This window comes from Polyodon spathula, chromosome 26, assembly GCF_017654505.1.
Source record: "Polyodon spathula isolate WHYD16114869_AA chromosome 26, ASM1765450v1, whole genome shotgun sequence".
NCBI classification, from domain to species: domain Eukaryota; kingdom Metazoa; phylum Chordata; class Actinopteri; order Acipenseriformes; family Polyodontidae; genus Polyodon; species Polyodon spathula.
In genome coordinates this window covers 19,542,188-19,603,135 of record NC_054559.1, presented here as the reverse complement: position 1 = coordinate 19,603,135, position 60,948 = coordinate 19,542,188, and the positions used below count along the sequence as shown (strand labels likewise).

At 39.8% G+C, this 60,948-nt stretch overlaps 2 protein-coding genes across 2 annotated transcripts; one reads left to right on the top strand and one right to left on the bottom strand.

The window, feature by feature from the left end:
- Nucleotides 1-434: 434 nt before the first annotated feature.
- On the top strand, nt 435-13,767 carry LOC121300960 (PDZ domain-containing protein GIPC3-like). Its single transcript, XM_041229997.1, is given in 7 exon segments — nt 435-694; nt 696-732; nt 3,680-3,865; nt 4,232-4,412; nt 9,681-9,793; nt 10,576-10,657; nt 13,394-13,767. Coding segments are annotated over 7 exon segments (1,002 nt in total). The 5' UTR covers nt 435-443; the 3' UTR covers nt 13,546-13,767.
- Nucleotides 13,768-15,705: 1,938 nt separating this feature from the next.
- On the bottom strand, nt 15,706-26,470 carry tbxa2r (thromboxane A2 receptor). Its single transcript, XM_041229996.1, has 3 exons — nt 26,326-26,470; nt 19,629-20,506; nt 15,706-18,189 (listed from the first exon to the last, which is right to left on the bottom strand). Exons 2-3 carry the CDS (start codon nt 20,427-20,429, stop codon nt 17,929-17,931), a joined length of 1,062 nt encoding a protein of 353 aa, XP_041085930.1. The 5' UTR covers nt 20,430-20,506; nt 26,326-26,470; the 3' UTR covers nt 15,706-17,928.
- Nucleotides 26,471-60,948: the final 34,478 nt, after the last annotated feature.

The following is a 60,948-nucleotide window of genomic DNA, read 5'->3' as shown; positions in this document are numbered from 1 at the left end:
CGCTGCCTGGTATGAGCACTGGTATATGGGGCACAATGCAGAATGGACAAGAATCCTTTATCAGTACTATTATAGGATGTATTTATAGAAATGAACTAGCTTATTGTCTAGTTCTGTTTTCCGTGTCTATGGAATCCTATGTAGGTTCACTTGTGCAATTTTCTTTTGAGGATTGACAGCTGGGATTGACAGTGTTGGGGGGGGGGGGTTATCATTATTACCATGCAGTATGGCAACGTTCTTGCAATGTGAATGCTTCTGCTAGCTGTGAAGAATTCCGCCCTGGATCTCAAATAACACAAACAAGATCACCTGCTCTTCAGGTGCTGGGTTTCATCTTGCAAGGGTCACGCTACACTGTATCCCCTTACCTGCTTGGGGTTCGTCATTAATTCAGCAGGCAGGCAGGAAGGCAGGCAGCTCTGTTTTCCCCCCAAGGCAGGATGCTTCAGGGGTCTAGAAGGAAGCAGGGAGCACCAGGGCAGTTGAAGCCGATGCAGAACGGATCATCCCAAGATCAGCCCCCTATGAGCCCCCAGGTCCAGGTCCAGGGGTCAGGGGAAAGGACCCCGGCCCCAGAGCCTCCACCTTATCCTCCACCTCCTCCTCCTCCATGCACCAGGCCACGGCTGGTCTTCCACATCCAGCTCGCCCATGGCAGCCCCACAGGACACATCGAGGGCTTCACTAACATCCATGATCGCCGAGGTTTTTGTCATCTCTTCCTCAGAGGTAACTAGCATCACAATGCTTTGTCTTCGTGTTTCTTGGCAGCAGATTCCAGAAGTGACGCTATGGAGCAATGCCAGCACTAGGGCTGGCACAGAGGTATTGGTAGAATTAGTAACACGTATTTAGCATTATGACATAACAATGGTGTGGACGAATTTACGGGCTATGTCGATACCAGTATGCAGCATGCATTCCAAGGTAAGGTACCAAGTCAAGTTTCATCGTTTCAGCTACTGAAGGAGGTACTAGCTGAAACATTACTCTAGAGTCCTGCCTTGGAATTTTGATGAAGTTCTGAATAATATATGTTACATGTGAACTGTGCTATGGTAGCTAGTTATGATGCATTCTGCTGACGGTTCTTTTAGGATAGCACAGTAATAATCCATCTTCTCAATGAATCTTTCATTCTCTGTTTCCCCTCTTTCTTTATTTCTAACGCAGTATGAGAAACAGCACCTCACTTTCAGGCTTGTCCTAGTTATAAAACCGACAGGCACATGCTAAAAATGGAAAACTCAGGAACAGCACTTTTAAACTGCAATTGCCTCATTATAATAGATAGAGAGCTCGCAATTACAGCTCCTGGTTACTCCCAGCCAATTTTTATAATGTTTTATTGACATCATTCTGATTGCAATTTCTAACAGCATGCTTCCGCCTGATCACTGTTACTAGGGCCTCTTGAAAAGTTAGATGCACAATAATGTAACCCAAAGAAACTATCCTAGTAAAAGCTGCTGAGTTCCACAATTAGGCTCAGTTGTACAATAATATATTCCTCAGCTCTGTTATCAGAATACCAAAATTCCTATTTGGTGTTTTTTTAATTGACAGGAATAGATTTTTTTTTTTTAAAACATTGGCTAACAAGATAGCAGCCTGTTTACATATAGCATATGTAAAAGCTCTTTTTGAAACCTTAATGGTAGAATTCAATGTTTAAATAATTACACACGTTAAATGTACAGTGAATGCAAGTCCTGGTTTTATTAAAATGAACTCTGTGGAGGTTATAGATTCATTCAAATACAATATTACACAATGCTACAGCTGCAGAAATCCTACAACTTTACAAGTTTAAGAAACTTTAGAAGCTCTATCTAGGGCAGCACGCTGTATAGAATATCACTTTGTGATTTTCACTTGGGTGGCAGCGAATGTGTTGGGAGGATGTTTCTCTCCACTTCCTGTCTGACTGTTAATGACAACTGACTGTTCCCAGAATAGCTGAGTCTTACTGTGTCAGGAAATTAACCATCTAGGCCAGTTAGTGACACTGGGTACCTGGATAGTCTCTGATTTCAACAGGCTCTCCAGCTGGAGGTTTTTAATGCTCAAAGCTTTATTTATGCAGCAATAACATTGCTTGTATTGTCATGCGTTATGAAATCGGTTCATTTTAGCTTTCCTTTACTGTAAAGGCTGTAAATCTGTTGATTTTAATTGCGGCTGTACCTTTTGGTGTAAACATTAATTAACTTTTAAACTGTACAGGAACCATAAAACATGTTTTATTGGAACCTGATGTATCAGTGGTGACCCTATATTTATTTTTCAGTCTAGTGATTTGCTTAGACCTGTCTGTCCCATACTGAAAACACTTTGTTTTATTGTTTTTAAAACATTACTAATGTAACTTATATTTCATGATAAAATCTGTACAACTTTTAGGAGATTTTGTCATTTTTAATAACCTCTTAGCTTGCTCTGAGCTAAACTATGCCATTTAAGGGTTTAATGAAAAAACACAATCTGTAATCTTAAGTGGAAGGAAGCCCAGTCCAATGCAATATATTTGTGTTGTATTCATTGGTTTATTTGACGTCATAATAACTCCCTACTCATTGGACAGCTCAGCTCTTAGTCATTTGTTTTAAGTTTAAGTTAAAATGATTACTGTGTATTATACATGTGCTGGTCTCTTTCTGGGGTTTGTAAGGGTCTACTCTATTCAGACCGAGCACTTCAAGCAGGTTAGCAACACAGAATATATAGCATGCAACATGGGTCGTTTCAGACACTCAGAGCTAAAGTATAACTTTGCGAATTATGATCCCATATATCATTGAGCTCTGCAGGACGATGTGGAACATGCCTGGTACTGACGACGTGCTCTTGGAACTGCCTGTGCAAACAGTGCGTGATTTAATGACGAATGTGGTGTCGGCTGCTGTTTTGAAAGGGAGAGGGGCTGGAAATGTTTTGTACAAGAATCTAGTTACATAAGTAAAGTAGCTTTTCTCATTTAAAAAAAAATGCTCGGCATTACAGGGTTAATAAGTGCGTATAAAAGAAGAACCGAACGAGCCCGTCATAGTGGTTCTACAGGCACGACTGTAGAATTGTGCAATATGGGAAACAGAAAAGGCATTGCCAGAAACCGACAGCTTCAATGCCAATATAAAGGGTGAAACCATAACACAGTGGCTTCCCAACTCTGGCCCTCGAAATCCATTCCAGTCTAGATATTTACTCCAACCAGCTCCTAAATTAGTGAATTGAAACAGCCCAATAGCACGATATGAAGGTCACAATATAGCGTGCTTGTGGTGGCCTTTATGGACTGCTTTGTACAAAAAAAGAAGATCAAATTATCATTAATTATGGATGGCTATTTTTTTTTTGATAAACCCAGTAATGCTCCTGTATTTTTGTATGGAGTAAAACCATACTTATGTAGCTTCATTCCCCGCGCAAATCATTAAACGCAACACAAATGAACGCGCTTGATTTTTCAGTGTCACGGTATGCTGCAGAGTTGCAGGCACAGGGCTTTACAGGGATAAAGGCAATTCCTAAATGAGATTAGTAGTCATGCCAGTTATAAATCCCATGTATTGATTGGTGAATCATGTGCTGGTGCAGTAGCTATGTCGTGCCTCTTAGCCTGCATTGCAATGCGTGTGGATCCCTGATTCCATCTTCCTGCTCCCCCCCACCCCAGATCCTGTTCTGCACCTTCAACTCCCACAAGGTGGACATGCAGAAGCTCCTGGGCGGCCAGATTGGGCTGGAGGACTTCATCTTCGCCCATGTGAGGGGAGAGACCAAGGAGGTGGAGATGACCAAGAGTGAGGACGCCCTGGGGCTGACCATCACTGACAACGGCACGGGGTACGCTTTCATCAAGGTACAGGCAGGGGGCGCTTCTCTCAACTGGTCACACCCTGGCTTTCAGCAATGTGCCACATTATTAGTAACGCTCTTACTACTTCTGCTATAGTTGTATATTATATGAGCAGTGGCTGAGTTCACAGACCCTGATTAGCAGTAATCGTGGACTGACTCATGTTAATTTAGGTAAGGTGTTTTAGGAAAAGACCTGTGGAGATGTTGCGATGTGGTCAGACACAAGAGGCTGGTGAATTAGCCTGCTGTGCTAGCTTCAGAAAAAGTTGCTGTTAAAACTCATGCTAATAATTATTATGGGCTGGAGTTACAGTGTAATTGTTTTAAGTTTCTGTGGTTCCCATCACCTCCCAACCCCTCTCATCATAGGATAAAGGAAGGCAGCATTATAGACCATCTGAAGACAGTGTGTGTTGGCGATCACATTGAGGCGATCAACGACCAGAGCATCGTGGGATGCCGACATTACGAAGTTGCCAAGATGTTAAAGGTGTTACCGAAAGCAACGCCTTTCACCCTGCGCTTAGTGGAGCCGAAGAAAGCCTTTGGTGAGTCTTTTGCTAATCATAATACAAAAAATCGGGCAAAAAAAAAAAAAAAAAAAAAGCAAATATTTCACCATGCGCTATCTGATTATACATCAAGTTAAGAGGGTCCAGTTTATTTTTTTTATAGTAAGTGACTATATTTATAAACACAGATTTAAAAACAAACACAAACGCTGTAAAGTTGCATGCTGGAGATAAGAATGCAGTCTACAGGTTGTCCAGCAGGTGGCACCAATGAGTTACTAAGCTGCTGAACAAAAGAGAATTCCTGTAAGTGAAAGCGTGATTTAGAAGGAAGGATGGGTTGGACAGCGCTTCCTTTTAAAAAGAGAGCTTACTGTAACACGCTTTGTCTTTTCCTAAATTAAACAGAAATATAGTTTATAGTTCCAGTAATTGCAGGCCATTGTTGTGCCAGCACACTGTTACAAAAACTGATTCAGCTCTTGAGTAATGAGATTGAACTGAAGTGGTTTTCATGGCATAGCTGTGAGCAAGAATCTGCAGACCCCTAATCAATCAGACAACTTCAGATACTTTGTTTCATTTCCAAACACTGGAGGCAAAAGCAGGGTTTCTGTCCAGGATTTTAGAGAGGCTGTCTTTAATCTTCATTGCAAATGTAAGCGGATGAATAGCATTACCTTATTACCATTTAGAGACTTATAAAAAAAAAAAATAATAATAATAAAAACAAATAAGCAATTAATTTAATTATGAAAATGGAACAATTCATGGAGTGGTGTACTTACACTGGCGAGGCTCTGTTCCAATCGAGGTTGATTACCCTAGCATGTAGAAGCTTTTCATACGAGATCAAAATTAGAGTCCCAGGATTTAAACGAACAAGGCAAATTCCATTTAATCTTTATTCTGTACGTCATATGCCAATCTAGCAGCGTCAAATGATTAGCCTGATGGCATCTGGCATGCTGTTGGTTTACATTACTAGTGCCTAACTATTCCCTGTTGTACCCCACTCGTGTGCGAAAAGGGTGTGAAACAAAAATATATTACCGAAAATTAGGGCTTAACAGAATTTAAGGAACCAAATGTCAATTCATACCTCATCTTGTCATACACGGTGCATGTCTCAATGTTCTTGACTACAGTCCATTTTCTCATTACGCTAACTTGGTTTCCAAAATACCTTCCTCTACACTCGGTCTAGATTGAAATAATAATAATATTGAACAAATATATAATTTAATTATGAAAAATGGAACAGGAGTGTGTATTACAGGAATGTAAATAAGACTCCCATTGCAGAGCGTTTTGATCCATTCATGGCTTTACTAGGAGTTTAGTAAGACACCTTGGCTAGTTATCTATACACTGGGGCTAATGAAGCTCCTAGTAAAACCTGGATACTGCTATGCAATAGGAATCTTAGTTCGTTACCTATATTCAATCTATAATCTCTATTTACAGCAAAACCCTGCTATCTCCTTCTCTCTCTGCTCTCGTTGAATCTGACATTAACATAGTATTTAGAAGATTGCTAATACAATTAGAGTCACATATTTAACAAAACGCATTCCACGTTACCAAATGTTTACTCTGACCAAATAAGCACAAGCTACAGCTGCAGTAACTCTGAGTAGCACAATAATAATCTGCAGGGTGTTGGTTATTTTATTAGTTCCAACATATTGCTGTTGTATTACCACTGCTGTGAGTAAAGATGTGTTTTAAATGATTATTGTATTTCATCTATATATTAATGGGCTTAAACTGAAGGTGTCAATTTAAGTACCAAGTATATGTTTTGCTATGTGTTATACATTCATGTCATGCAGTTGACTACAGTCATTTTCTCATAGCATGGTTCGCACATTCCTTCCTTGCAGACTGGTCTAGAAAACATGTGGGCGGAAGGACATGCACTGTGTTTGGCTGTTGTACATCTAGTTCTAGTTTCTACCAAGTGATTTATTTTTTCTTGCCTGGGGGGGGGGGGAAATGACAAACAGGATTTCTCCAAGTTTAAGCGGCTAATGTGATTCTTTCCCTTTTCAGTTTTCCCTGAGTGGGCCTCACCCCCCCCCACCCCCCCCCCCCCCCACCCCCCCCCCCCCCCCCCCCCCCCCCCCCCCCAGGTGATTTGCCCTGAAGGATGCATGCAATGTTTTATTTGTATTTCTTAAAACGTCTGGCCAGTTGCACGATGATGAAGTCCTTACTGGTGTATACTGCCTCTGTGGCCTGTTCTGGAATGACCCTGTAGTTCTCTTGACCCGCACTCATCAATCTTGCCCAGTATATTCCTGGATGTTTTCCTGCAAGCTCTGAGACTTCTTATAAACTTTACTGGTCGTCTCAATCTGGAACCAGGTACAGTGCTCCTTGTCCCACAGCTGCAGTGGTATTTAGGAATGTATGTACATTGTGGTGGATTTTGTATTTTGACAGTTGCTTTAACTTTGTCCTAGTTTGTATGACCCAGCTGGTATAATATAAAGACAACCCTATTGCAGAAGTACTTGTGATTTTTAGAGACGGATAAGCAGAATAACCTTAGTGTGTCAGAAGCTGAACTAGATGAGTTTTCTACAGTAAACCAGCCGACGGATCATAAGAGCTGGCTTACAAAATTATTGTAGCAGTCCAAAGTTTATACCTTCTGTAAATATTTGAGTGCACTTGTTAAATATACTTCATAAAGAGAGCTGTGTTGCTTGTCACAGTTATTACAATCCTGTCTATCAGTGGCGCCGTCGGGATTTAATTCCTATTTTCACAGACGGGCCGTTTATAACTTAATGATGTAAACATAATGATGTAATTATTAACGTGTGTACTGAGGACAAGCTATACTGTCAGAAACAGCACCATGTTCTCCATTGAAACACAAGGACGAGCGGATTACAGTGTGATACGGTTTGGCATGACATGTTTTTAATTGTCAATCACTCCATAACAGGGTGGGCCCATGAGCAAAATGGGCGGGCCCAGGCCCCTCAGGCCCAAGCGTGGTGCCACCCCTGCTGTCTATATCGGTACCAAGCTTAAGAAAACGTTGGGACCTGCTGAGTCTAAAAGAGGCTCATTTCATTGACCAGATTTTCCCTCATCCCCTGAACATTCTGAGACCAACCTCTCTCGGTCACTCTGCCACAGTCTGCGAGGTTTTAGTCTTCAACTTGACGACTCTGTGTTAGGATTGTAAAGCGATGCGGAGTTTCAGGCAGGCAAAATGTGACCTTTTGTTTGGCAAGAAAATCCGAACAACCATTTCCAAAAATCCAGCAGAGATCGGGGCAGGGAGGTAACCCTCAATCAGTGACGGCTACCAGTAGTAAGCCAGGTACATTAAAACCGGACTCATTGCTGTCTTTGTCGTCCTCTTGAGTATTTTATCCCCTCCTCCCCAACCTCATTCCCGGGCTCGACTGCCTGCCCATCTCTCATCGCAGCTGAGAAACGGCAATCAAAATCTGACACAGAAGCAGCACAGTGTGCCTCAAAATTATTCGAAAGAGCTCTCCTGACTGCAGCACATACAGGACAGAAATCTGTCTCAATTTCACTTGCAAGCTAATTTCGTCCACTAGAGGGCGTCCTTATCAATATCGCCTTCTCTGGAGAGAATGCCTTTGGACTTCAGTCTCTGCACAGAGCAGCCAGGATCTTGGTTAACATCTCGCTCAAGGGGCTTGAATTGTTTATTGCCTGCAATGTTTTTATATGTGCATGTGAATAACTGCTTACAGCTGTATAACCTAGAAACTAAAGGCTCAGTCTGTCTTGTGATGCTACTTGTGAAACAACCTGAGTCTAGTTGTTTATGCCAGACCTCTGTCCCGTTGCTCTTTGACACCCATAAGAGTCAGCATCTGTAGCCACAGTGTGCCACATAAGCATGCAGGGCTTTCTAACAATATGTCAAAACAAAAGTCACAAAGATGAATGTTTTTAATGTTCAAAAGACTAAATATATAAATACAATATTTCAGTCTTTCAGGTGGTCTGTGGTTTGTTTAGATCTTATCAATAGTGATTCATTAAACTTCATAAACACGCTGCAGTGCTGCCTGAGGAGAACTTGTCCCTCCTGTGTTTATTGTGCGTTTCACACTTCCTACGAAGATAAAATTCAGAAATGATGTGTTGCATTTATAAATCAGATCACAGGATATCTGCAGACGAACCTGGTTAAGTACACTGTGTCAGGCATGGCATTGCCGTGGTTACAAAATCATAGCGACGTTGTGTGATAGGAAAAAAAAACAAAAAACATCCTGAACCAATCGAATTGATGCCGGGAAAATGCAGAGGATGTTGAAATTAGGAAGGATTTCCATCAAGTCTCAAGGTAATGATTTAGAAAGTTTTGGATCAGTTTAAACCAGATCCAAAATTGGATTGCATTATGTATTGTGAAATCAGCATCCAGTCTTAAGTGGATGTTTGTTACAAATCTGAATCACTCACTCTTTATGATTTTTCTTTTCCATGATAGAATTAGTCATCCCAGCCTTAATGGATGATGCAGTTTCTATCTAATTGGGTAAATCTCTAAAGGATAAACTTGACCTTGCAAATGTTGCATGCAAACTATTCATGGGTTTGGTTGGGGGGAAAAACAAGAGAAGGAATTTTTCTGCGAGGAAAATAATATACTGACAAATATTTTTTCAAACCAGTGCCAGGCCTTTGTGCATCATTGTGCTTCCTTCATAATACCTACCGAGCTATGTATGTGTATGCCCATGTCCGTAGACTAACAACTCGTGGCATTGGGAGATGCAAAGCACACCTAGCTGGCATAATGTCGCTTGGCTTGGGGAATATCCAAACTTTCCATTTATCTATCGGTAGTCTGAGGCTTTTTCTAGCACTCCAACCCTAACCCTAACCCTACCCTTAACCCCAACCCCAACCTCTCGTCACCTTCTAGACAATTGTCACGCTTGCTCCATTAAAGTGCAAAATGAAGCAAATTGCTTTGATGGCAGTATGAGAATGCACATTCAAGTGCGTTACTGCAAAGAGTTTAGCACTCATCCAGTAAAACCAGTGCATTTGTTTTGTTTGTATTGTACAAAAGTTACGGGATCTGGGATCCGCTGTGATCCTACACAAATGAACCCCTGAAGGTATCGACCTCCTCTCAGCATTATTATTTATGTCTGAACAGGAACCCTGTCTAATCAGTGCAGTCGTAGCTCATCAGAAACTCTTCAAACTGTCCTTGGGATTTATAAAAGGACCGGCGCTGCTCATGTGTCAGGTCTCGTGTTCTCTGTGTTTAAACTCCGTTGGCAGATATGATCAGCCTGAGGACCAAGTCTGCAAAGTCGGCTGGAGAAGGGAGGGTGGGCAGCAGCAGAGAAACTCTGCGGCTGAGGTCCAAAGGGTCAGCAACAGTGCAGGAAGCAGTAAGTACCCATCCCCTCTCAGAGTCGAGTGTGGGCACTAGGAGGCAGATCCTGCCAGATCTCAGGAGCCAAAGCAATCTGGGTCACTATTCTCCTTATTGCCAACGGGGGACCTTCAGGTGCAGGAATTGCTGTCTTTGTGGACGTCAAAGATTTCACCCTCTACTTGTTGTGCAAGTGGTCCTGCGCAGTAAGAGACATGATTATAAAGTATAGCTAAAGGTGTGCTTTGACTTAATTCAGGACAGGGTTGAACCATCCATTGAAAAATTGTTAATGTTTTTTTTTCTGTGTGTGAGACCATAGTTAGTATATGGAAAATGTGATGTATTTGAATCTTCAGGAAAAGGGGTTTGATTGGCTGAGTGTGACTTAATAGAGCCCTTTAATCACCTTACATTTTTCCAGATACTGAATATCAGTTTAATATCCTCTCATGTGTGTTCTGTATGATTCTGCGTTTCTGATTAGTTGATTATTTGCCAAGCTTACCGACTGTTCTGGCTGATCGGTGGGAAGTTGGGAAGCGTATTAGTGTTGCGCTGTGCACTGAAGCCTGTAGGTGAACCATTGTGCTCTGCAGGCTGTGCAACACTGATATGTTTCCCCAACTAGAGGAGTCTTTTCAGAAGCAATGTTTGCTGGAATAGTTAATAATAATGGAAAATAATATTCCAAGCAGAAACCAAACATGGAGAGTTATGCAGAACACGCGTAATACACAGAACGGGCTCACGCAGTTTGATGTCATGTCATTAAGAGCTGCTGTTTCACCCTTGCAGCCGAGTGAATTTGAAGAACGAGCCGTCAGGAAGGTGGACGACCTTTTGGAGAGCTACATGGGGATCAGAGACGTGGAGCTGGGTGAGGAAAAAAAGATTTTGTATAACGGCTTTTTCTCTTTTCTCTTGCTGTTTGCTGTCATCGTGAATGGTTCTGGCTTCTGTTACTCCATTCTCTAAATCTTCCTTGTACCTTAAAGGGTTCCTTTAGGTAGCCCAAGATTAGAACTAATCAGAATCTGTGAAACCAGCCTTATGTGCAGGGGATTGTTTCAGCTGTTGCCTGTGGTATTCTCTTGTGGTTTATTTTGAGTCTCTATACTCTTTATCATTCAAACAAGGGATTCTTCAATCAACAAAATACCCGGGAGAAGAGCCACGGCACACTGATGAATGAGGCTGCTTATTAACGCTACTAACGACTTGTTTAGTTTAGCAGAGCAGGGGATAACTGAGCTAAAGAAACGCAGACCAGGACAAGCTTTTGGTCTTCAAAGGAGAAAAAATAAGGAAACAATGTTATGACAACTAAGGGTGCATAATATCATAACTGTCAGGGCTATTAGATTATGGCTTTGTTTTTAAGTGCACCTTACCCAATGAGTAGAGCTCCTTTTTTTTAAAAAAAAGCATGTCTCAGGGGGACAGAGTACTGTTCCCGTTCTTTGCTTTGAGGGGTACTGGCATTAGGATAGAGTCAGAATTAAGCACATGTAAACCATCCCGTGCAGAAAGTGTAAAGGGACACATTCTGGAAACTTCGCTTTTGTAGAATGGCACAGAAAAAAAAAGTTTCTTTGGCGGTAGTTGTTGTGACTCAGTTATAAGGTCCCTTTTGAAAATTGTTGGTTAATAGTTCTTGAGGCTGGTACAAGCGGGCACGCCTTTGATAGAGCACGAAAGATCTACCTGTAGATTAAGAAAGCAGCTGTGCGGCTCCAGCCTTGTCAACGTTTCCATTTTCATGAGCATGCGTTTTGTCTTCCAGGAGTTTGAAAGTCCCAACAACCCTTTTTGCAGAAGTGTCCCTAGAGAATGCTAGGGGAGCGGTCTTCAGAGAAGCTGTCGAAGCATCCGTTTGGACAGAGAATGTCACAGATATGGTGCATGACAGCTATGGCAGGAAGTGAGCTCCCAGAATAACATGGTATCAAAATGCCTTTGGCAGCTGCTGTGTGTGCTTGAGATGTAGGGAGGCAAGTGAAACTATCCACATGTTGTCCCTTTTATTTCGTTTTGTGCCCTTGTGCACTCCACCACTCCATTTGCATGCTACCCTCATACGACTGTAACTGTTTGTGTCTTTTTAAGTTGGAGCTCAGGTAAACATTGAGGCACTGTACTGTACTGTAGAGAATAGGTCACTGTGGCCCACCCTATGTAGATAGAGTACTAGGCATAAAATATATTTTCTGTCACCACCTAGTGGAAATATTTTGTTAATTACACTATTTGATATAACTTGAGCAGTTCAGATCCACTCCTGTCCATTTATGTTCTATTTTCTTTTGGTTGTTGTATAGTGGAGTATAAAGACATAAGAAGCCACTATATTAATCTGGTTCCTGTCAGTTTACCAAAGCTGTCTCTGATTGTGTTGACGACCTGCAAATATCTGACCTTGCATTCTGAAACTCCCACAAAGCATTTAATTTCTTCAGGAATGCAAGGGCAGTTGCAATGATGCCTCCGTGAAGGCCAGTTTTCGAAAGGAATGCTTTGAAGAACATTTCTGTGCATGAGAAACGAAAGACTCGAGACCTCTGGTGATGGGTTAACGATGGGAAAAGCGTTTGCATGATTTGTATTTACATGGATGTGTCACTTGTTTACCTGGTAATAGCAAACCAGACAATCCTCAAGCGATCTGGATTTGTAACATAAGAACATAAGAAATTCAAGAACGGGGGAAAGGTCATTCAGTTCACCCATGCTTGCTCACTGTGGTGCCAGAGTGGTCCGCGTTAGCGCACGGGAGAGGAAAAAACCTATAAATTACTGAGGCTGTTTTAGGACTGGAAAGGGGAAAACAATTCAGGGATTGGTATGGAGATGCTTAAAGAGCTCGGATCTTTATTACAAGTTAATACTGATTAATAATACATAGCAAAGAGTTCCATTAGCTGGGATTCTCGTGGCACAATCCTGTCAGTGCCCAGAAATGATTCTTGCTATTCTTATTCTGTTATTATTGCTGTTTTTATTCTTCCCATGCATATCGAATCCTTTGTTTACTAATTATTAAGGCCTACTTTGCATTATTTTTTTAAATGTGAGCACCATCTTTAAACACTTTTTTCATATTTATCCTATCTAATAATGCTAAACAGCATGGTGAAGACTGTGGGTTAGATCCACGGAGTGGTTTACTTCAAATCCTCACACATTAGCTCAACTGTTTCATAAAGACAAGCATGTTACCATACCAGTAATGTTACCATACCAGAACTGAACAACCCTGGTTTTTAATGTAGGGCTTGTAAATTAGTATGTTGCTTATTTTTAACATTAGAATTTTACTTGGTGTTTTTTTTTTTTTTTTTTTTTTTTTTTTTTGGAAAACAAAAAAAAAATGACAATTTTGAATTTCAGTTAAAAAGCATTTGGAAATCTACCCCAGTGTCTGTTGTTATTTTAGTATCTAGCTTGAGTTTTAACAAAATGTTACCTAACTGTCGAAAAACAAGTGCAACTTAAAAATAAAACAAATGCTGGTCCCGACCTTTGGCCAATTATAATCATTCTTCGCCACTGGCAATGCTGTAAGTTTGCAACAGTAAGTCTTTTATTTATTTTTTTGTAAACATTTCTCTTTCAGCTGCCACAATAGTGGAAGCGGGGAAGGACAAGAAGACGCCTGATGACTTTGCGCAGGCGCTGGACTCAGTTCTGGGGGACTTTGCCTTTCCGGACATGTTTCTCTTTGATGTCTGGGGGGAAATAGGAGACGTCAGGAACGGAGTTATTTAGGGGGCCAGGAAATCTGCAGCACCGGACCCTTTGTTTCAGCGAACATATTAGTGTTTTAGCAAAATCCACAGTCGTGTTACGCCAACCGATTTTTCACACTTAGCTCTCCACAGGCTCTGAGAATCAGCTGAGGGTCACTGGTGTTGATTGGTCTAACATTCAAAGTGAAACAAGTGAAGAAGCAGCTGCTTGGGTTTGTGATGATCGCTGCTTCCTTAGACTCTGCGGAGAACAGCGATCCACACAAACCCAAGCAGCCATCTCTTCACTTGTTTCACTTGGATTGGTAAATTAACTCAGTCGCCTTTAGAGAGCTTGATCAGGATTATCAAATAATCAGTTTGTGCCGCACTGATAGGCACACATTTACCGACCTACATCCCATTCCACCACTAGGAAGATGGTATGAATGTGGACAGTTTCAAAGCCTGTATTGATTGATATATTGGTGGTTTATTTGAAATTGTCTCAAAGTTACCTGAATTTATGTTTAACACTCTTTACAGAAAAGTTAGAAAAATGCCATTATCATACCGATTTGTTTCCTTGAAGAAATGTAGCAGAACTTTGTGGGACGTTATTTGAGTCCACAAGCAGATATTAAAGTGCAGTTCATCGGACACTCCTTGCTGAAGCGTTAATGTATTGAGAATGTCCAGCTGTCCACACTTTTAGGACCGGAAGCAACTGTGCTTCCTCCAGGACAGAAGCCCTGCCACCCACCCAGTGTGGCCCGCATTGTTTTCTATTACATGTTATATACAGTAAATATATTTAAAAAGCACAGCTATTCTTGTGCCTGAATTTAAGGTTTTCGTGCTGCTCTGTTTATTTGTGTTTATTTTTTGCTGTGGTTTTAGCTTTTAATGTGTTCTATTTATTTCTTATTTTGTTTTATACATTTATTGACCTGGTCCTGCTAACTGTACAAACGTGACCTCCAGTTCAATCATACTTTATGTATGAAATCTCCTACATTTCCTACATACGGTTCGTGTATCTTTTTCATTCTAAAAGACAAACAGTTATTTTCAGAAAATATTCCCATCTTGGTGCCTCATTCTTTATATAACCCTATACTCAATATAAGGTAAGCTTGCTAATTGAGGTTTTGTGTGATATTTGCTGCATGAGATTGATGCAGTCACTGAAAACCCTCTGTATTGGTCGCGTCAAACTTATACCCTGAACTATTCTATAATTGTTCTGAAAGGAGTGAGCTGAGTAAATTTATAAAACTAGTAAGCAGTGTGCACATATATAAGGCACAAAGAACCAGGCTGCAAGCTGAGGTTTATAATACATCTCTGGTGAAGTCATTAACTCCCAATAAATTATATTAATGCGGTATCTATCAGTCTACCAGCCTAACTGGCTAACAGTCTTATTTAAAAATAACCCTAACCCTATATAAAAGTGCGTTCTGCGGCGTTCTCCTTTTCTGTATGAAGACTTGACAACATGGGCTGGCTGTTTTGCTTGGCCGCTGTTGCGTTGGTAATAAACGCACCAACATAAAGCATTGTTTCTTCAGCCCATAAATTGTTGGCTGAGTTTCTGAGCTAGACTGGCTCTGGTTTTTCATTTAGTTATTTTTTCTTTTTTTTTTTTGTTTTGTTTTTTAAACATCCGCAGTGTTTATCATTATGAGATGTTGTCATTATTTAGACCCGTTGTTCTTTTTCCCATTACCGTGCAGTACAACCCTCTGGGTCCCACAGGACTGTAACGAAAGCAAGATGCTGCAGCGAGGTTGGAGAATAGGGGATGTTTTTTTTTAAAAGACTGTAACCTCTTCATTGATCACATGCCCCAAACCAAAGCTGGACATCTTCCAACAAAAAAAAATGCCAGTTCATTTGCTTTCTTTAATTAAGTTTAATTGTGTAACTGTACATCATGACTTTGTGTTAATTAAGGAATATCAATGGGCCTAAAATCGATGTTTAAAAACAAATGTACAGTTTGTTACAGACAGAAAGCTTTTTTTTTACTTTCTTTTTTATTTTGCATGGCCCGAAATGATATTTGAAGCGTTCAGTCAATCCAGCTTTTATCTGTTTAATGCTGGATGTTCTTGGTCAAAGATTCTCGTTTTCCCACCATTGGCATCTGTAGCAGGACAGTGTCAGAAATACGACTCGATGAGTCAGGAAAAACTGCAGTTATGCACGCAATTGATCTTTTAATACACAAACAGAACACAAATAAACAAAGCAGCAGAAAAAAAAGAGTTTAAACAAAACAATAGTAAAGACACACTGAAGTCACTGACCAATACAGAATCTCCACAGCACACAGATCTTCTCAAACACCTAATTAACCATCAATCATTCAATTAAGGGTCCAGCCACATTGTATCCTCCTCCCTGCCACAGCATTGTATTCATGATTGTATTTATTTATTCATTCATTTTAAGTTTCAGTTTTATACAGTGATTCTAACTGCTAGTGAAAAATAACAGATGGCTAGTACTGGTAACTCGACACGTACTTCCTAGGAGAATGTTTCACAATGCGTCTTTGTGTACAGTACAACAGCTAGCAATACATGCAGACTCTTCTTGGAGGCTGAAATATAAACTGAGTGTTATGAAACGCCTAGGGACCAAAAGGCAGAGGCAAATCACCCCAACAAGTCTTCAGATTTCCATCTAAACATGTGCTATGAAGAAGCCAGAGATGTTCCATTTGGACAGCTCTGCTGTGCGATCAAAGGCAGATGCTCACAATCTTGATCAGAAGTTTTAGATGGTGGTATTAATTTGTTCACTATTTCTTCGGCTGTTTGTACTGACCATGTTAGTAGAAACCACCAGATCTTTTGTAGCTGAGCTACTGAAAGAGCCATGGAACTGAATCCAGGACATGCGTTTTATTCATACAAGTGGGTTTATTTGTTAAAAAAAAAAAAAAAAAAAAAAAAAAAAAAAAAAGATCTTTAATAATAACAAATTATACCAGTAGTTGTTTTTCTTTATATTTTGTGTGTTTAAGTATATATGGCAGGGGTCCCCAACTCTGGTCCTGGAGAGCCCCAATCTTGTAGGTTTTCTAGGTGTCTTTACATGATCAATGGTTAATGATCTGGAACACCTGTTAATCTTGACTAATTAAGCTAATAATTGGTTCAATTAAGTAACTGAGAGCTCGTTTGAAACACAAACTAGAAGACCCTCTAGCTCTCCATGACCAGGGTTGGAGACTCCTGATATATGGGATCAATCTATGTAGAAATGCCATACGTTTCTTAATATATATATATATCAGCACAGTCCTTGTATATAAGGAATGCAGAACACACCAAACCAGAAACAGATGTTCATCTAGAAGAAAAGGTCAGGACACCGGGTCTCCACAAAGAGTATTTACAACACAGAACTCTGTTTGGAAGCAAGGCAGTAATAAGGCCCCGGGTGGATTTTTCTTGTTCTTCATTTGAAAAGTGCACCCCGCAGGTTTTTACCATTGCGGTTACATGACTGTGTAGATTTGATTGTTCTGGTCCACAGCACACTTTGTTTCCTTTGCAGCCTTTTTCAAACTTTGAATGGATCAGCCTGTGTGCAAACAGAATATAACACAGTTTATATTTATAATGCTTTCCCAGTTGCGACACATGCAAGTGAAGATCATGCACTGATTTCATGATACACTCTGAAACCGGCAGTGGTAAGAATAATACCGTAAAAAGACTTGTGGCTAGAAGTAGCACTATGTCATGGTTGACAGCCTGGAGCATGTTGGAACAGTGCGTTTGCAGGTGCTTGCAAAACTGCGATATAATACTAGTACTCCACTGACAACATGAAGGTCCTGGAAATTCACACATTCACTGGTGAACTGCACTGTTGCTTTTATTATAAAAAAAAACCTAACAAAACCATAGCCTAAACCTTTACCGCTGTACATCAGGGAATTTCACATCTTTGATTGATGCAATCCTTATGTATCCAAACTCACATATGGTGGAGGTAATTTCCTATCCACTAATGCAGTTGCCTGCAGTACTTTAAGCTGACTGTCACAAGTGGTTTCCCCCACGTGTGGTTCAGCATTCCCCCTCCAGTTCCTGCAGTTAACTAACGAAAATGTCTCTACCAGGACCCAGTTATGTAACCCATAATACACTAGCACAGTGTTTCTTATGCATTTACGGCATGCTCCTTCACAGTATCATTTCAACCGGTTCTGCATGCCCGTGCTGATGCACAGTGGTTATTGTTAATTCGATGGAACGTATTCACAGAAGTGAAAGAGAGTTACACTTTGATGTTGCGAGGGGCTTCAGCTGGACGTTTTTCTCGTGGCAGAATATCTCTGCCCGTTTTGGTAAGACCACCGTCACACTTGTCCATAGCGCTTTGTTTAAGACCTGCTCCCTCAGGGATGCATGGACTCCACGCGTGTCAGCTTTCTCCGTAGCGAAGTGGTCATCATGGGGTACATGCTCATGATGGAGGCCCGGGTCCTTCCCAGATTGGGGTACACCCTCCTCAGGACAGCTCTCCGAAACAGGATGTACACCCAGGGGTCGAGGATCTGGTTCCAGGTGACAATCCGGATGTAGATCAGAAGGTTCTTCCGCATTATTGGGTTGGAAACTGTTGACTCGTTTGACACTACCGTTTGGGCAATGAAGATCTGCAGGGAAGCAGAGAGTAATGGTGGAGGTTATTGAACTGGAAAACTTCATTTCGTTTAGGTTTGTTTAAAAATATTGTGGGCTCGGTTGAGCACCATTTTTTTTCTTAACCTTTGGTATATATTTGAAGAGGGATGCTCCATTCCTAGTTGTGTAAACTGAGTTAAACAACTAAGTTGTTGCTTTTTTGTTTTCTGCAGTTACAATTGGTTAATCCCTTACAGAATACAAACTGCTGCAGTTAGTTTGTAGAAAAAAACCCCAGGAGTGTGGATGCAAGTTTAGCAACAAATGAGAGTTCCTGAGATCGGAGGATGCCTGCAGTTGTCAGAATTGCAGTATACCTTGTAAGAGTTTAATGAAGGTCTACCAAGGTATTAAGCATTGCATTGCATTGTTTCATTAGGTGGGCAAATGCCTAATAGAGCTAAGCTGAGACTACCAAAGCTCATTTCACTTGATCACTTGAAGATCATTTATTAAACAGCTGGTTATAAAACTCAGAACCTTGTGTCTAGCAGGCAGCCTGAGGCTCCTATATGGGAAGCATTTTACAGTTTGAAGTCATTGGAGTACAGTATAGTGAAGTATGCTCTGGGAACCGGTGTGGGTGTTTTAGTTCTTAAGGATATGTTGCAACAGAGCGGGACTTAATGCACTTTTCCTGTTCCTCCTGTTCTGTCCAGCTAGCAGATAAACTCCAGCCTCAGTGTTATCAGCATGGTTCAGGCACAGGAATTATGTGGATGGAGAACCTTATATGTCCAGGAAGGAAATATAAACAGCTGATACAATCTTGTGAACCAAGGCTTTGATGGTTATATATTCAGAAACAAAACTCAGCCAACTTTCTCAATGAATTTGGTAATTAAAATGCATTTTTACATGATCATGAGATGGGGCATGGTGATGTATATTTTTATTATACTGCTGTAGCAGGGGGTGTATGTTATGAAACAGTATATCCTAGTGGTTTCCAAGCACTAAAATACACCATTTATAACCTACTGCCTGATCTTGCAGTTCTGTCTTTAGCTGGCTAAGCTAAATCCTTGTTGCATGGAGGTTATTTGTGAGGTGGTCTGAAAGGCACACATTCTGCTCATTTGACTTGTGAACTTTTCAAACCTGCTCCCCCACTCCTACAGAAAGGAAAAATCAGAGCTCAAGCACTTCAGCCAAACAGGATGTTTTTTGATGAATATTTACAAAATTGTTTAAAGAGATATATTGGCTGAATAGTTAGCTATCATAATCTAAACTCTGAGCAGAAGAATAAATACATATCCTTAATTATTTCAACATTGCATCCCTATTACAGGTGATGAGTGCTGTCCACGGTCGCCTTACACTCTGCTGACTGGTATTGCCATGATATGCAAGTATGTACGAACAGGACCTTTTGTATTTAAGAGATATCTCATAAGGGGGAACTTACCAATAGTGGACACCAGCAGACTGAAGCGATGATCATAATGCCCAACAGCTGGACCATCATCTCCACCTCGTGGTCCCTCCTGCGCTGCACAGACTCCCGATCGCAGCACACTTTGAAGAGCGTCACCACGCTGACGGTGTTGAGGAGGATGGATACGACGATGGAGAGCAGCCCCACCAGGGAGAAGATCAAGGAGAAGATCTGGTCCACAGGCTCTGGTGTGATGCTGAAAAAACACCAGGACATTGGGAACTGCAGCTTGTAGTGGCCCAAGCCCATGATGGGCAAGATCCCGATGAAGCAAGCAAATGCCAGGACAGAAATCACGGTGCACAAGGCCCGCCGTTTAGACATGTTGGAGGATCTGGAGAAGGGTCTGTTAATCCCCATGAAGCGCTCAATGGCCATGGCGGCTCCCAAAAGCAACGGACAAAGCCCAAAGAAGACCATGGAGAAGCCCATGAAGTTGCAAAGGTGGCAGTTGGGATCCACCTCTTTCCAGATGAAGTTACTGTAATGGTAGGTGATGACAATGGAGCCTGTCACCAGCAGACCGGCAAAATCCGTGACCACCAGGCCGCAGAGGAAGATGAGGAAGGACGAGCGAGAACGGCTCTGGGTTCTCCGGTAGGCTCCCAGGAGCACGCAGAAAGCAAAGAAGTTGGAGGTGAGGCCGAGGCCGGAGAAGATGGTGGAGAACAAGTAGGAAGTGATGGTATTGTTCTGTCTGACTATGGGAGGAAACCTGGTGGAGAAACAGAGGCCTGAAGTAGTGTTGTTTAAAGAGGCATGTCCATCCATGGTTGAAGTAGGCGGGTCTTATTTTTAAAAAGCTGAAAAAAAAAGGAAATAACGGCAAGTCTTTTGCACGGGTTAATCTGAAAAACAAAAACATGAGATTCACATTTATATTTATAATCCAACAGAAAACTAGAAACATCTTTTAATAAAGTCATTAAAGAGTCCATAAGGACCTTTTTGTTACATGTTCCCATGTGTTTCTACAACTGTTTAAGCAAAGTATGTGTGTATTGATTTAATTTTTTCTTTTTTACATTTTGACTACTTTTGTAAACTTTTAAATTGCATTCCCAGCCTCAAGATGGCTTCCCATGTACCCGCATAGACCTCTCAGAACTACATTTCCCATCACCCTCCTGCTCACTGGTAAATCCATCTCAGTTACATATGTGAGCAGGAGGATGATGGGAAATATTGTTTTGAGAGGTCCATGTGGGTACATGAGGCAGGGAATACAATTTAATTTTTTTTTTTAAAAAGTGGTCAAAATGTAAAAATAAATAAATAAATAAATAAATAAAAACAATACACACACCTTATGTAAACAGCTGTAGCAACACAAGGGAATATGTAACACACTAAAATAAAAGGTCCTTATATACCCTTTAACCTAAATAAAGCCTGCCTTGCACACATGGAATAAACATGCATTGTAATGTCAATTAACAAGCCAGAATGCAGGCACTTAAGGGTACTTCAATATTTTCACATGAAGTAAAATAATTATTAGCAAAAACATTTCCTCTGTGCATAACTTGAACGTTCGGAAAACTCTGCAGTTGAACTAAACAAATAAAAACGTTAGCAGGTGGGAATTGTAAATAAAGCTGCATTAATAAAGCACCACAAAAATAATAGAAATTGTGGGTTATTGATCGATAGGTTGACATGAATAACAGGATGCAATATATTTAACTACTCCAAATACAAACCAAGGGCCTGCTTGCCTCCTTACTGAACTTTAAACCACACTAAGCTTATCTTGGTGTCCTTGTGCAGGTTGCTTTCTCATGCATATAAGTCCATACAGCGTGTAGCTGCTTTACTGTACCGCACATATAGAAAATCTGCTCCCTTTTCTGTGTGTACCGGGCAGTGCTGTGTGATACACAGCCATCACGGATTCTGTTCCAACAGTGTGATGAGGTTACAAGCTCTCAAAGCTCTCGAGTGCAGACTCTTTTGCATTGTGGTTAAGACGCTCGCTTGCGGAGCATGGTGGCCACACTTTGTACATTGCTATGTATTATATACCTAAATAATGTTCAATCAACACCATGTGAAATCAAATGACTGCCAGTCGCTGCATTGAAAACGTGATGATCACGCAATATATAGGCACTGGGAAGAAAGTCTAATTGACACAGGCCAAGTCATTTATTTCAAGTTTTTAATAATTGCACCGGGGCAAATGCTTTGAGTTGGGCTCGGAAAGAAGATAACATCAATATAGCAATATAGTCCACCCAACTTTGGTTCAGAGTGTTTTTTTTCTAAACAGGAAACTAGAAACAGAAGGAATTGTTCTGAAATTCTGTTTACTTTCCTGGCATCCTCTTCCCTTGAGAATTCGTAAAGATTCAAATATGAGTGTAATCATTCAGGAAATAAATATTGAAAAAAGTTACTGTTCTGTAATTGCGCTGTGTTTCTTTAAATGAAACACTGTTTTTTTTTTTAATGTCATAATGACAAATGCTATTAGTCTGGTATATACAACCAGTCATAAAAATGCAGGATTCAAATACCAAATGAGAAGAATTTGAACAGGCTCACACAGAGAAATGCCTTTGTGCTGTGATGAACGCATAGCTGTCAGCAGCACAGATGTGTGGGGAAGCAGTCTAAAAGGCAAACAGAATGCCAGGTTATAGGGTGTAAAGTGCAAATCAAAGGAGGTTCTGGTTTGTATAACGCTGCACTTGGAATGAAGTGTTCAATTGTGGTTACGTTGTGGCCTTGGAGCGAATCTAGCACAGAGCAAGCAGACTCATCCGAGGGCTTAAGGACTGAAGATGTGGCTGAGGGATTAGGGGGAACTCAACTGAGACAATTTTAAATTTGACGAAATGAAACCCAACCCATACTTGAAGTGACCAAGGACACAGTTGGAAATTGTACAAGAGGAGGGTATGCGACCGATTTACAGAGTGTGATGAGTCTATTTGATGTTTGCTTTAACCAATGTTCAGATCAGAGTCACACAGCTGTGTTCATTAAACACAGAACTGCTTGACGGATGCATTATCTCATAAAGGAAGGAATGCCTTTTAAACACAATACTTTTCATACAGCCCAAAGGGGCGCTGGAACTAGGGGTGCTGGGGGTGCAGCAGCTAGCTTTGCGTGGCTTCCATCATAAATAGGGGTTACAGTTTTGTTCAATGGCTTTGAGCACCCCCACTTTAAAAATTGTTCCAGTGCCGCTGCATATGTATGCTGCTGGCAACTGTCATGCTAAATGTCAAATATCCAGCTACCCACAAGACTATATAAAATCAAACAAGTGGTGTCCTGTGTGTCTTCATTGCTGTGAATCTGTTGAACTGATTGACTGTTGGTATTACTTTATAGGCTGTTCTTGGCAACCCTTATTATTGGTTGAGAATTAGCTTCTCTTATTGGAAAGATGAGATGTATGTACTGCTGACTTCTAGAAGCATTTGAATTTAAAATGTGGTATTCTAATTGAATTATTATTATTATTATTATTATTATTATATTATTATTATTATTATTATTATTATTATTTTTTAAACAGAGGTCGCTTTTTATTGTGTGCCAGCACAGCAGTACAATAAATATAACCCAAAGTGCTAGAACTTCCATCTGGAATGGGGTTTGCTATCTTTGTTACACTGACCCGATTTTACAGGACTCACCAGCAAAGATATTTTTAAAAACATGGGCTTACTGTATAAGGCAACTTTCCATAAAACGTGACATGTGTCTAGTATTTTTTTTTTTCCTGTCTGATGTTGCAGACATTTTTCTCAGATTACCCAATCTACTGCTATGATACAGCTTGTTTATTTTCCCAGATCAGACAAAAAAAAAAAAAAAAAATCGAACCTTTTCAAAGCCAAAGAAAACTGTACATTGACCTACTTAGAAACCTAATATATGTCAACAGAAAATAAATAAAGCAATCTGTATTTTATTGATGATTGATCACCATGGATTGAAAATAACTGGTGCGGTAGAAAATTGTCATTTTGCAACAGTTAATATGGTAATTATTGATCCTAAATAAACGAACGGTCAATGAATCACCCTGGTGCCCTATCTGGAGCTGAATGTATTACAGTACTCTGCATATGCATGTTTTCAATTAGATTTAAAGAGTACTGTGAATAATAGACAGATTTAGTTGCTTACGTCTGAGTAATGGACGTCCTTGATGTGCTGACTGTTGAAGATTTATTATCTCGTTTGCCGTTTGCCGATCTCTTTATCTTATCTGTTATTCATTGTTTTGTTTTTTGTGTGTGATATATTTACACATCTGTATTGGAAATTGCCACATTAAATATATTGGAAAACATTACCGATTCTATTTTTATATATTTCTCCTCCTTCAGAATATATTTTAAAAACCATCAAAGCAAATCTGAAATGATAAAAAAAACACCAATTACAATCGTATCAGCTGTTTTCACAGACCCTGTCTATCACTTGCTATCAAGAATGGTCCTAATCGGGCGTCAACGAAGTTGGAAAAATACAAAATAAACACGTTAAGACTACTTAGAAGTCCCGTAAGTCTGACATACTTATTTCTGGTTTGGTAGGATACTCGATGGCTTTTAATTTCTTAGGCAAAATAGTATTAAAAAGCCACATAGGGTTATCACGAGTGGCGAATGACATTCATCACAGGAATGCATTATCCAAACTTAACAGGGTCAATCACTGGAGTTTGACAGTGAAGCATGCGGGGCGGGGAGCATCAAACGGCTGGCTTCCAGCTTCGAGGGGCCAGTCTTTGATCAGAACCAGGCGATCACAACCTGATAAAGTCAAATTCCTGAATCTGGTGGTGTGTGAGGTTCAACGAAGCTTGTAATCTGGTTCGTCTACACTGTTTTTTTCTGCGCAGACTTTACAGTTTACGGGTATTTGATAGAATTTAGGCTAAACTTTTAAACGTTATCAAAAGCTGGACAAACATCATGTTTAGACAGTAGCTGGATAGTACCCTAATATCCATTTAAGAACTTAAAGGGCATGATTATCTGATAGATACACTATTGTCTGGTGCAGCCTAGCTGGCAGAATGACAGAACAGAAAATAAGTGCCTTATGTGCACATGGTAAAAACCTAATGACTAGGCATTTCCAATAAATCCTAAAACACCCCACATCTTATAACCTGGAAGACTGTTTTCAATCGGAGAGGGGCGGTTTCAAAAGTGTTTTACGTCAGAGGGCAATAGTTTATGCTATGTTCCTTTATAGCTTTACTGTGTAGAGGGCTTCTGATGTGTGGTGTTTTACCACGACTTTCCTGCTCTGAAAATTCAGTTGATATCTGTTAAGCCATTGGTGAGCAGGGGCGCTGGAACTAGCGGGCTGGGGGTGCGGCAGCTAGCTTTGCATGGCTACCATCATATACAGGGGTTACAGTTTTGTTCAATGGCTTTTCAGCACCCCCACTATAAAAATTCTTCCAGCGCCTCTGTTCGTGTTTCTCAATGACACGCGTTAATAGTAAGATTGGCTCTTTGATAGAGCAGTTTGGAGTGCAATTGTTAATACAGTAGGTCCAATTATTCTTCCTTGATCCTTAGTATTACACTATCATTATAGAGTATAACGCTGTATATAACCGAATAACCGAATTAGGACGCTGCAGTAAAAATGATCTCGGTTTCACATTTTGTAATCAGGCACTTAATAAGGTTTTAGAACCTTTTTTTTTGGTTTGATGCTTTTGAATACATTCGCATGCTTTGATCAATGTTTATTTATTTATTTATTTATTTATTTGCATTTTGGTACATTGTAATTCTAATTAAAATAACTTGAATGTCAGTAAATGCTCGCTCTTGTTTTAAACTCGGAAATGTGGCGTCAAGCTCAGCTGTGTTTCGATTTTCAGCTTTTAAATTTCATTCGCTACATTGCTGAGAGAGGAATGTGAAATATATTCAATTTACATTCCACTGAGTTCCATTTGCAGAAGTGCAGAAAATTGCTAATCGGTTTACAAGAATGATCTATAAATATAAACGGAATGTGTACCCATTACTGCACACCAGAACCAAATGTTTAACCCTTACAGCCCATAGCCTAAAAAGGTACTGTGCGTGCCGTTGCATGCAACATACAGAGCACTATAATAACACGAACACGTTTTAATATAGCTATGTTACATATCTCAGTTTGACATAAAAGATACAGTGTATCGAAGAATATTTTGTATACGCATCCACATTATATATATATTAGAAGTCTCCTCCAGTGAGAAATCCCATCAAAGGAGAAATGAAGACAGCAACTCCCGTTACAAGTAAGTCCACAGCACAAAGGAATTCTCCATAAAAGCAATAGCCTTCATTTAAACATATTAAAAACCACAACAATGGTTTACTGGTGCCTGAGTTGCTTAGCTTAGTTAATTCTGGCAATGTCAGCTCAATTGTGAGAAAATGAATTAATTTAAACCAAAAAAAGTTGAATATTATTTCGTATGCTAAGGGTCTTTTTTTATTTCTAGTTTGAGCCTACATTGTATCACCTTGCACCGCACAAAAAGCTCATTTGTGTTGAGAAAATACTTTTTTTTTACATTTGCAATAACTAAAAACAACAACACGTGTGTTCTAAAGCTGTAGCGTTTAACTTATATTTGTAAAAGTAATCTTATTGTATTCTCTAATTTAAGAAAACCTACCTTTTTTTTTCTTTTTTGGAGAGTATGGGTTGTGCCTTTTTCAAGCAACAGTGAAAGACAAGCAGCCAGAGCGCCGAGAAATAGTTACTGAAGCGATGCTTTTATCTGTTTTGAAGTCCCTTAGTTTTGCTCTTCCACTATCTCGGGAGTCCACCCTCCCCCCTCTCTCTCTCTCTCTCTCTCTCTCTCTCTCTCTCTCTCTCTCTCTCTCTCTCTCTCTCTATCTCAAGTGGTTCTAGTGAATGCAGTTGCAACAAGAGGTAATATTAGTAGTTTCCAAGTACCTCAAGCTGTGTGCAGGACGGTAAGAGGAGATGCCCTGGGAAATAATAAACGATTTTAATGAGCAAAGCGTAATGCCAAAAAATGTGTGCAGGACCCTTAAAAAAATAACTGGCACACACGCATCACATTGTCAAAGCTTTGACAGACAAAGGGAAGCTGCTTGTTGATGATGGCTTAACACGGTGACACAAACGAAATTCTTCGCTTCAAATAGCTTTTAGCTGGACTGGGTCGCTCACCGTTGAAATCCGCTTGCGGGTTTGTCAAAAAAACGAGAAGGCCTACTCTTATCTAATGGAAGTTGGTAACCATTTTAACCAGTCCAAACCATTTTAATGATATCTTTACAAACATAGTATTAGGCAGTTCAAGTAAAACTATCCTTTTTAAAAGTACAGAACCCGTTATCATGTGTGATCGATATATATATATATATATATATATATATATATATATATATATATATATATATATATATATATATATAGAGAGAGAGAGAGAGAGAGAGAGAGAGAGAGAGAGAGAGAGAGAGAGAGAGAGAGAGGGATGGGTGGCTATTACAAAGCTAACCCCACTAAAGATATAAATAACACATTACAACATGTGGACATGGAAAAAAAAAAAAAATCAATATAACCTACAGTCACAATAAGTTAATTAACATCTAATAAGAAGTGCACAATGCCTATTGGACTTCAGCTCTGTGATTTCAGATTGTTAACTCTGCGCGACACGCTTTATTTGGCGTGAGAAATGCGTTTCTTCGTTCTTCTGGGCCAGCGGGCTCTTCTTTAAATTGGCTTCAGTTCAGCTCAGTGTGGTTTTTAATCAGTGTTGGTCTCGTACTAACAATCCCGCTCATTGTTCTTTTGAAACATTGCGTCAGAGAAAGCTGATAAAGCTTTGAAGTTTACCAGCATTAGGAGTTGAAAAGCATGCCTGGTGCTACTTTATAACCAAGCTCGATTTGAAATTGTGTCTGGAAAATATTTACAATCCAAGCGCGATTTGAAATTGTGTCTGGAAAATATTTACGATGCAAGTTGTTTCATTTCCGCTTTATGCGATGGTCATGTCTTTAAACATAACCATATTTTAATATTTGTTTATCTCATAACGCTAAGCAACCTACTGAAAAATGAAGGTGGAGTCCAAAAAAAACTGGTGCAAAGCAGCAAAATTGCACATGGGTGCCGACGTGCAGGGAGTGACACACATGTGGGATACATATGGTTGAGGCCACATTGTATGGCCGGCTGCAGGAGAGCGACAGACCCCAGTGAATAACCAAGGGGAATTAAATTAAAAAAAAAAAAAAAAAAAAAAAAACAGAAGGGCGTGGCGATTGAGGGCGGTGGAGTGAAGCGATTGCGCATTATTACAGAAAATAATGAGAGCTGCTCATGTACCTAAACCACCTAATATGGGCAGTGTGATCCATTACATGCACTTCCATCAAACCTGCTTATCAAATGATAAATATAGTCATTGTTTATTTGTTTTTTATTTGTTTTTGTATAGCACTTGCTGTGTGAAATGAACATTTTGGCCAGGATAACCAGACGATGAGCATAGTCTGTGTTCCAGTTGTTGGGGAAGGTGGCATACCTCAGCTATCTCCTGTGTACGCTCGTTTGGTGTATCGGTCAATAGAGCTCTCAAACACAGCTCATACACAACAGCGTCCCGGTTACCCACAATGCACTGCTCTGCAAAGATGTAATTAAATACATCCGTAATATACTGAAATACCACGGCACCATGCAGAGATGGAAGAGACCATGCTTTACAAATCAAAAATAAATACAAAAATAACAAAATCTGTTAGTTACATCATTTGTTTACTGATTTGTTTACGGACTATTACCGATATTGCATTAACATTCAAATACTAGGAGTCATTCTAACAGGATACGTATACAGCATGGGCATCAAATATTTAGAGCCCAGGAATAAACATAATGGGTTATTTACCTCACAACTCAATCCGTTTACCCTGTGCCTGGGAGATTTCCTTTTCCTGGAACCATGAAATATTCACAGAGTTGTCATATCTGCTGAGTTATTCTCTTAATCTCCTGGTTTAACATTAAATATTTAGAGTCAATTATAAGAGCCTTGTAGCCCCTTTCCATATATATATATATATATATATATATATATATATATATATATATATATATATATATATATATATATTTAAGATAGCAGGGAGGGGGTTAAAATTCCTCCCTGCTAAAACCATGTGAAAATGCACTGTGGGTGAATTGGGCTAAGGGTTTTTGTAATTGTTAATTGTTTGTATTGTTTAGTTAATCCCCTGCACCTGGTGGTAATTGCAAATTAGAGCCAGGTGCAGGGTATTTAAGAGAGGCAGCCAGTCTGCTAGAGGCTGCTGAGTGAAGAGCCCGACTGGCGTGTGTGTCCAGGTAGTGGCATAACTTGTTTGAACAACCCGTCTTGGTGCAAACAGGCAAACAGGCGTTTGCCGAATCGGCTGAGTATTAGTTCCAAGGGCACTCGTGATGTTTTAGTTAGAGCTCTCAAAAAGAGAGCTAAAATTTTTATTTCCCGTTTGTTTTAATTTCATTTGTGTTTATTAATTTTCGCTAAATTTTTTTTTAGTTAAAACACAGGGTCCCAGACAAAAAGGGCAACGTTGCAATATATATATATATATAATATATATATATATATATATATATATAATATATTCAGAAGTAATTATTACACATTCGCTTGTTCTTAAAGGCTTCAATGTTTCAGCAATGGGCATTAGTGCATACAGAAGCTTTATTAAGTGAGTAATCTAAGCAAAAACAATACAGGAATTATGTTGCAACAGGTAAGGAATTACATATTAGGGAGAACTGTATAAAGTATTCCCTTAATCTATAATGTGTTAATAAAGCGTTTAAAATTCCACCTGGGAGGCTGGAGCTGCGGGTTTGGGTTTTGCACGGCTGGGGAATGAAGAATCTAAAATTAGAATACCGGTCTCCTGCAATGTGTAGATCTACTGCATGCACAAACACCCCCACTGTATACAGACTGCAGTAGAATACAATACCAGTTCATAGTATGTCATGTTTTTAAAATGCCTGGCTTGTGGCTAACCATATAGCTTTCCAAAAAAAAAAAAAAAAAAAAAAAAAAAAAAAAAAAAACCTTTTTTTTTTTTTTTTATATTAGCCCAGTGAGGATGCTTTTAATTAGAGTAAGACATGCAGATCCCAATTATGCTCGTGCCAGATAGTTAATTATTTGGAATTAGTGGGAAGGTAGAAAAAAAAAAAAAGCCGTATCCTTTCATCCACCCACCTGCAAAGACAACACGAGCGCACGCAAAAAAAAAAAAACCCAGTAAAGACACACACAAGAGCTGGAAAGGGGATAGTTCGTTTATTTTACTGTAAAAACAAATACCGGCCAGCCCAGGCCCCACGGAATGCCCAGGACAGAATCACACTGGGAGAAACCGCTCCAAAAAATTGACGTATGACCCACTCACTCTCACTGACTACGTTTTTATCATGGTTTTAATCTGAGCATTTCTTAATAATGGCTGATCGCCGTCTATAGCCGGAGGGCCTTCCTGTCTGCTTGCCATTCTTTTTGTGATTCAATAAAAATTTGACATGATTGTTGTAATTCCTCCCTGGTATCTAATAAAGAATCCCTTTAGGAAAACGTTATCCTGATGTCCTCCTCCACATTTTAAGATTTGGTTGTTTGTTTTGAGTGCACATTAACGGGGTACTCGAAAGTAAACAGCACATTGTTTTTCTTAGTTTACATAATTGATTTAACCTGTTCAAAAACTGAATTAAAGGATTTTGCAAAGACTACAGTAAATATTTCAACATGTTTCACCTTTAATAGAACGTCCACAGCCTTACACTTGCAGAAATACAGGCATTATCTAGTATTTAGGCAATCAGTGTGTAAACAAACACAGCTTTAATTATGGTGGAGGGATGAGGGTACATGGGACATTACAACAGCTATAGGATTGTAACAGGGTGTCTTGTGAGGCACTGCGCCTTATAAGAAACTGAAGCTAGGATTTGTAACAAACAAAAAGGCTGATTATGACAAAGATATATGTTTTTCCCAGGATACACATATAAAGAAATAGTTTTGGGAAAAAAAAAGTTATCTGTGATATTCATTATCATACAGAGCAACATTTCCTGTGTGAAAAAAAAATGTGGGTGTCATTCCCAACTGGGATGAAACTATTTATTGGATTTGGTTCCGATAGGACCAAAATAAATTCTTCAAGTTTAACACAACAGTACACATGAAATATGAACTTTATAAACTAAACAGCTGATCGACAAAGAGAAGGAGAAAGACGTCTTGAAAGATTGCGATTATTTTTCGTTTAATCCATCTAACTAAGCAAGGTGCGAAATTTTAGATTTTTCAAGACTTGTTGGACAATGATTTGTAGTCTTACTGGGGTGTGTGTGTGTGGGGGGGGGGGGGGGGGGGGGGGGGTGGATTCAGAAAGTCAAATTAAGTTTGTCATGCTCTTCAAACTGGATTTATTGTGACCTCTGCACATAACACTGTCTTACAGGTTCTGCCAAATGGCTTTTTGTTGTCTTTGCCAAGCAGTTAATTTCAAAGGGTTCCAGAATAAATTCACTAGCCATGAAGCTTGAACCCTTTGATGTCACTTTGCAGCATGATTGCTGTTAAGTATGTACACAAACTCGGAGGCTTTGAAACTCTCAACAAACTGTAGCTAATTGAGAAATGTAGTGGCAGCTAGGATCTGAGCTTGTGTTGCATATAAAGATCAATGCCCTGCACTGTTAAACTCATACTTGACCTAGATGTAGATATTGTCATCTGTGACCTGCACTACGAGTCAAGCAAGGAGGAATAGCTTTTCATTTTTCAGGACAGCACATCTGCTGGGAAAGTCACAAACATTTCAAAGCATTGGGAAAACAGGCACCCTGTCTGCTCAAGAGGACACCTGCAGGGCCGGTCTTTGTCCTCCAGAGTCCCCGGCCATCGAGAGGCCTATAGGGACGAAGGACCGACACTTCTCCGTTGACCGAACTTTTGTGCGTATTTTATAACTAAAATGTAACTACATGCATACCCCCCACCCCCCCCCCCCCCCCCCCCCCAAAAAAAAAAAAAAAAAGTTTTGTAAACTTTTGCTCTGGTGTAGAGATTTTTCCATTTCCTTTTTTTTTTTTAAAGGAAAGATCAAAACTGATACTGAAGTATAATAAGAACATATAAAAGCCTTTCAATTTTCTTTAATCAAGCTTAAAACAACAATACCCTTCTAAGGATACAATTCCTTTGCAAAGCACCTGGAGTAAAAACAGTGAACCGTTTCTTGTAAGTAACCCTCATTACAGATAAACAACCCAAATCCTGGCAAACAGACCCCTCTTTATTCCAGGCACTGTTTTATTTCAACCAAAAATGCATAGGTGCAGGTTTGCCATGAAGCAATGCATTCATAAAACAAGATATAATGCTAGGTCTAATGAGCTTCACCTTCAGTTCAATAAAATCTGCACCGTTTTTCTTCAGAAAAGGGTATACAAGGGTATACATCTTTTTTCAGGTCGAAAAATCGACAATCGACATTGTCAATACCTTTTAGAATTTTGAATGCTTGAATCAGGTCTCTGCGTAGACTTCTTTGTTCAAGACTGAACAGATTCAATTCTTTTAGCCCGTCTGCATATGACATGCCTTTTAAACCACAGATAATGACTTTATGACATGACCCTTCTGCACTACTAATGGGTCAAAATGCTATTATTAGATATGTTTACATATGTTTAATGGATCTTTAATTGAAACAGATGACTACATATCAGCCTGACAGTTTAGACTTGGATCATATTACTACAGGAAACTCCAATGTCTTTACTCTAGCTTCATCTTATAACACAAAATAATGTTATAATGTTGTTTTTTTTTCTAGAAGACATCGAGGATAGCCATAAGTGACAGGACCTCCATAAACCATGAGCCTGCATGGGGACCTTTGTGAAAAGGTAACTATTTTTTTTTTGTTCACAGGTCTGCCAAATCCATATCAAGCTTCCAGCACCTTGTGGAGTCTGTGTCCCAGGGCTGTGATTACCAGTCCCAGCAACGCTATATTATTCAGGACTGTTAAACAGATTCACTTGCCATTGTTGTGGTTTCATAGTTTTGTTATTTATTCCTATAAAATAAAGATGCTTCATTTATAGATTTGGGTGCCGCCAAGGAATGACCAGGGGTCACAAATGAAGATTAGACAAAGGGGCACTCAGAATAGAAAATATTCTGGGATGATATTCTGGGATCAATAAGCTACTAACAACCAAATGAGCAAGATGGGCCGAATGACCTCCTCTCGTTTGTAAACCTTCTTCTGTTCTTAAAGAGAAAGGAATGAACAAAATGGCATTCGGTTTCACTCAGGCATGAAGTGGACAGCTATAGAAGCCGCACTAGGGGTCCTGGAATCCAAACAGGCCTGTGCTACAATTCTAATCGACAGCAGGGATGATTGAGTCACATGTCAGCCCGGTGACGTCTTCCAGTGGCTGACAGGATGCCTACCAGAGACCAGGATGGAGGACCTCTCCCAAGCCACAGTCGCGGAAACCAGGTGAGATGTGGAGGCTGTTTCCTGTCCACCTGAGGCACAGTCAGAGGTTTCCAGAGGTGCTCATTATAATGGTGCTGACTGGGACCCGTACACTAGAAACTCACTCTCTGAACAGCAATCTCATGGGAGATGAGTTGTGATTGCTTTGGGTTGGAATAGTGTAGCCCCTGTAACTCTGTGATGTTTACAACATAGGCAAACAACCAATGTGGGTCTTACACAGGGGCTGGACAGAATAATAGAAACTGAGAAGAACAAGAGTTTTTCAAGTTCAGAATTGAAATGAATGGTTGAATATTCTTTTATTTTGAATATTGAAGCATTGTGCCATATTACAATACTAATGATACAATCTAAGGAGTAAAAATAAGCCTAGTACAGGATGAGACCACACTCGTTTGTACAGAATAATGTGTGTTAATTATTTCAGACTTCATGTATTCATTTTTTTTTATCACTTATAAATTCTGAATATGAACATGGTCATTTTTGCCACCAAATACCTTTCCAGTTAAATATTCAAATATTTGACCCTGCACAATCTGTAACATGCTTTAAAAATATAAATACTATCTAATGAGGCAAATGAAATGCCTGTAATATATAAAGCTTCAAATCGTCATGCTGCAAATACATCCTTCTGCCCCCAGCCCTGCAAACACAATGGGAGACATGAAATATGCAGAATATTTACAGAAATATCTTAGTGATTGCATTAATATCCTGTTCATGAGGAAAACAGTTCACATCCCATTCAGGGCCTTCTTTCCTATCAGGAACCAACCAGCTGCTTCCTTTAATAACTGACCTGTTTTGCAGCCAGTAAGAAGACCCTATTGGGGTGATGCCATTTACCAAGTGCTGTCATGTTTAAAATTATATATATATATATATATATATATATATATATATATATATATATATATATATATATATATATAATCTTTCAAAACTGCACATTGAGATCTGTACAGAGAATGATGTGCAGTACAGTTATTTGGGTCGCTACAATGCATTTTAATGATGTGTAAGATTGTGTTCCACAAGACAACGGAGGACCGGGGTCCAAATTCCAAGAACAGAGCAGTGTTTTTTTTAAGCTCTGGGTGCAATTCACACAAAGCGCCACCAGATGGCAGTGTAAACTCTGCCGAGGGACTTTGAAACGCCAGCACAAGTAATCAGGGAGGGCAAGCTCTGCACAGACTAGACAAAACAGGGCGCTCCAGCTGCTGCAAGTTTAATGAGCTGAGAAATAAACGCTGGTTGTAAAGAGGTGGTTCTGCGTTACTTAACAATGTCTTTATCTCCTATTAATCTGGAGCTGCTAATGTGCTGAGGTTCACCGCCTGTGCAGTTAACGTGGGTTCAGTTAGGCTCCCTGGTGTTCTCATTTACACCTGAGTCATGAACGGGAGGGTAGTTCCTGACATGTTTACCCACAGCGGGCCTGTTTTGTTTTCTTTCGTTCTTACTTGAAAGTACCTATTATTTCACTGTCTGTGCAATGTGATGCTTGTAGCGGCACACCTTTGTTCTCTACCTGGTTCCTCTGTGCCCCTTAAGTCAATTAAAATGTTGGCACTTAACAAAGCAATGCCCTAAATTTCACCTGTCTTGCACTTCTGTTCGATAGGTCTCAGGTGTGCGAGGGTGCATGCATTTTCATGGTGCCTGCTACCAGACCCACCAGCTGTTTTCTGTAAAAACTGCTTGCTCTTCATTCTGTGTAATGTGCTTCACTTTGCCCTGCATAGGTTGTGATTTGATACCCCTAAATCGTACCCTTTCAGGCACCCGTATTCATTTATTTTTAAATTAAACTGTTTGATCCATTTTATAACAACTGGTAGTCCTGAAGCGAAGTGACCATTACTGTCGGAGGGAGAACTGCTGGTGCCATGGCAACAAAAACAGCGCTCAAGCTAAAAACTGGATTCAATGTAGGAAAAATTATGATACACACATTTCTGTATTCATTGTAAATAATACAACGTATTAAAACCACACTTTGAGTATCTGTTTTTATATCTGTACAGGCGTATTATATAATAAGCTGAAATACATTTTTATGTTATTTTGTGCTGTATTAAAAATAATATACATTATTTTTCATCGATGCCCAGAAAGAATTTGTCTCGGTTGGCCAGGGTGTCCTCAGCTCACCGTGCACCAGCGACCCCTGTGGTCTGGCCGGGCCCCTGCAGGCTTGCATGGTGAGTCTGCAGTGTGTAAAGAAGTGATCGACTGACAGCACACTCTTCGAGGGACAGCGTGTGTTCGTCTTCACCGCTCTCGAGTCAGCGCAGGGGTGGTAGCGGTGGTCTGACCCTAAAAATAATTACTCAACTGGGGAGAAAACAATAAGGCAAACATTAAAAAAAACATAATAATAAACTAAAGAAGATCTACTGTTATCTCTCATCTCCACAACTGTGCCATCACTAACAGAACAAAACAGTGAAATCCTGAAATAGAATTACACTTAAACACAACAACCCCCCCCCCCCCCCCCCCCACACACACATACACTCACACCCTCAGCAACAGCTATAACAGCACAAACTCCAAAGGGACTGACAGTCATCACTGGGGATTCCGCAGAGGGCATCGTTATTGGTTGGGGTGGCACCATTACTACGTCCTCCTCCAGTGGCAGCCCGTGGCCAGAGAAGACTCAAGCGCTTTGTTAGAGGCGCCCAGACAGAGGGCAGCAGGGGTGGAAATCTTGCCTTCATTTGCAAGTTAAAGGGTCATTTGGTGTTTGCAGTTTAATCCCATAAATGGAAGTTCTCAGAATGCTATTAGAATCCATCTGCTGACCCTGTACGTTACTACAGCAGACTATCAGCTTTCCTGAATTGTGTGCTGCAGTCAGCAGCTCTGCTGCTGGGTGTGGTAATGCCTGGAGCGTCCACAAGGGGGCAGGCATGTTTTCAGTAGAGCATGACATTCTGTGTTAATATGTACCTATGGGTAGAGGTTGTGCTTGCACAGCACTACAGGGTATAGACAGCTTCATTTTACTATGTCTCGTTGAGTGGCAGGTGGTAAGAGGTGTCTAATCCCGGTCATGGAGGGTTACTCCACTCCAGGTTTAACAGGCAATGTGATATAATGAAGGTTTAATGGGTTCAGTTAAACAATTTAGAACAGGGTTGGAACAAAGACCAGGAGTGGAAGGGACCACTTTGGCCAGCCCCTGATCTTAGGCAGTGTAATGTAGTTACAAAGCAGTAATATTGTAATATTCCTTAGTAAATTAACCCTGGGCTCTACATTTTAATAGATCTTATGTAAATAAACATGCTACCGGCATTGTTTAGTCCTCTAAAAAAATCTAAATCTAAATCCACCGTCCCGAGAAAGCACAGGCATTCACAAAAAAAGAGACACCTCATCTGAATATCTTTCTCGTACAAAAAGCGCCTTTTCAATTTACAAGCTATTTTGTGGAAAACCCAAAAGAGACAGCGGAATCTGCTGCTGCAGTGTGCGAGAGCTTGTTTGCAAATTTAGTTCTTTGATGTCGTTCAAGTGGATAGAATTAAACCTGACTCGTTCAATCTTCCTAATTCATCGCACTGAATCGTAAGGAGCACGGAAGGGGCTTGCTCTCTACCAGAAAAGAAATAAACCCTGCTTTGGAGTCACAGCTGTGAACGAGCAAACATTTTGTGGAGACAGATGTACCCGGCATTTGGGCTGGATTAGCTCTAATGATGATGATGCCAGCTAGTGTTTACAGAGACACTTTTCAATGAGAGCGGAAAGAAAATGCACAGAAGTAGTGAATTAGTTTGTTTAGCACAGGGATGGCATGAATAGGAATTAGGAAACACGCTTAATTCAACCAAAATCACCCAGCAACCCCCCACTATTTTAACCATGAAATGTCAGCCCCGGTTTAGTTTGAAGCTCTGTTCAGCGATAAAGAGCAATGTTGTAATAGTTGGTGCAGCTTTACAGAGATGAATTGATTAAGACAATTTGTAGAGTTCTTGAATAATTAAGTGATTTCAAAGTTTGTCCCAAGAACAGGGCTTGCGTTGGCTGAAGAGTCAATTCACTACAGCGAGGATATACAATACGCACGCTTTACTAAGGGGGCGGCAGCGTGGTGTACTTTGATTTGAATCTTCCTGGAGGGTGAGGAAATATGAGGAATGTCATGGAATTAGCATTGTGATTGGCGTTCTACATTTCAACGAATGGACCAATGACAACGCTTTTGTCATGACGTTGCCACCAAAGCGTCCTGTAAGATATCAGGGTTTTTGTAAGAATCTGGGGAAAGCGCTTGTTGGAAGTTGGGCTGTCTTTTCTGTCACACTACAGCACCAGGGAGCAGTGGCAGAGCAGTCAGGGTTTCCTGTCAGACCGCAGCATTGCAGTTATAAAGCAAAGCTTCTCTGGCCAGAGAGATAAGGCTTGTGTGGGAATCGTCGCACAGCAGGGCAAATTAAACACCTGGCTCCTTGTGATTTGCTCCCGTTTAGCTCATTGAAGCTAACAGGACCCTGCTGCAAGGCTGTGGGAACTGATATAACTGCAGATATGCGGCTAATGCAATCCCATTCCCTCTGCCCAAACCACTGACAAGCATGAACATACAGACAATCTTGTTTTAACGCTTTCGTTTAAGGGCTGAACATCCAGCGTTTCTAAAACTGTAGCTAATTTCAATTGAATTGGTTGTTCTATTAAAGGTTGAATTCAATTGACACAAGACAGCATTTCATTTACAAGGCTTTCCTTTGATTCATTTGATTTCCCGTAATGTACAGCATTTGCATTTAAAATCGTATTGCATTGCAAATTTAACCTCATAGAATTTCAGCTTCCATTTACTGGTGACAAGATGCATATTATAAACTAAAGCTATTTCTGTTACTGTACATTATTAATATGCCTAAAAATAGACTCGCTTAACATTTTTTTTTATAATAATCCTCTCAAAGAGTGACCTTTAAGTTCGTACACACTGTTTACAACAAAAAAAAGCAAGGTTCTTAAAAGCCATTGAGTCTTATTAACACACAGTTCGCAAAGAAACACGCTCAGCTCAAACCTTAATGACTTCTCTGTGGGAGCTGAAACTCAAAAAAAGAACGTAGAAAAGTTGAAATAAACCAGCACTATATATATTATATATTAACTAAAGACAAAATAATAATAATAACAAAACATAACAAACGCACATGTTAACTTGTGGGTACAATCTCCCATAAACACCGAAAAAAACACCAAATGGTTACTTCATTCGTTCATTTGACCCATTTCCCCGTATTATTATTATTATTATTATTATTATTATTATTATTATTATTATTATTTAAAATACAGTAACCTTCAAAAAACAAAAACCGCCCCATTGCAGTTGAAGCAATGTCCTGCTTCCCTGACTTGTATCTCGCATTGATTTGTTCTGAGTACTTTAAACACAACCCAACTACCAAGTGGCAGCGCATTCTTACATTTCTATTAGAGTTTGGTAAAACGCTTGCAAGATTTAAATTCAGATTGCAATTCCTGGCGAGATTGAAATCTATATTACAGTTTGATAGGCAGTATTTACACGCGCGTGGAATTCAAAACGGAATTGGAAACTGTGGCGAAATGTAAAAAATAAACGTTAAACACACAGAGTCTCCAGAGGAATATAGCCTTGACTATAAAGATTTCTCTGTTAATTAAGGGTTAAGTAAGTAAATAAGAAATGAACTGCACCGAACTGAAGACACACATATCAAAAGTGTAGCGTCAGAATCTGAAAGAATGCTGGATTTTGAGAATAGAAAAAACACAACAACATTTCATACCGTCGTGCTCAGTATTGGTTATTCAGCACAAAACATGCTTCGTTTCGGTCATCTCTCGAAGTTAAATCATGCTTTCATAAAAACATAACTGCCTGAACCCTGGCAAGGCAGACTTAAAATTAGTTTTTTTCTGTAATGTTCTGGTGACAACCTGCTTCCAAGACTCAGGATATTGACAATTTTCACAGCGCATTTCAATCCCAGCTTTGCAGTGGTTGCATTCGGCACAACCCAAAGTATTTAAATGTGGTGCACTTAATACTGTGCTCCCTGTCAGAAATCAACAGCATTTAATTCCCAATGCTTCTTTACCAATACGGAGCCTCAGAAGTATTTATCGTTGGCTCATTTTATAATGGAGTGTATTACGAAAATGTAAGTCCAATATAGCGACTCACATATACTCTGTAAGAATGCATTGCTTCTTGAAACGTACCTTGCATGTGTAAATGTGAACTGCTCTTGAATACATTGGATAATTCTTTCTCAAAATTTTTATAACAATTTCGACACTGTTTTTAATGCCTCTCCAGCCAGTTTAATGCACAGCTGCTGTATTTATGCATTTAGCTGTGCATCACTAGGGATGATGGCTAGTTAAGCTATATGGGGTTGTTATAGAAATAATATAATCGTGAAGTAAATAACAGCTACTCCTCCTGTAATGAAATTCTGTCCCAAATTGACTGTAGGGCTGAAGTTTCTAATTTTGTTAATTTGAGCTGCAGTGTTGTTAACGGATTCTTCATTAAACACAGACACACTGAGCACAAACCGAGAACACTTTGTGATATCTTATAAGATTCATCGTGCTAGCTTAACTGCAGTGACAACTAAATATTTACTCCTGCATTCAAGGGTGTTTTCCGTCAGTGCAGCTTTGCTGAGGAATTGAAAAACTTTGAATGCAGAAGAATGCAGAGCTGGTATTTATGACTCGGATTAAAACATGTTTCTGCTCTGCCTTTTACGGCTACCACTCTGTCCCGCTGTTTAATTGCTTTTGTTATTGCCCGAGACGTCAAGTGTTGTTTCCCTTTTTCCCCGCCTCGAAGGTGCAGTGCAATTTTATAACTTACAAGAGTGACAAGGGGAGCCAGCGTCAGTAATGAAAATTTCTGCGGAAAGTGACAGTCTTGTGTGGCAGGTTGAACATTCAAAGTTATTGCAAAATAAAACGGATGAGTGCTCACATGACAGCTAATTGTGTCAAGCTTAATTACCAATTAAATTAAACAAGCAGGATTTAATCGCCTGTGCAGTGCCGTGCGAGAAGGGCGAGCCATCTGGACAGCACCTTCCCTCTGCGCTGGCGGGGAAATACATTTCATTTCTGTGACATTACACCTCAAAGGGCGAGCTGGGAGCCAGCAAGGAGAAAAGGTGCCCCAGAGTCACAGGCTGTGCTGTTTTGATGAGGAGCTGGATCTCCAGTACAGCGGAGAGACACTTGAAGGAGAACAAAATAAAGTCTTGTGGATAAGAGACCAATCGCAGGTCCCATAATGAGAATATACTGTAGCACCCTTTATGAGATTCAGTTCAGAGCATTTTGCATTTGTCAGTGCATGTCTGTTGCATGGTAAAGAGTAAGTAGGTTCAAATGTAATTTTCATTTCTTATTGTTTCTTGATGTCTGTAGCCATGCTGAGTGGTTCATTTTCTCTAAATTCGACTTTCTCAATTCCCCAGACAAGCTTCAAACAAGTTCAAAGAACTCAACATAAGAGCAACATAGCCCATAACTACCCCTAGTGAGTGCAAAGGCAATTCAACAGTAAGGGAAACGTAAAAAAAAAAAAAAACCCAAAACATGCAATGATATTTGAAGTTGCTTACTGCTTAATATAAAACAAATACTGAGAATATTTACAAACAAAACGAGTTGAATCTTATAAGAAAGTCAAGTCGACAAAGGTTTTGGCTACTGTCAAGGGTATGACAATACTGCCTAACCATTTAGTTCAAACGAGTGGAGGCAGAGATATAAGACAGAGGCTTTCAGAACACATGTCACAACAACCTTACAGAGCCTGATCTGCTGTTGAGAAACCAATCATTCTAATGCTAACAAATAGTAATGTTCAATTCAGTGTGGCATCTTCTTTATCCAGGCGGGGCTGTTATCCACTTTGCTGGGAAGATAACAAGCCTGGGATCATAGAGTCAAGAGGCCCTTTCTGTCTGCCTCAGTGGTTTGCATACCCCTTCAAAAACACAGACACATTCCTGGCAAGACTTCATCACTTCCCTTAATATCAGATCAGGCCAGGCCTGCACAAGAGGCATAGCGGAGCATGTATTTCAATGAGATTTACCTTGGTAACCCAGGCTGTGATGCCACCTTCTTGAATGCAACAGAACACCCACTTTTCTTTAGAAAGGTAGTCTGTCAAATTTTTTTTATCCACCCCTGTTTCGATTTAGAGCGCCCAGTTATGTTCCCTCACCCGCAACAGCGGAACAGAAGCATCCTCCGATCCCATGACCAAGCCAGTAGCCTCTTCCTACCAAGGAGCTCTGCAGGAAATGCCAGTAAGCTACAAGCCCCAGGAGGATGAAGCCTGACCCTGCAGGTGTCCTCTTTGATCTCACCAGACACCTGTCCACAAGGGTCCGCTGTAGAACGGTGAGGAGAAGCAGAGCCACTCTGATGCTTCCTATGGGATACCCAGCAATGACCCGCAACTTGATACAGGCAGGACACAAATCTCCACTCCCTGACGGCATGGCTGTGCCTTTACCAGGTGAGTTCAGAATGACGGATTCATGCTATACATTTAAAGGAGTCATTTATGTTATAAGGAGTCTTGTGTATCATTGCTTGCTCTAGTTGCCGCCCCAATCAGTGTTGATAATGTTTGACAGTTACTCCAATAGGAAAGTGCTAGGCTCCAGGTAGGACAAGGTCAAGTTTCACACATCTGCTGTTTTGTTTCTTTGAAACAATCCTTTTTGTACAATTCTCACACATACTGTTAACTCATTTTAAAATACATTTACCATGATACTAACACCCCGTTTGCTTATTAATTAGTCATTTAGAAGATGCTTGCATCCAAAGCGACTTGCAGAGACTAGGGTGTGACCTGTGCATCACAACTGCTCCTGCAGAGTCACTTACAATAGGACCTTGTTTTGTTTTATGCCTCATCCAAAGGACGGCGCACAAGGAGGTTAAGTGACCTACTCTGGGTCACACACAGCGAGTCAGTGGCTGAGCGGGGATTAGAACCGGGGACCTCCTGGTATCAAGCCCTTTTCTTTAACCACTGGACCACCAAGCCTCCTTATCTAATGTTATCTAGGTCTTAACTACCACTTGTCCAACTCAACCATCCATTGCTATTTCTTATTCTATGCTACATCAACATAATGCTGATGTAATTGCTTCATACTGACAGCTCTAATTTGGACAGCTGTGGCCAGGGGATGTATGTTACTAAAGCGCTTGTTTCCTTGGCACTTCCATTCATTATTAATAACACATTTGACAGCAAATCCATCTGACATCTCCTGTGTTTGACTCATTGCAAATGTACTGCAGAGAGACAAGTGAAGAACATTATCGCACCTTGTTTGGTTATCCGTGACAAAACTGGAGTTATATGAAAATGCTTCTCCAGCTGGAGATCATAACGATGCAGGCTAATTAGTAACATCCATTAAATATAAATATGACAAATCTTTATGCCGGCTTTAATTTATTTACCATTCTGACTCACGCGGAAGATGGTTAAATATTAAGAGCAGTGTGAAATATTAATCAGCTTCCTTTTGTTGTTCATTGTCAGACGTGTACCAGTCAAAACTGCAGAGTGATTTAAAATGTTATGAAGGTGAGTCACTAGGGCCACCACTGCGCTTGACCTAGTGATCTGGCAGAGAGGAACAAAGAGGGGTGGGTGTGGGGTTGGCATTAAAGAGCCTTTTCAAATGCAGCAGTGTTGTTTCTGATGGCTCAACTAAACTGACTGTGTGAAATCCTTCAGTGGTCTTGATATCCATTTACCGGCTCAAGCACGTCTCTAGCTTCCCGGATGCAGAAAAAAAAGTAGTTGAGCTCTTCAGGTTTTAATTTGACATGCAAGCTCCATGCAAGCCTTTTTTCCCGAACAACTGCAAAAGCTCGAAGACTTTGCACCAGCTCAAAAAGGGCTTGTTCCTGGCTGTCGAATTTCAGACAAACGTGTCCACTGCGGCTCTATCCATTGCATCACCCCCACAGAGCACCCTACCTTCAACCCAGCTTCAAAAGATCATTCACTTCCATTCCCAGCCAAAAGAGTACCTTAAGTGGGTACAACCCCTTCTCCTCCTCCTCCTTCCATGGTCCTAAACTAGGCACTGACGCGGTCATCCTTAAAATGAGATGCGGCACCTAGCTTTGGAGCCCTGTGTAATTAACTTAAAAAATGTTGTTGGGCTCAGATTGAAAAAGTGGAATTGAGTGCAAATATAGACCAGCCCGATAAGAACTGGAATTGGGAAATAAATCTCCAGCTACTGTATACAGCAGCCTTCCTATAGCAGAGTTGTGACCTGAATATCAGAGAGGGATCAAGACTGAATCATAAACTCACACACATAATCCCTCTTGAATCCTTAGGGGTGTCCGAGCCAATTACAGACCTTGTTCCAACAACAACACCTTAAACTATTCATGTGAACCAATTAAAATCCACCCAGGTCCTCCTGTAGTTTATTATTTAATTGTACTCCAAGCCCTTCAAAAACCATGGCTGGCCTCTCCTAGCTTGGACCACCATGACCAATGAGATCTTTCCATGCTCTATTGTAAAATAATAAAAATAATAATAACAATACTGTAGAGCTCACTGCGCGTGGAAATTAGGACTTCTTTTAAATCTCTACATGCCATAAAAACAACCATTAAACGGTGTCTTCTCATCATATTGAACTTCATTATATGTTGCGAACTTTAAACATCTCACATCTGCATGTAGCGAAACTTGAGGATGAATCCTGCAAACAGATCTCAGGTCTGTGCACAGTGTGAGGGAGGAGAGCACCGGGCTTCTTCATACTGTAGAGAGTGAGCTGCTGAACATATAATATTGATATAGAATTGACAGACTGTACAAATCCTCCCTGACCTCTCCCTACCCTCAAAACGGTGTCTTGATCACCTCCACCACCATTGCCAGTGCTGACAGGGAGGACGCAATGATCACCATTAATTGTTGGAAGCTCTCTTCTTTTTTAACCTGCAGGATGAATGCATTTCTCATGTCTATGGAGCTCTGGTGTTTTATACCTGTTTGACTGCAGGTGCAACACCTATTCATGAGTTCCACATTGATCTCATTTTCTTCTTGACAAGTGCGACCTACATATTTGTCAGCCCCCATCTGCTGAGCATGAATCCAAGTGATGAGAAGTATGAATGCAAAGCTTTGCATGTGACAGAGGGTGTGTAGGGAGGGAAGTAATTAAATCTGGCTGCTGTCATGCTCCTGTATTCTGAAGACAGTGCAGCCTAAATTAATTGGAATTCACTAGGCTGCAACCCCACGACTCGTGCAGGACTACGCACAACTATGATTATTACTCACATGCCAAGGTGGCTGCTCAAAAGCAAGAGACATAGGTATCTGTCTTATATGATGCTTTGAAATGAACTATTTTTCTTTGACTTTTAATCTGTTTTGTTAAGCAAAAGTATAAAAGCAAACTCGGGTAAAATGTTTTTACACAACAAAATAATAACTTTGTGTTTCAGCAAAAAGATAATGAAGGATATGTAACTTTGCCATTGTGTTCTACGGGAAAACTCAGGGTTAAATATCAATTTCCACTAAGTCCACAATTCAGAACAACTCAAGTGGGAGTACAGGTAAGTATCAAATGTAAACGTTATTGTTACGGGTAAAACAGTTTGACCATGTTTAGATTCAGAGCTTAAAATGCGTGAACCAGAAAAGCATGGTTTTGTGTCAATCTGTGTAAAGGCACTAAAAACGATCCAGTGACTAGTGATGGTATCTGCTTCAATTTGTTAAACATAAAATCGGAATGCCTTGCACAGAACGTAAAATACATTCTCATTTAATATGCCAATATTTAAAATATCCGATAGTTTCTGTATTTTTATTTGTAAAACAAAAACAGCCATTTAACCAAAAAAAAAAAAAAAAAAAAACCCAAACCAACAAAGCTTACTTTGTTTCCATTTTTGTTGACTATCCCTAGCTAAGCCTCAACTGACTCCTATAACCTCCCACTGCTGCAAGTACAGCAGGGTTATAGAGTTTATAGCATTGCAAGGTGGCGAGGCTGTACAGCACGTATTTAACAGCTAACCACCATTCCTTATTTTTCTAAGAATGCAGCTGTTTAAATTAGGTTTAAACTTTATTTTCCCTTAAATTGTTATATGCAGTAAACAGCACGATCCATGAATTTACATGGAGTGCTGTAATTCAGCCATCCGCATTCGCAGAATTACTACAGCTGCCCTGCCTCTGCTGTTATTGTCACCAGGTAAGATCCCCTGGTGTGTGCCTTTCTTTCACAGTTCTCTAGTAGTCCAGCAGTGAGGGAGTTAAGTCCCTCATTATATTTGTTTGGCAGAAAGTCGCTTGGATAATAAAGATACTGAACATCTGGAGGCTTCTTGCTTGGCAATTAAGAGTGTATCAGGGCTCTTTTAGTACTTTCTTTTTTGAAGCAGGTGTTGAGCAATGAAAACATCTCACCGCAGGGACAGATTGAACAAAGTCCTTGTGCGTAATGAAATGAGAACAGCCAGCGGGAGGCTTAGTGAATTGAAGTCTGCACTTCCCTGGAAATAAGGGGGAGAATGACTGAATTACAACTCATCTAGCACATTCAACACACAATCCCTTTGTAAAAGTGCAGTAAAGCTTAGTGAAAGCTTGATAAATCCTTGGCAATATAGGGAAACTACTGTGCGATGGTAAAATAATGTACCCTGGTAAACTTTTCATGGTGTGTTTGATTGCTGCAAAGATCTTAAAGCTGAAGTCAAATTGAGATGAAACTGAATGACATGATCAGTGTTACGAATAAAAAGTAGATTTGCAGTTACAATGAAGAAAGCTGTTCCATTCTTCAGCAGATGTAATGGCTGTGTAATGTCCCTAGATGGCACTGAAGAGCTGAGAAAGGTGAGAAACACTTTTGAGTTTCAAACACCAGCCTCTGCCATATTACAAATAAAGCCGTGGTGCATGTAACAGAAGGCTTATGTATTGAGGCTTATTCCCTGTATACAGAACCCATGCCGGACTAACACCGGTAATTAAACTGCAAGAAATTGTCACTGATGCTGAGGCACGACATCTGCTGCAGCCATGGTAAACAGAACCTCAGAAAACACGCAAAAGTCCCGTCAGGTTTCATTGGCTGTTTTATTAATGTGTGGGAGGGAAGGGTTTTCTGTTGTGTGTGTGTGTGTTTTTTTTTTATGTTGCTTTTTGCTAAGACCAATCTTGGAGGGGAGGAGGGGAGGGGGCAATGTGATGTTTTACCCTCAGTAAATAAAATAATAATCAAAGAGAAAAGAAAATGAACAGGAAATGGTTTACTTATTATCAGCGTGTGATAATACAAGGGGAATTGCCATATATTGCGGATCGTTTGAAAGAAATCTCTGATACGTCGGGGTATTACTTCAAGTTCTGACAGGCAGGAATTCAAAGAGTTTTAGTATAAATAATGACAAAGGTTCTTGAATATATTGTTTAGTGAACACTAATGCATGATGTAACCTGGATCCCTTAACGGAGAAGGTTATGACCTTAGGGGAACTGTCACCGCCCATCATTAGCCAGTTGAGCGTCATCAGGAAAAAGCACATCTTTCAAATTAAGTTTATCCATGCTTACCCACTAAAGGTAAATGATCATTCAGTGCATCTTGATTAAAGAACTACGAGATAATCTATCACTGTTGTTTTTTCTTTTAGGTTTACCATGTTATTTAATGATTTTAAATCATTCCTGGGTTCTGTTGTTACAATACTTGGGGATAGAAAATAAGACTCCCATTGAACATCAGCTTAGTCTATTCCTGGTTTTACTATGAATGTAATAAGACTCAGCTAACCTTGTTAGCTATACACTGGGGCTAATTAAGCTCAAAGTAAAACCTGGACTGGGTGAGTAAGAGTCTTATTTAGTATTCTTCTTCTTCTTCTTCTTCTTCTTCTTCTTCTTCTTCTTCTTCTTCTTCTTCTTCTTATTTCATTATTTAGCAGGTGCCTTTATCCAGAGCGACCTCCAGAGAATTAAACAAAATATAAAATTATCTAAATTACAGACAATAAAAATACAAAGCAAACACACATATACAATATCTACAAAATCAATATAAATAGAGGACAAAATTAAAAAATGATATATACATCGGAATTTACAAATACTGTTATATTGAGTTTTTATCTAAATCTTCCTCATTCCATGTAACTTTTCAAGCAATCTACTGTTTCCCATCCATATGTCACTGATAAATTTTGCCATGCTTTCCATTGCAGTGTGAGCCACTAATAGGACACTTGCACATGTGACAAGCACACATACATTACACACACACACACACACACACACACACGCACGCAAACACCATTCCTCAGAGGCCACAAGCTGCCCATACATCGTACTGCGCTGGGTGTGGACAATATTTCTTTGTCTTGTACACTGGGATGCCAACAGTTATTAAGATCTCATGATAGGGTCATTTTGATGGATCACCAGTAGCATTCACACAATCATTCTCAGGGCGAAACACCCCTTTCAGTGAACAATGCCGGTGATGGCTCCATTTCCCAGGGCTGCAGCTTGGAGTGCATGTGAGGTCAGGCTTTGCTGATAATCTGAAACCTCCACAACCAGTTCCCCAGCATGAGGCTAATGTACAGTATAGGGATCACTGTGGATGCAAAGTCCAGCAGATCACATGAATTGAACAGCATTCACAGCGATGGCAACATAATGGATTTGGAGCACAGGTTTCACTAAAGCCCTGGGTATCACAATGGAAAACCAGATTGATCCATTTTGATACCGCTGTTGCTGTCTTTGTGCTAACATTGCCTCTCAGTACAAAATTATTGAGTAGTGTAATTATTTAGTAGTGCCATATCCCTAACTGTACAGTATTTGCATTTCAGTGGAACTATCCAATTTTAAATTTTTTTTAATACATGAGTAACAAAAAAAACCATAAGCTAGATGCTACCAGTTTTCATTTTTCTTGTCTTGTCCTTTAAGAGTACTACCTGTTTAACTGAACCTTAGTGCTTCAATTTGTTCCTGTTGCTGCAATTAGCTAGATGAAGATGCTGTGCTGAGTTTCCATGGAAACTGAAAATAAATAAATAAATAAATAAATAAAATCCATTACATCATTATTGAAATAGATCCAGTGCAAAATAACATTTTCAGAAAAAAAGAAAATAACGTTTTATTTTGGTATTTATAAATTTTCTTAAATATAAAACCCAGCGCAACCCCGCTAACACAGCCTGACCCTACAATTCACATTGGGAGCAGACCTCATACGTTGAGTTACTACGCCTCCAATGGAGAAGTCAATGCACTTGGTGCATCATGTGATAGTGTGTGGAGGCGGACTGGGAGGACTGGGCAGGTTCTAAAGAAAGCCAGTGCTTCTGAATGTTTATACTGTCTGTAGGTTAGCAAGTTACACTGACATGCCCATATATCACCAGACTCGGATATTTTCAATAACTCCTGCTAAATATTTAAGTTTATTTCAAGTTTCATGACAATTGGAAAAGCAGTTCATCAGATACTGTATGCATGACCGCCTCCATTCTATCTCCTTTGCATAATTATGACTCTGAAGAAACACAGTGATGCAAAGGTTGCTGGGAAATGTAGTTCTTTGGTTTTGCAGTGGCAGTTAAACATCAGCTGATGGTGCCAGTGAGCCACCACTTCGTACAATGCAGCAGAACCTGGCATTTATTGAAGGTCTCTCATCCCAGTGCTGACCAGACCAACTGTGACAAGATGATATGTTAGCATGCTGGATATCCAATAAGCTGCCAGCTGCCATTAAGCACACCAGACCCATATCCTGGTGACGTGCGTCCTGCACACAGAGCGAGCTCCGACAAGCCTACAAAGGGTTTCTCAAGCTGTTGGATCGTGCTGTGCATACAGATGGCAAGCATGTTAAAAACAGACGCCGTGAACCCGGTGAACGCATGACAAGCAGTCTGAAAGAAAAACATTGCAATGCAAGGTCAACAGCAGGAAGAACAACAAAGGATACCTGTCTGGGTGCCTGTGATCATAATACTGCTGTGAGCAATACAAAGGGACGCAAGAGCAGCTACAGTGGTGTAAACTGTTAGAAAGGTACCGCAGTGTATATTCTGGCATGTGGTGTTGTGGTTTGAACAGACTGGCACTCCATTGATAGCAGTTCCAGTGTGCAATATTTGTTCTCAATCCAATGTGGTGGTATAGGTGGTGAGGCCGTCGCCTTTACCAGGTGAGCCACACAGGGTCCCCATGAAACCCTTTTTATAAAATGATGTAATGAAAGTGTTTTAGTTTAGTATGATACCTTTTTTTTTACTTTTAATTCAATCTAGCAATTAACCTTTCTCCTCTTGGTCTCAAGCTGAAGATTTGTGCATTAAGACTTGCTTCTGCCTCCCTAATGCAATGTATTGCTATGTAACAACTGGTCGCACCGGATCCTTGCCTTATAAATAATTTTAGAGATTTTTCAACTGGTACATATTAGTTTAATTAACCTTTAACAACAGTTTGCAGCAGGTCATCTAAGCTGTCAGAATAATTGTCATCATCATTTTCTCAGTGTTGTTTTTGTTATTTTATTATCTTCAATAACGGTAAAGTTACCCTGCCCAGGTCATGCCTCGCAGACTCTTGCCGCTGTATACAACAGAAGTAGTACAGAAAAATTTAAAGTCAGGAACATGCCAGCTGAACGTTTTATAAAACCCAAATGAAGCAATGAGTCGTCATTGAAACAAAAAAAAAAAAAAAAAAAAAAAAAAAAAAAAAACTCTTGTATCACTGTTCTGCAACTACAGTAGCTTAAAAAAAAAGAAAATTCTTAAAGTATGTACGGCAATGCCCCCTGCTGGTCGTTTGATTCATAACAGCTCACAGATACAAATTAATGACTCCCTGGTAAAGCAGGCTAAGCGAACAGTTAATGGTAGATAACTTAGGGTAGCGTACCCTAAAAGCTTGGCTGATATACCTCAACAGTCCTGCCCCCCTCCCCCCCCCCCTGCCATTGTTGACTGCCAATTGAACTGGGACCTCTGGAGCACATTTCACACAGAGCTCTAGGCAGCTAACAAGTCATAATGGATTTCACACACCAGCACCTTGGGAATATTGAACCAGCAGCCAAGATCCAAATGGCCTCATAACCCATTACTGAGCCACTGTGCCGTTCACGCCCCACAACTCACCGGCTCAGTCTCGACATGTCCCTGTACATTTCCAGATGTACTTTACCGTGCTTTTCTAGGTCGCAGAAGTTGTCCTTTTCCCGAGCACACACGTGGCACGAGAACAAAGCTTTCCTTTCATAAGTGCTGCAGTTAACCAGGGCTCTGAAACACATTTCTTTTCTAATACCCCACTAAAAATACCTTCATCTGCTCTTGTCCTATACAATATATAATAACAACAAACTACCCCCATATGGTGCTGCCAGATTTCTTGTGCATCCTCTTTTTTTTTTTTTTTTTTTTTTTTTTTTTTAGAAACAAGCAGTGGCGTCACATCTTGTTTTATTTTTTATAAACTTGAAATTGGGATACGCAGTTTTTTTCAAATATTGTATAACCACCGTTGCCCATCTTGTACATTAGGTCACATGCATCTCTGTCATTGGTCAACAGGACTGTAATTAGATACCAGGTTTTGATTTTGAGGAATTGATTTCAGATTTCTCCCCAGTCCAGTCGCCGGAGTGGAGGACCAGCAGGTGAATGAGGTTAATGGTTGGGAAGAGGGAGATGTGACCAGAGCCGGATAAAGCAGTGCCGTCTTAGTTTCTCTGTTCGTGACAACTACATAAATCTTCACCTGGTCGATACCACATACAACACGCGCACAGCAGTCTCCACCAGCTGGGCTTTTCATCTGCTTAACTTTTATGGATTTTTTTTTGTTTTTTTTGCTGATTTCAAAGCTGTTTCTTTTGAATAGTCATCTAACTCCTTTGAAAGTTTACAGCGGTACAGCGTGGTAATGGAAAATGCACAGAATGTTGCAAACAACAGTAAATAACTTATAAACATGGGAAAAGCATGGTAAACAGGGTGCATTTACTCTGGTTAATATTTTATACATGAGATCTCAGGTTAATGTATCTCTTACACTCCATTAAACAGCTCTTTGAGGGAAGGTAGGCTTGCCACATTGCTAGATGAGACCATAAGCCAAGTCTTGCTTTTGATATCCTCAGTACCCAGAAGCAGTCTTTGTGGTATATTATTATTCTGCAGCTCGTTCACTGCTTTTACCAACTCTGCCTGGTTTTGCACTTGTTTCCTTTCTTCTTCATCCCAGACATGTTCAATGGGGTTGTAAGTGGGTTGCGATCCAGGCTGGGGTCTCTAATGAACATTTTTCTTCTGTGTGTGTCTGCTAGCAGCAGACAGGGATGGGTATTTAACATGGAGGTTATCTTTACATAAAAGTCTCATATGCTGAAATGACATGACCAAATTGTACCTGCATTTCAAATGGCATCTAGGGAATCAACCAGTCACCAATATCCTGTGTACAGATGTCATCTTGTGCATAGAAACATACCACTCTTTTATCTTTATTTTATAGCAGTTCTTGAGTAAAATATTAATTTGGTGATTTAGAACAACTGAATACCTGTGTGTATCTTTCTTTAAACACAACAGCAGCTGGAGCCCAAACTGCACAAGAGGATGACGAAAGAGATTCCGGAATTTCCAGTCTTTTCTTCAGTTCTAGACAGTACCACTTAATTCCTGTCTTCAGCGTCTCCAAAGAAAGCCTTCCTGGATCATCAAATGAGGCTCTGAGAGGGACAATGAGAATCCAAGAATAAAGTCTGTGTTACTAACTCCACCGCACATGAAAGCTGTTCAGTGGCCCAAGACGCTGTAATGGCTGGCTTGGCATCAAATACACAGCACTAATTCAATCTCGGGGCCTGGACCATGAAATGGCTTTCGGACTTAGCGATGGTCCCCAGTTGCACTGTGTGAGTGCAAGGAAGGGCAGCTATACTGCACAGTGTATCTGTCCACTCCTCCCCGGGAGTCCAGCCCGTTAGTACAGCTGAGTGGCTGCTCTCCTGCTGTAGGGTTGCTGAATCGCATCCCGGCTTAAGGCCCCCGAACAAATGGTTGGAATAATTGCAGCCCTAAAAAGTAGCTCCAAATTCCATTTTCTTAGATGTATTTACTGTTTCCTTACATAATGTAGCAATAATTCTAAGTGGTTCTTATTGGTTTATTGCAATATTGGTAACACTTTACATGGTGTCTCTAATTACTATGTAATTACATATTAGTTACTTAGTAAATACACGTGTACTTACATATAAGTACAATGTTGTCCTGCATTAATGTGTAAATGTTTTTGCACAGTGTATGTAAGTACACAATTGTGTCAGAATAGGGAGAGGGTTATATCGTGCACAAATATTTACACATTAGGGTACATGTAGAAAGAATCTAATGGGTGTGTATCACCTTCCCGATCTTAAATCACATTATAAAATGCATATTTTCTTCTCCATCTGTTCTGTTATGACAATGGCCAACAACAGATGCAAAACATTTTTCAATTGAAAGGAGATTAGGAACAAATTCCATCAGGCCTAATAATGTGTAATCTTCTTTTTCTGCAGGATTTTATTATCGCTGCCTTATCTGAAACAGATCTCAGCCATCATGCATATTTCACACTTCACTGGGGACATTTCAATTTCCTGCTTAAGACACAATATAAAAGAAACACCGCTCTCAACAGAGACAAGGCGAACGCTTTTATTAATTCTCTGTGGATGAGGCTGATGATTAAAGCAATGGCCACACTAGTGGTGATGCTACCTGGGTCTTCTCTGGGTTGGATTTGCTGAACCCCACTTTACTTGCATACACACGCTCCTTATTTAGAAACGAATCTTCAGCTCCAAAAGAAAAGAAAAAAATCACCAAAGGTCAACTGGAGTTTGTCCCCTACTAAATATGCTGGGTATATTCACGCACTTTATATTTATAGTGCATTTCAAGGGCACCAGATTACAAAACTGCATAAGAAATTGGGTTTAAGTTTTTTTTTTTTTTTTTTATTGGAATTTGATGCTATTTCTCATGACCTTGTCATTAATTGTATGTTTACGTCGGACTTAAAGAGAACCACAGAAACCAAGGACACAGGGTTGTCCCACCCAAATGTAATGAAAGTTGAGTTTTTCTTTAAAAAGTAATTTCTAGAAATGTAATAAACAAATGCGTGCTATTTGAATTTTAATAATTTTTTTTTTAGCACCTGTTTGCTGTCAGATTCAGAAACAGATTTCCATTTGTTCCCAATTAAGGGATTGCTTTTCAGATGACTGCCTAAATCACTTTGAAAAGAAGTGAGAACTTTTCCATAGCTCACATTTTCTCACACTTTACAAGGTTGTACATTTATTAGCAAAACATTTTTGCAAAAAGGCAGTTGAAGACAGGCATGTAGATGGAGCTACGGTATTTCTGTCATGAACAAGGTGCAGCAATGGTTTTTCATCAGATATCTTGTTTATGCCACGAATGTTTACTTTGCATTTGCTTTGAATAAGAATATATTTTAGCTACACTAGCCCATTTAAAGGTACATTATGGCAATCTGTTTATTTAGCAGGTGCCTTTATCCAAGGAGACTAGGGTGTGTGAACTATGCATCAGCTGCAGAGTCACTTACAGCAACATCTCACCTGAAAGACGGAGCACAAGGAGGTGAAATGACTTGCTCAGGGTCACACAGAGAGTCAGTGAGTGAGCTGGGATTTGACTCCTGGTCACAAGCCCTTTTCTATAACAGACAGACCACACAGCTGAAATGTTGTAATCTAGATCAAAATATGGAATCCATCTTCGAATCTTTGGTATTTTGTGAAGTTCAACATTTTGTAAAAAAAAAAAAAAAAAAAAAAAAAAAAAAAAAAAAAAAAAAAACACAGTGACAGAATATATGTCCTAATGAAAGAAAAAAAATGTATAAAAAAATCTGGTCACTGACTTAACAAAAATGTAGCCAAATTACTGATATAAAGCAAGTAATGCGAACAATGTAAGCAAAAAGAAACAAATACTGGCATGTATGCTTCTTTTTAAATAGGACTAGAAAAGGATTTCATTGGCTTATTTACAAGGTCATTTAAAATAAGAATGCAGAACGTGCAGTCGAAAGGAACAATAATGGATGATTGGAAGAGTGTTCATGTTTAATTAGGGATGAGAGTTTTGAGTCCCAGTGGTGCATAGTTAGCTATTCTTATCATTCTTTAATGGCTGACCATGGTTCTGTAGACAATTATTAAATTAGACAAGGTGCCACGCCTAACCTTGGTTTATTTCAATGTTGTCAAAACTGTTTGGTTTTTTTTGCCTTAAATCAGGTGGCTGATAACAAAGAAGCATACATTAGCATCTGTTTGCATTTCAGTATGAACGCATGTATATAAACACAATGGCCAATACCCAGGGCAAAAGCACAGCAAACAAAAGTACTGTAGAACAAATGCTGAGTGACATTTTCTGCAATTCAACTGAAAACGTCTGATAAAAAAATTAAAAAAAAAAAAAACAGGTCATTTACATATTAGGCTCTCAAATGATATGCTATTTCATTCTGTTCTGCACATAATGTTTGCATATTATTTATGTGTGTCCAAGCAGTTCTTTCAATCAAAACATTTTATTAGCACTTTGGCTTGTCTGTGAACTGAAGTTGTTTCTCTTGTATTCCCATGATGCGTTGATCACATGTTAAATTATTTCTGATTCATATTTCATTTATTGCGAACATCCATCCATTATTCGCTTAACCCTTTACAGGGCCTAACCCGGCAGACAATGGGCCCAAGGCACTAATAGGGGAAGACAGCAGTGATACACCTATTGTTTTTATACTACAAACCAGTAAATTATTGGTATTTGCCGATTTCCATCTATATATATTGTGTTTTTTTTCTTCTTCTTCTTCCTTCCCTAATGGCTATTTAATAAAGAACAGTGCTTTGGGTCCCCCTGGAAGATATATCGATATTAAAAATAGGCTACGCCACTATGCAAATATCAAGTGTCTTTCTTTCTTTTTTTATCATCAACATCTGTTTATTTGCTCTGAATAATTCAAGTCGAGCTGCATAATATGTGCCCCCTAAGGCAGGTAGATCGTTGCATTATAATCACGTCATCTGTTTGCATTCAGAACATGAAGGACCAGGCCAGTCTTTGCAATTGTTCTTCTGGCTTTCCAGCGCTGAAGCAAAAATGATACCCAGTGTGATCTTAAAATCTGCTGGCAACACCTGCATTCGTGTCCCTGCTGTAATCATTTATCCATAGGCAGTCTGGATGAGACCAATGAGAACTAAGTTTGAGTCCAGCTTTACAAGTGAAACGAGTTTGTCAGTTTTAGTAGAAAATCAGTAGATTGAAACCACGAAATAATACTATCCATATACTGTATAGGGAAGATCTCCATACTCTTTTTAGAGAGTACAGTATTTCAGCCTATTATCCTGATATCATACAGCCTGCAAGTCCTGGACGGTAGCCTTTGTGACGTTCCTGTAAATGAGATGTTGTGTCTCAAGGGTTTATTCTATTGAACATTTCCAAATGCGTCAAATAAAATGTATTGCTGTGAAAGCGACAGGGGAGCTGTGTGTTTGTAACACCTATTATATGGTTGCAAAAGAAGACTCCTGGTGAATGCTTGCTTGTGCTCTATTCTTTCTACACTGTAGTGAGGTGTTGGGGGGGGGGGCGCGACAACCAACCAACCTTTCAAAGAAGAAATATTGGTGTTTCATGTCTCTCTGAGCTTTGGTATCAACAATGTTCGGAAGAAACCTCAGATTCGGTATGTTTCAGGATTCATCTGAGTATATCATATGTTCTTCTTACTGGTATATGAACTCCAATGAACAGAAGAAAAGTTTGGAAACGACCCATCAAGACTCAACCCTACAAGAAGGATCAGAATGGAATGTATTTGTTTCTAGTATTTTAGATTCTAAGACTTAACCTGGTGGCCTATTCCAATGCATTTTTGAACCCTGTGAAAGACAATCTTTGTCAAATATGAATTTATTTAATATTTTTGATATAAAACACTTCCTATACCACAGGAACTTTGCAGCAATAATATAACTGCACTACAGATTGTCTGAAATATTGCTTGGTACTGCAATATCTGGTATCGCTGAGGTCTATGAAAGAGTGGTAAACACACACACACACACACACACACACACACACACACACGCACACACGCACACATGCACGCGTGCGCGTGCACACACACACACACACACACACACACACACACACACACACACACACACACACACACACAAGCACGCTCCGCTGTCCCACTGCTCAGTCTCCAGTTCTCACAGATCCAACGAGCGAGGAAGGTAATTTCGAGTGTTTCATTTGCAGCTGATCTACGGCAGCAACTGTCTCTCAGCTCTGAGCACAGCTGATAATTAGGAGGAGACCCTTACTATAAAAATTTGCGAAGGCACAGATTTATTACATAGTCTCCTGGAATTGATGGGGTCCAGCATAATCCCTCCACGTTTAATGGTAATGCAGCATGCCCGTGTTCAAACATTCATAACAATGAAAATAGTTGGTGGTGGCATACAGTCTCAACCTTCGCTATATCATGCAAGCCAGCTTCCTTTTTCAATTGTGCTTGTTCCTGTCGAGAATGATATTTATTACAACACTGTTTCTCCCTGGAGAGTGCGTATGAGAGAGAAAGAGAGAATGAGGGAGAGAGAGAGGGAGAGAGGAGCATCTTTTAAACAATTGGATTGCATTTCTTTTTTATGTAATACTTTTTCTAAGCAGTGGCTTTTTTTCCAAATATAATTAAAGTGATAAGAAATGGCCAATGTCTTTTTTTTATTTTTGGAATGTGTTACGTGTTCAGTAAAAGGCTTTGAGCTATACCTTTTACTTTTGCATGCCTTGAAGGATTGCAGTATACATGGGGAGGATTCAACAGAAAAACTGTGTTTTGTGACCTGCATTGTATCACAGTTTTATTGTGCTACTCGCTCAAATTCCCGGACAGGCCCCGAACAGGCTACTACATTAGCATACATCTTTGTCATTTTTATTGAATTTTGCTAAAGAACAAAGAAATAATGTATTTGTTTTATTAAATCTACCGCTCATGTGGCAAAAAGGGAATCTAATCATGACTCTTTTCAAGGGACTCAACATAAGCATATTTGAAACCAATAGCATGCCCCTGACATGATTTGGAGCAAGCCGAATAGGTATTGACATGTGCCTTGTCATGTGGCTCATATTAACCCCATGGTGAAGGATGTACCCTGTACTGTATATTGATTTTCAGTCTTGTTAGCCTGTAGTCATGGCACTTGGAGCCTGAGAAAAGGTTGTATGGTAGATATCCAATGAATAATGCTACATTCCCAATTTGTAAAAGTTCCAGTATCTCTTCAAGGTCCAGTATCGGACTGGTGGTGTCTCTAGTTCAGTCTGCAGTCCCACAATCCAACCTGCAGCTGAACAAGTCAAAACCCACCAGTATGTATCATGGGCGTTGTGTAATTTCTAGTTATAACTTAATTTACAAATCTCCACTATTTCTGTGATAGTACAATATATTCAAAGCCTTCATGCTCTGGCTTCATTTTTTCTGTTTTGTTTTGTCGCTAGAAATTAACCTCCATTGAGTGGGAGATTAATGGTCAATGTCCATAGCATTGATTCCTAGATCAGAATTCTGCCCATATGCATTTATGATGAAAATATTTAATCTGGATTCATCCACTGAGATTTTCAGTGAGGCTGTGTCTATATTAAAGTTGATGTCATTGAGGATTTAATTAACCGATGAAGAACTCTATCCCGTGTTATACAGGACTTTGAATCTGATTTTCAAAACTCAAATCAGTTTATTATTGCACAGGAGCAAATAATGAAAAAAAACTAATTTATATATATAATATAAATAAACGTGTAGGTTTTCATAATTGATTCCTGGAAATAAGAGCAGTGATATGAGATTGTTTGAAGAAGGAGCTTACAGGAATTGTCTTTGATGGCACGACTTTACTTGACTCTCTGATCACACTACGGAGCAATCATTCTAATGAGCTGACAAATGACACGGTGAACATTACATTAAGCAACTCAAGTCAGGCTTTCACACGAATCCAAACAAGTCTGTCGAGCAATGAGCACAACTTCAATTATGCTTCAGCGATTTCTCATTTAGTTTCGTCAGGGGGAAACAAGCAGAAAAGAAAGTTCTTGATACCCTTTGAAGCAGCCTGATTTTCAGTCTAGCGTTATGTGAGTTTTGATGGGTCCTGACTTTTCTTGAAATGAAACCACATCAGTTCTGATTAAATTAGTGCGTGTTTCATCAGTTAAACAGACCTTGGATACAAAGAAAGGTTGAACTCTGATGTTATTTCTGATTTGCTCTCCTATCGCCCCTCATTTGTTTTGTGATTCGTTTTGTGTCTGATTCTAAATGGACTTCATGTCCCTGTGCTGTCCCTTTAAAACAGAGGGGAGGATTACTCAATTCATCTAAACAATGGCAGATCTAAATGCCACCACTGGGATCAAACATCAAATAGTGGATCTCTTTAGGGTATTTCTGTCTGCAAAAATCATTCATAACTTCCTTAATCCAAATCCTGTAGTAAAAACTATAAACTTAGTGAAGTAGACAGAAGTTTCGACCAGTCTTAATCTGAAATGTTTGTCTGCTTGACTTGACTTGGCCAACATTTGGATCAATTAAATACATCTTCGATACTGTAAGGTAGCTGGTCTTAAAGTGAAATTCACTGGCAGTAGCACAGATATGCAGAGTAGCGAGACATGCAGAATCAGTTATTTGGTTTTAGATAACTGTGTGCCACGTACTTTATCAAGCATGTCTATTGACTTCAAAATACAGGATTCTTATCTTTGAGCAGGTTTTGAATTCAACCCATGGGTTTCCTAGCACTCACTGTTAGTATTCTTTCTGTTTTAACCAAAAACACTAATAACTATTGATTTATGTTGCTTTTCTCTCAGCATGCTTGGAGGGCCTGTGCAGATCTAAGAAGGTTTGTGCGTTTTGTTTTCGAGGGCTTGTTTGTGAAAAGTCTATTGATTGCTCCTATAACATTTCCATAGCAACGGACTGCTCCACTCATTGGTCCCCCCCCCCCCCATTACTAAGACCTCAAGAGCTGTGCACTTTTTCACTTGGTTACAAATTAGGGTCAGCAGGCCACCTTTCCCAGTGCATTTCAGTTAGCTGAATTACCTTTCTTCTTCCGGGCGTTTGAATTGTAGTTTGGCGAACGACTCAAAAGATATCAAATGATAATTCCTTTAGTTATACTGAGTAACGCATTATGTGATCAGAACATTCGCTGTTGATCTTGAAAATTCCTTTATTCTGGATTTCCTTTATTTTGGGGGAAAAATACATCTTGTTTCTCTCATTGTTTTCATGATGTCCTGCAAGAGGTGCCTTTTAACACTGCTGTGCTTATTTTGAACAAGCATTGTGTCCAAAACATCCATTTTTTCTTCAAAATCATCTCCTCTGAGGCGCAGTGGACAGAAAAGCAGAAGGCTTGTAACATGTCGACCCGTTCTGGCAGCACGTATTTAAAAAAAAAAAAAAAAAAACACACGATTGAGCAGTCTGGTAATCATAATTACCCAAATGAATCAGCTTTAATTATAGTTAGGCACGCTTTTCGTGAATTCAGTTGGAAATTTTTTTTTTTTTTTTTTAAAGTGCATTTGAGGGTATTTGAATATAGTAACTCTTTATATTCAATGACAAGAAAATAAATCACAAGTTCTAGTTTACTCGATAATATAGAAAGCTGTGGAGAAAGAAGACGGGATAACTGGTATGCAACCACACACACTACAAGCCAGAGGCTTGACCACTAAGCAAAAGGGACAATTTTAACCTAATCTCACAGACAAGGCTCAGACCATCAATGCTCATAACCATTCCAGCATGTACAGTTTGGCTGTGTTTTCTCAAGAGTTACTAGCTTGTCATTTTAAATCCTCTAGGATTTAAAATTTCCATTTCTTTCTCCCTGTAATTTTCATCAGATGAAAACGTATGGTAATAATAAACATGGCAACATATAGAAATGTATGGGTTTCATGGACCATTCTGGTTTCTATCCATTTTAAATGCAGTCACGAGAGAGCGTCTCTGATAAACAACATGGAGCTGAAATCAAGGTGTGCAGTGTCGCCCACGTAGATCTGGCTCCAGGTAATCACTTTTAAGTCATCGGATAATTTGTACAATTACCAATTGAGCTCTTGTTCCATTTTCACTGGTCCATGGGTATCAATGTAAATAATCCCATTGAAATTCAATCAGACGTGGGACAGCACACAGTTAAGCAGCCTGTCATTAGGAGCGGTGCTGGAAAGCGGCCAGATAAAGCCTTCACAGATCTCTCTGTGCCTGCTCATGTTTATGTATCTGCCTGGAGAAAAAAAACAAAAGAAACTGATTCAATTCTAATTTGACCTGAGGCAATTGAGAAGAGCCCATTACAATGTCAATCAAGCCA

What these genes read in the sequence shown, in the direction of transcription:
- tbxa2r (XM_041229996.1), bottom strand. Translation starts at nt 20,429, where the DNA reads ATGGATGGACATGCCTCTTTAAACAACACTACTTCAGGCCTCTGTTTC. An exon ending in TCTGCTGGTGTCCACTATTG is followed by an intron (nt 18,190 to 19,628) that starts GTAAGTTCCCCC and finishes GCTTCCCTGCAG; the next exon opens with ATCTTCATTGCCCAAACGGT.